The 71,433-nt window shown below is 37.7% G+C and overlaps 8 protein-coding genes and 2 pseudogenes across 8 annotated transcripts; 6 read left to right on the plus strand and 4 right to left on the minus strand.

The window, feature by feature from the left end:
• The first annotated feature begins 12,276 nt into the window (after positions 1-12,276).
• LOC126783551 (ras-related protein RABE1a-like) lies at positions 12,277-12,897 on the plus strand. The gene has a single exon (XM_050509034.1). The coding sequence runs from the start codon at positions 12,277-12,279 to the stop codon at positions 12,895-12,897; it is 621 nt and encodes a 206-aa protein (XP_050364991.1).
• Positions 12,898-14,574: 1,677 nt separating this feature from the next.
• LOC126782501 (membrane-associated 30 kDa protein, chloroplastic) lies at positions 14,575-20,581 on the plus strand. Its single transcript, XM_050507759.1, has 12 exons — positions 14,575-14,649; positions 14,733-14,884; positions 16,802-16,926; positions 17,048-17,158; positions 17,487-17,551; positions 17,630-17,711; positions 17,939-18,013; positions 18,601-18,671; positions 18,810-18,892; positions 19,290-19,354; positions 19,905-19,979; positions 20,112-20,581. The coding sequence occupies exons 2-12, from the start codon at positions 14,740-14,742 to the stop codon at positions 20,229-20,231; spliced, it is 1,017 nt and encodes a 338-aa protein (XP_050363716.1). The 5' UTR covers positions 14,575-14,649; positions 14,733-14,739; the 3' UTR covers positions 20,232-20,581.
• Positions 20,582-20,670: 89 nt separating this feature from the next.
• Positions 20,671-25,118, minus strand: LOC126784089 (probable glutathione S-transferase). The gene is made up of 4 exons (XM_050509586.1): positions 25,110-25,118; positions 24,757-24,786; positions 21,266-21,436; positions 20,671-21,087 (listed from the first exon to the last, which is right to left on the minus strand). The coding sequence occupies exons 1-4, from the start codon at positions 25,116-25,118 to the stop codon at positions 20,671-20,673; spliced, it is 627 nt and encodes a 208-aa protein (XP_050365543.1).
• Positions 21,427-22,379, plus strand: LOC126785428 (probable glutathione S-transferase; annotated as a pseudogene).
• LOC126785430 (probable glutathione S-transferase) lies at positions 23,206-24,151 on the plus strand. The gene is made up of 2 exons (XM_050511122.1): positions 23,206-23,556; positions 23,644-24,151. The coding sequence occupies exons 1-2, from the start codon at positions 23,227-23,229 to the stop codon at positions 24,001-24,003; spliced, it is 690 nt and encodes a 229-aa protein (XP_050367079.1). The 5' UTR covers positions 23,206-23,226; the 3' UTR covers positions 24,004-24,151.
• Positions 25,119-25,647: 529 nt separating the features above from the next.
• LOC126785429 (glutathione transferase GST 23-like) lies at positions 25,648-26,767 on the plus strand. The gene is made up of 2 exons (XM_050511121.1): positions 25,648-25,997; positions 26,161-26,767. The coding sequence occupies exons 1-2, from the start codon at positions 25,686-25,688 to the stop codon at positions 26,518-26,520; spliced, it is 672 nt and encodes a 223-aa protein (XP_050367078.1). The 5' UTR covers positions 25,648-25,685; the 3' UTR covers positions 26,521-26,767.
• A 276-nt stretch (positions 26,768-27,043) lies between these two features.
• On the plus strand, positions 27,044-29,504 carry LOC126784090 (uncharacterized; annotated as a pseudogene).
• A 27-nt stretch (positions 29,505-29,531) lies between these two features.
• Positions 29,532-32,374, minus strand: LOC126782580 (glutaredoxin-C5, chloroplastic). Its single transcript, XM_050507851.1, has 5 exons — positions 32,027-32,374; positions 31,847-31,920; positions 31,529-31,603; positions 30,323-30,349; positions 29,532-29,774 (listed from the first exon to the last, which is right to left on the minus strand). Exons 1-5 carry the CDS (start codon positions 32,299-32,301, stop codon positions 29,698-29,700), a joined length of 528 nt encoding a protein of 175 aa, XP_050363808.1. The 5' UTR covers positions 32,302-32,374; the 3' UTR covers positions 29,532-29,697.
• A 19,960-nt stretch (positions 32,375-52,334) lies between these two features.
• LOC126783793 (probable carboxylesterase 15) lies at positions 52,335-53,468 on the minus strand. Its single transcript, XM_050509330.1, has one exon. The coding sequence runs from the start codon at positions 53,452-53,454 to the stop codon at positions 52,447-52,449; it is 1,008 nt and encodes a 335-aa protein (XP_050365287.1). The 5' UTR covers positions 53,455-53,468; the 3' UTR covers positions 52,335-52,446.
• Positions 53,469-66,605: 13,137 nt separating this feature from the next.
• On the minus strand, positions 66,606-68,462 carry LOC126782631 (probable indole-3-pyruvate monooxygenase YUCCA5). The gene is made up of 3 exons (XM_050507919.1): positions 67,674-68,462; positions 67,213-67,584; positions 66,606-67,099 (listed from the first exon to the last, which is right to left on the minus strand). Exons 1-3 carry the CDS (start codon positions 68,343-68,345, stop codon positions 66,869-66,871), a joined length of 1,275 nt encoding a protein of 424 aa, XP_050363876.1. The 5' UTR covers positions 68,346-68,462; the 3' UTR covers positions 66,606-66,868.
• Between the last annotated feature and the right edge of the window lie 2,971 nt (positions 68,463-71,433).

Genomic DNA, 71,433 nt, shown 5'->3' on the forward strand with positions numbered 1-71,433 from the left:
AACTCCACATGTCTCCTCTTCAGGTCTGCATAGCTCTTCTGTCTACTCTGAGCGGTCCGGATTCTATCCCGAATGATTGAGATCTTCTCCGTGGTTTCCTGAACCACTTCTAGACCCATCAGTGCCTCATCACCAACTTCGGCCCAACAGACTGGTGAACGACATGGTCTACCATAAAGTGCCTCATAAGGTGCCATGTCGATGCTAGAATGGTAACTGTTGTTGTAGGCAAACTCAATCAATCTCAAATGATCTTCCCAGCTACCCTTGAAATCCAGTACACATGCTCTCAACATGTCTTCCATCACCTGATTCACCCTCTCCGTCTGTCCATCCGTCTGAGGGTGAAAAGCTGTACTCATATCTAAGGTAGTACCCATCGCCTTCTGCAAACCACCCCAGAACTTTGAAGTGAAACGCGCATCTCTATCAGAAACAATAGAAACTGGAGCACCATGAAGTCTTACTATCTCATCCACATATAGCTTCCCAAGCACGTCCACTAAGTACTTCATCGATACTGGGAGAAAATGAGCCGACTTCGTCAACCGATCGACAATCACCCATATGGCATCGTGACCCTTCTTCGATCTAGGCAATCCGGTCACAAAATCCATAGATATCTGCTCCCACTTCCAAAGAGGAATAGTCAGTGGTTTCAACATGCCAGCTGGTTGTTAATGTTCTGCTTTCACTTGCTGACATGTAAGGCACTTCGATACAAACTCTGCTACATCTTTCTTCATACCGTTCCACCAGAATTGTCTGCATAGGTCCTTGTACATCTTGGTGTTCCCTGGATGAATGGTATAACGTGAACGATGTGCCGTACGAAGGACCTCCTCCCGAAGATCATCACAATCTGGGACACACAATCTTGCCCCAAACCTCAACCCTCCATCAGGTCCCACTCTCCACTCGGAAGGGCACTCATCAAGCGTATCCACTACTAGATCTACCAACTTAGCTTGTGTGAATTTATCTCGCGCCTGACCCTGTATGATCCTCGTGACCAATGTGGGTTGTACCGTAACACTACCAAGAAAGCCCCTTGGTTCTCCTCCTGATGGTATCAAGTCAAACTCCGATGCAGTTTCAAGCATGAACCATTTCTGGACCATAAGTGAAGCCACCACGCCTCTCGGTTTCCTGCTCAAGGCATCGACCACCACATTTGCCTTCCCCGGGTGGTACTCTAATGTGAAGTCATAGTCCTTGAGGAGTTCCATCCATCTCCTCTGCCTCATATTCAGCTCCTTCTGAGAAAATAAGTACTTCAAACTCTTATGATCTGAAAAGAGTTGAAACTTCTCTCCATACAAGTAATGCCTCCAAATCTTCAAGGCAAACACAACCGCCGCAAGCTCTAGGTCGTGTGTCGGATAATTCTTCTCATGAATCTTCAACTGTCTCGAGCCATAAGCAACAACTCCTCCATGCTGCATCAATACACAACCCAAACCTTGGAGCGAAGCATCACTGTAAATGACATAGCCACCACCACTTGATGGAATCGTCAACACTGGGGCTGTGGTCAATCTGGTCTTTAGTTTGCTGAATGCTTCCTCACATGCATCCGTCCACACGAACGGAGTATCTTTCTTGGTCAACTTGGTCAATGAAGATGCAATACTAGAGAACCCTTCGATAAACCTCCTGTAGTAACCTGCCAAACCGAGGAAACTACGAATCTCTGTAGGGTTCTTTGGACGACTCCAATTCTTTACTGCCTCTACTTTTGACGGGTCCACTAGTACTCCATCCTTTGAGACAACATGACCAACGAATTTGACCTCTTCTTTCCAGAATTCACACTTCTCTAGCTTGGCATACAATCTTGCCTCCTTCAGGGTCTTCAACACCGTTCTCAGATGCACCACATGTTCTTCTTGTGTCTTGGAGTATATCAGAATGTCATCCACAAACACCACGACAAACTCATCCAAGTAAGGGCTAAATACTTGGTTCATCAAGCTCATAAAGACAGCTGGTGCATTTGTTAGACCAAATGGCATGACAACAAACTCATAATGTCCATACCGGGTCCTGAAAGCCGTCTTCGATATATCTTCATCCTTCACTCTGAGCTGATGATAACCGGATCTCAAATCAATTTTAGAGAACACCGTAACACCTTTGAGCTGATCGAACAAGTCATCAATCCTAGGTAAGGGGTACCTATTCTTGATGGTCACCTTGTTCAGTTATCTGTAGTCTACACATAACCGTAGAGAACCATCTTTCTTCTTCACAAATAACACAGGTGCTCCCCAAGGTGAAACACTAGGTCTAATGAACCCTTGGTCTAATAGCTCATCGATCTGCACCTTCAGCTCCTTAAGTTCATTCTGTCCCATTCTATAAGGCGCCTTTGACACAGGTGCCGTACCAGGCACTACATCAATGCAGAAATCTACCATCCTTCGAGGAGGTAGCCCCGGTATCTCTTGGAAAAATTCACCAAACTCAGATACTACTACAATGTCTGCGATAGTTACTTTCTGATCCACCGACTCCACGTGTGCTAAAACTCCTGATCTCATGGCGTTATCTGACTTGAGGCAACGATAATGAAACACTGGCTCCCCAGGTCTATGAAATGACACCACCATGTCAAAACAATCAATCACAGCATGCTGTGGTCTCAACCAATCAATACCCAAGATCACATCATAAGTGTGATCCGGAATCACAATCAATGAAGCAGAGAACTCTCTACTTCCAATCAAGATTGGACAAGCTTTGCAGATTGTCTCTAACTCAAGTGACACTCCGAGGGGCGAAGTGACACATAAAGCGTTCCCAAGAGGTGTAGGAATCAATCCTAGCATCTCCACTACCGAACTAGCAATAAATGAATGCGATGCTCCCGTATCGAACAGTACTCTAGCAAAGTAGTCAAAAAGTGATAATGTACCTTCCACCCCTGTGTCTCGCTGACCCACTGCGAACACTCTAGCTTGGCCTGCTGGTAGCTGTCTCTGCGGCCGTTCCTGTCTACCCGGAAGTGGTTGGGTACAATCTCTAGCTATGTGTCCCGCCTGCCCGCACCGGTGGCAGCCTGCTCTCCTCGGTTTCGGACATGCTGAGGCGTAATGTCCCATCTCATTGCAGCCATAACACCTCACTGCTGCTAATGTTCTGACTGGCGCTGCCCTGATAGCTAGGGGTGGTGCCCTTGTCGGGGCCTGATAGTGGGGTCTTGGCCTCTTCCACGACCTATCCTTCGGCCCTGAGTGCTCGCTGCCTGTATAGATTGCCTTGCTTTTTCCCTTTGCATCTCTGTTCCCCACATCACCTGCTTGAGTCTTCTCTGCTTGCTTCAAGCTCATAGCACTCTCAAATATCTGCTCTCTTGTAGACAGGCAAAGGACTGATATCATGGTCTTGTACTCCTGTTTCAGCCCTCGTAGATACTTCTGAGCTAAAGAGATCGTACCCATAGGCCTGACGTACCGGTACAGCTGCGAAAATCGAGCATCATACTCTCTAACGGTCATGTCTCCCTGTACCAGTGCCAGAAACTCCAGCTCCATGTTCTCCTGTACGGAGGCTGGAAAGTACTTCTCTCTGAAAAGGGCAGTGAAACCCTCCCATGTGAATGTAGCCACATCCACTGTCTGTCTCATGCTCTTCCACCAGTCTAGAGCATCATCTCTTAGAAAGAAAGTAGCTATCTTTCTCTTCTCAATCGATGTGCACTCTATCATCTCAAAATATGTCTCCATGCCCTCGATCCAATGGTCAGCTACCATATGATCTAGTCCACCATGAAAAGTAGGCGCTGACAGTGCACTGATATCCTTGATCAGCTTCAACACTCGTCCATCATCTCTAACCGCCGCAGCATGCTCAACCTGCTCTTCCTGTGGAGCAGCCTCCTCATAAAGGTTCTCCACGTTGCGGACTCGACCTGTGGTCCTACCTCGACCTCGACCTACCTGCTCTTCCTGTGGAGCAGCCTCCTCATAAAGGTTCTCCACGTTGCAGACTCGGCATGTGGTCTTACCTCGACCTCGGCCTCTCGCCCGTCCTCGGCCCTGTCCTCGGCCCTTATCAGAGTTCATCACCTTCAAAAACGATACACTCAGTCAATACTCAAGAAATCTCGAACTCAGCCAAAATAGATCCAAAGATATTAACATGACATTCCAAAATCAGATGAATCATCGAAGTATCATCACAATACTCCCTAGAGGACCAAACTATGAGGTATGGCTCCTAAAACACTCTCGCGTACCCGACGACATATCAATACCGAGGAGCATGTGATGGGTGCCCGCCTGCAGTCGGATCATCGTTCCCGGATGATATTGATAATCGCCAAATACGCAACTAGGCTCTGATACCAACTGTAACGACCCTAAAATTTTGAGCCTAAAAACTCAAAATCTCAAAGTTGTTAGAACACAAAAAACAATCTCAATGAAAATGAAATCATTTAACGTGCACAGCGGATCATTTCTGAGTTCCAAATACAACTCAGTCAAACCGATTATTACAAACAAAATTTATAATTCGACATTACATATGATGGAAAATGTAATAATCCTCACAAATAAAATCACACCAATTCTCACACACAAAATCCACGCTAGATATCTCACCACGAACGGACACGTACGACTTCAAATCTCCGGAGTCGTCACTCGATCTCCACTAATCAGTACCTGCGGAATTATCCCCTACACCATTGAATTGGTGCACCGGGATTGTAAACACAAACCCGGTAAGCTTATAGCTCGTATGAGTAAAATGACAATACAGTTCGCATATCAATATATATGAAAAATCACAATCAACAAATATAAATGCCCTCATGAGTCAATGGACGGCCCATCAGGTTGTCCCAAAGAACTATGAAAATAAAACGCTCATGAGAAATTAAGTAACCCTTCTGGTTACCCAAATGCATTTATAATACGGGTACCAAGAACGCTGGTACACATCTGTTACCCTTCTCGTAATACACCGCTGATATTGGATAGCCACCCGCTACCCAACATCCAAAACAATCTGAGTACCCATGAGCAGATAACCACCTATTACCTCACATGCAGTACTACGCTGATATTGGGTAACCACCCGCTACCCAACATCCAAAACAATCTGAGTACTCATGAGTAGATAACCACCCGTTACCTCACATGAAGTACTATGGCTGACAGACTAGAGCTCTAACTGTATTGTAACTTTCGCCCGGCCAAGGCTAGGTTCCGACTTGCCAAACACGTACAATAATCTCACATCATATTGTACCAAATCACGTCCAAAGACAAATTTAACATTTTAACAATTTCAATGTTAAACTCACGTACAATAATCACGCATCATATTGTACAATTCAAATCACGTGCTCAATATAATCACAATAAAACCATAACAGTATATTATATAGCGAACTATATATATTCATACTTATTTACCATTTATACAATATATATATAGTCCACTATATCTTATACATGTCATATTTCACAACACATGCTCAATACACAATTTCCCGTTATCGAAATGACTATTTCTAATGAATTAATAACAGTATATAATATAATGAACTATATATATATATGTTGTAACGACCCTAAAATTTCGAGCCTAAAAACTCAAAATTTCAAAGTCGTTAAACACAAAATAATCTCAATAAATCGAAATCATTTAAGTGCACAGCGGATCATCACTGAGTTATCAATACAACTCAGAAAACCAATTATTACAACCCAAATTTATAATTTACATTACGTAAGTTGGAATGTAATAATTCTCAAAATCTCTCACAAAATAGTCACACAAAATCCTCACACAAGCTGGAGGTAAATCACTTCAAGTCCTCTGAGCGGTCCGTCAATTCCCTCTAATCTACACCTGCGGAGTCATCCACTACACCATCGAATTGGTGCACCGGGATTGTAAACACAAACCCGGTAAGCTTATAGCTCGTATGAGTAAAATCACAATACAGTTCGCATATCAATATATACGAAAGATCACAAAACAACAAATATAAATGCCCTCATGAGTCAATAGTCAGCCCATCTGGTTGACCCAAGAAATATGAAATAAAACGCTCATGAGGAAATTAAGTAACCCTTCTGGTTACCCAATGCATTTATAATACGGGTACCAAGAACGCTGGTACACATCTGTTACCCCTCTCGTAATACACCGCTGATATTGGATAGCCACCCGCTACCCAACATCCAAAACAATCTGAGTACCCATGAGCAGATAACCACCCGTTACCTCACATGCAGTACTACTCTGATATTGGGTAACCACCCGCTACCCAACATCCAAAACAATCTGAGTACTCATGAGTAGATAACCACCCGTTACCTCACATGATGTACTATGGTGATATTGGGTAACCACCCGCTACCCAACATCCAAAACAATCTGAGTACTCATGAGTAGATAACCACCCGTTACCTCACATGAAGTACTATGGCTGACAGACTAGAGCTCTAACTGTATCGTAACTTTCGCCCGGCCAAAGGCTAGGTTCCGACTTGCCAAACACGTACAATAATCTCACATCATATTGTACCAATCACGTCCGAAGACAAATCAACATTTAAACAATCTCAATGTTAAAAATCACGTACAATAATCTCACATCATATTGTACGTTTTAAAACTTTCACGATATAACCACAATAAAATCATAACAGTATATTATATAGCAAACTATATATATTCGTATTTATTTACCATTTATACAATATATACATAGTCCACTGTATCCTATACATGTCATATTTCATAAACACCTGAAAATTACGTACGATAATCTCACATCATATCGTACCATTTGAATCACATACACATGCCAAATTTTTCTGTCACTGAAATGACTATTTTTAATGAATTAATAACAGTACGTAATTTAATGAACTATATATATATATATGTACTTATTACCATTATACTGTATATATGTAGTCCACTAAATTATATACATGTTGTAATTCATTTAATAAACACACTTGCAAAATGTTGAATCACCACGAGGGTAGATTCGTAATTCAGTGAGATTTTACTCACCTTATTGACTTGAGCGTAATTCCACAATTCCCGAAGATAATTCCTTTCCTCGATTTAACGATCACCTTGAAAAGATAAGAAAAGAATTTAGAATCGTTTCGTAAACCTTTAAATGCCGAAACAGTAATAATCGGATAATGTTCAACAATTTTCGGTTTTACGAAGTTACTGTTCAGTGTTACTATTCACGGTTACTGTACAAATATACCATTAATACGTATTTCTGTACGTATAAATATTATATACGTATTTCTGTACGTATAAATATTATATACGTATTTCTGTACGTATACGTACGATTTAAATGTAAATACAAATTTAGTAAATAAAATTTACTAATTTACCCTTTTACAAAATTACTTTTTACATTTACTGAAAGTAATTTATATTTACATTTACCAAAGGTAAAATTTAATTACATTTACCGTAGTAAATAAAAATTACATTTACATTTACCGTGCACAGTAAATTACCAAAATACCCTTCTGTCAAAACTGTTCCCACCGCCTCACACGGCGGCGCGTGTGGCACATGCGCCACCTCCGGCCGGCCGCGCGTGGGGCCCACGCGCCGAGGCCAACCAAGGCGCGTGTGATGCCACCGCCGCCCCAAAACTCTCCTCCTTCCTTCCTCCGCCCTTCCCACGGCCTTGCGCCGCCCCTAGGCTACTGCACGTGATCACACGCGCCGCCTAAGGCGGCGGTGTTCCACACTCCACCTCTACCTCCGATCCTCATCCAAATCTTCCCCAAATCAATTCAAATCACCACACAATCACACATAAGCATCAAATCATTATCTCATACCTAGATCGAACGGTGGAGGCTTCGAAAATCGTCGGAGAGGAACGAATCGCCGATCGTGTCGATTTCTTGTGGAAGGCGTGTGATGGCTTGATTAGGGCTGCAAATACTCGTGGTGGCGTCAGAGGGTGGATAGGGGTGTGGATCGTGTGCTCGCATCGGCGGAGGGCTGGAACCCGTCGCTGTTGGGCTCGGTGAAGTTCGACGGTACTTCACGACGACGCTGTAGCTTGTGCCATGCTCGGTGGGACGTCGCCTCGGGCTGCTAAGCACCTTGGAGCCGGCGGTGAGGAACACCTCCCTCGGGGGAGAGATCGAAGGTGGAAGCCGAGAGAGAGAGGAGAGTTCGGGTGAGAGGGAGAGAAAACGAGAGGGAAGAGAGAAAAAAAAGGGAGGCGGGCTGAAGGGGAAGAGAGTGAGGGGTTTCCACTTTTGGAAACCCTAGCTGATAAAACCTCCTTTATATACTAATTTCCAAAATCGGAAACAACTTCTATCGTTAATAACTTTTACGTAGTACGTCCGATTACAACGCGTCACATATCTCCGAACTCGTATCGACGAGCCCTACGACTTCCGTGAAGGAACTTTTCGCAACCGAGCGACAGAATAAAAGTGGATAATTACGTTGCGGAAATGTAACGTGTTTACTAAATAAACGTTCTGAAACGTTTCCGTTCGAGTTTCGAATTTTTTTGCAAGCGATCCAATTTCATTTTTTTATTGAATTTCACAACTTAATAGAAATTAAACAATCTAAAAATCGTTTCGAAAAATCGGGTTATTACATATGTACTTATTACCATTATACAGTATATATGTAATCCACTAAATTGTATACTTGTTGTAATTCATTATTAAATACTCTTGCAAAATCTTGAATCACCGCGAGGGTAGATTCGTAAATATGTGAGATTTTACTCACCTTATTGACTTGAGCGTAATTCCACAATTCCCGATGATAATTCATTTTCCTGATTTAACGATCACCTTGAAAAGATAAGAAAATAATTTAGAATCGTTTCGTAAACCTTTAAATGCCGAAACAGTAATAATCGGTTACTGTTCAGCAATTTTCGGTTTTACGAAGTTACTGTTCAGTGTTACTGTTCACTGTTACTATTCACGGTTACTGTACAAATACTCAAATAATACGTATTTCTGTACGTATAAGTACTATATACGTATTTCTGTACGTATAAATACTATATACGTATTTCTGTACGTATAAATATTTTATACGTGTTTCTGTACGTATAAATATTATACACGTATTTCTGTACGTATAAATATTATATACGTATTTCTGTACGTATAAGTATTATATATGTATTTTCTGTACGTATAAATATTATATACGTATTTCTGTACGTATAAATATTATATACGTATTTCTGTACGTATACGTACTGTTTAAATGTAAATACAATCTCAGTAAATAAAATGTACTAAATTACCCTTTTACAAATTACTTTTTACATTTACTGAAAGTAATTTATATTTACATTTACCGTAGGCAAAATTTAATTACATTTACCGTAAGTAAATAAAATTTACATTTACATTTAAGTAAATTACCAAAATACCCTTCTCAGAATCACTGTTCACGCGCCGCCGCACGTGGCGGCGCGTGGGGTACACGCGCCACCGCCGGCAGGCTGCGCGTGGGGCTCACTCGCCGACGCCAACCAAGGCGCGTGTGATGCCACCGCCGTGCCCAAACTCTCCCCCTCCTCCCCCTCTTCCTTTCTACGGCCTCCGACTACCCATAGGCTATCCCTAGCACCCTCACGCGCCGCCTCTAGGCGGTGGTAACCCTCTCCCCCATCCCACATCAAACTCCCACAAATCCATTTAAAAACCCAACAACATCATCACCACAACTCGATTCATTCATCCCTTACCTCGATTGAGCCGTGGGGAGCGCCGGAGTAGCTTGGCAGCGGCGGAGGGAATCTGCAGAAACTTTGCTGCGTCCTTGCGATCTCACGACGGCGAGGCACGAGCTAGCGGGCTGGAGGATGGCTGAGGGAGTCCTTGCGGCGACGTAGAGTGGGGTGGTGCACGTCACGGTGGCTCGGAGACGGCGAATCGAAGAGGAGGATTTCGGAGAAGGAGAAGAGAAGAAAATCGGGGAGAGAGAGAGTTGAGAGCGGCGGAAATGAAGAGAGAGAGAAGGGTTTCCTGAAATGGAAACCCTAATCACAAAAATGCCCTTTTATACTCGTTTTCAAAATCGGAAACTAACTTCTGACGTTAATAACTTTCACCTCCGACGTCCGATTCGGACGCGTCACATGTCCACGCACTCGTATCGCCGAGCTCTACAACTTTTGTGAAGGAAGTTTCCGCAACCGAGCGACGGAATAAAAGTCGATAATTTCGTTCAGAAACGTAACGTTTTTCTTATTAAACGTTCCGAAAACGTTTCCGTTTTTCGTTTCAAAGTATCGCAAACAATCAATTTCATTTAAACTGAAATTCATGTCTTTATAGAACTCAATTAATTCAAATAATGTATTTGAAATTTAGGGTTATTACAATAATACATTACCTAGGAAACGAAGGATAATCGAGGTACATAGATTTACGCATCGCACCAGGAAACTCAGTATGATAGTGATATTTTCCTTTCCTTTTCCTTTCGGAATTTCATAACCTTGCCACCTTGGGCTACAAGGACTCCTGCCAAATTGCCAATCTATATACTCTTTAATTTGCAGAGTTTGTAGTACCTTCCTCAAAGTTCTCGTAATTTTCTTCTTGCTTGCTCAAGCTAGATGGCAGAACCACACACGAGAGTCATCCCATCAAACACAAGTTTCTCGGCAACAGCGGCGTTGGAAAGACTTCTCTGATGAGAAAATTCGCCCCTAACAATAATTGTCACAGCGAACTTTTGAGGCCTAATGGGATAGAATACACCAGAAGAACCATTCAACTAGACAATGAAATGATCAAGCTGCAAAGCTGGAAGACAACCGTTCGGGATCGGTTTCGAAGGATTCCGAAAACCTTCTATCAAGCCAAGGGGTTTATATTGGTGTATGATGTGACTAACTAGTCTTCATTCACCGAAATCGGTCACTGGCTTCTCAACATCAAAGAAGATGCAATATCAAGAAGATACTGGTGGGGAACAAGGCTGATAAGGATGAGAGCGAAGGGTTGTGGGCACTGCCGTAGGTCAAGCTCTTGCAAAGGAGTACGACATTAAGTTCTTTGAAACCAGTGCGGAGACGAACTTGAATGTGGAAGAGGTCTTCTTTTCAATAGCCAGGGACATTATGCTGGATTCCAAACCATCCGGGGTCACTCATGTGCCTCAGACAGTTTGGAATATAAACAACTTAAACCAAGGAGAAATTGCATAGGATAGATTGGCGAAAAAGTTTCAGAGATGCACGACTACTGGTTAATGGTGTATTGACTGTATTCACTGTATTGGCTTACGTTGTTCCGTGCTTTTAATTTGTACCAAGTAATTATGTTTTACCAGCTCTCCAACAATTTAGTGTATGTAAGTTGTCTTTTAAAATCTTGATAATGAGATAAATAAGTCCCATATTTCAGAATAATATCCTTGATTATGAGATCTTTCTTGGTCATGGATTGATCATTCAGGAGATTATTCTTCTGTATATGCTCAGTTTAACACTCGCCCATGTCACCATATATAAACATTGTTGTGTTTGGCTCGGTGATATATATGACTAGCAAATTTAGAGCTGCATGCATGTTTAGTTCTAGAATGCACTGCCGCGCCGGCCATGAGAATGAAGATTATAAGAAGTTCAAGGAATTGCAGGTGCTAACAAGCAGCTCTGATCGATTTGATCCATAATGGATCAGAAAAGTCACATTCACGGTGAGCCATGCATGGCGCATGGCGCGCAGCCGGTCGCAGCTGATTATGTTTTCATACTATCAACTGAAGTTATCTAGCTAGGGATTCTTACTGTCACTCACCATTGAAATTGATTGATTTATTATACGGGTGTGTGTGTATATTCACGCTGTTGACTATAATCAAAATTTCTTCAGTTATGATTCATAACTACGGCTAGCTAGTAGCTAATGATGGAATAGGATTACCGAAGATCTTTGCTTTCCTACCAAGTACTTTATGCCTAGGCCGGAGGGTTGAATTGGATTAAGCGCACAATCTTATCCTACGTACTAGTCTTGATTGGTTTTGTTTCTCTGCGAGTATTAGGTATTAACCCTCCCAATGGAATTTTATAGAACGAAAGAACATATTTTCCCAAATTTAGAATTGATTTCCTCCTAAGCATGTATTCCGAAAACAACTAAGCTAGGGTTTAGTTACATTCACAATATATACTGGTGCGCTGACCCGTACAAGGAGTCCTTGATCTCGATCTTATCTTGGATTCTTGGTAGCTTAAATTGTCAAAGACAGACTTCAATGGCTGCACCGCCCGCGCCCCACGATCACTTCATGAAGCTCCTCCTCCTCGGCGACAGTGGCGTTGGCAAGACCAACCTACTTCTCCGGTTCTCTGATAAACCCTTCAACACTAGTTTCATGACTACTATAGGAATAGACTTCAATGTCAAAACCATCGAGCTCGACGGCGAAACTGTGAAGCTGCAAATCTGGGACACGGCCGGACAGGAACGGTTCAGAACAATGACAAGATGTTACTACAAGGCAGCCAAGGGCGTTCTCTTGGTGTATGATATCACTAGTGAGTCATCATTCAACCACATCAGAAATTGGATTGGTGACATGGAGGAAAAGCATCGTCCTTCTGTAAATATGAAGAAGATACTGGTGGGAAACAAGGCTGACATGGATGAGAGCAAAAGGGAGGTGCCGAAATCTAAAGGTCAGGCTCTTGCTGATGAGTACGGCATCAAGTTCTTCGAAACAAGTGCAAAGACAAACATGAATGTTGAAGAAGTTTTCTGTGCGTTAGCCAGGGATATCAGGCCAGAATTATATAATTCTTCCAGAAGCATGCCTGAGTGTCTAGGACTTGGGATTAACCGATCAGCATCACAGAGGTCATCTTGCTGCGGTTGAATAACTTGAATTGTACACAGAATGACAGAAACACAGGACATCTTATACTTCGGGTATCGAAGCACTTTTCTTTTCTTTTCTTCAATGGCGTTGGCTTGTGTTTGATTTTGTGATGTCGATTAATTTGTTGTTTGCAAGATTAGAGATAAACTTCGCCGATGCTTTTCAAACTGGCGGGAACCATATATATTCATTCTTAATTGATTTTGCTTCTCGATCTATTATGAGTTCAAAACTAGAGGAGGCTTAATTAAGGTCTAAATCTTACCCTAGCTAGCAAGAATTCTCTCCTAAAACCATAGCTCTCCTCTGTATTCTTTTGCTATGTTTGGCCAAACCAGTGTATTAGAGAACGGATCAAAAGAACTTAGAAGTTCTTAACAACGAGTAAAATGGAAATTTCGTTTACATCGGTAATTTTTGTAACGATTCCAAACACTTCTATCTCGAGAATCACTAATTATATATTCATTAATGAAATAAGCTCGACATTAACTTTGACAATGGAGACATACCTTGGGCTATCAATTTCGACACGACATGTTAATACGACTCGAAACCAGTACGAAATAAAACGGGTTGAAATGACACGATTAAAAAGCAAGTCAGCGACGGTCAACCCGCTATGACTCATTTATTAAATGAGTTAACGATGGATTAACCCACTAACACAAAATGAACCTGCATAACACGTTTAATAAAAAAGTCGAACTAAATTTTATATAAAATACCTGTACAAAAGCTAATTTAAATGGTAATATTATATGTATATAATGGTTTAGTAAGTCTTTTTCATTTTGAACTAGAATTTTGGGTAATACATTAATTTTTTTTTGTTTGATTCTTGCTTCAGTTAGTTATTTTATCTAAAAAATGACATGATATATTCATTAAATGAGTTAAACAAGTTGGAAACATGTAACCCGTTTAATAAATAGGTTGAGTTTGAGTTTAAATTTTTGATACGATTATTAAATAAGTTAGGTTTGAGTTTACATTTTATGACACATGAGACACTTTATCTCGACACGAACATAACCTGTCACGATCCATTGACAGCCCTAGACATACCACACTCTATTGTATATTGAGCTTGCATGTATTTCCATTATAATGCAAATATAGACCTTGATTTTACAAGTTTGTCGCGAATGAGATGGCTAGTTGCGCTTATATGTCATATGAACTTTATTTTGTTTCTCAATATTTTCGACTGATCATGAGATATATACATACATGCATTACTTTATCGTCATTTATATTGCCATGAGCCGATCGATTAATGATATTTATATTGCCTGGAGCCGATCAATGAATGAGTATCATTAAATCAATTATATATCTTAGTTTACCTAGAGTCCATCACAATTCATCCGGAATTTACACACCGATAGTTATGATATTCCTAAATCTTGTAGATGCACTCCATTGAGCCACATTGGGTGAACAAACTGATTCATTGAAGTTCTTTACGATGTACTCTTAACTTATCTCTGTTAGGAAAAATTGTAAAGGTAGAAGAATAGTGTGACATTAGGTTAAAACGCGCACACAACATCATCCAATCTAATATTTGGGCCTAAAACATCAACTGTGCTTCACAAGCCCAACCCACTTTGCCATAAAACTTGATAGGACTAGTATGGTAGGATGTTTGGAAAATCGAGTCAAATGGTCCAGCACCGAGAGCTGTCTCATCTGTAAAACAAAGCGAGGCTGCGAGTCTCTCTGACCACACCCTCCTTCTCCGCCGTGAGAATACTAGTCCCTCCCACTCTCAAACCACCACAATTCTAATAGCTCTCTTCACAACCATTTGAACTCTTGATCTACAGAAAAACAATGGCCACCAAGTTGCAGATATTTACCGGATTGACCATGGCTTCTTCAACTCCCGCCTCCTCGTTCCAGCCTCCCTCCTCTTCCTCCCCCAACACCCTCTCCATGGTCAGAAGACCTCTCACCACTTCATTTTTCAACGCCGGAGGTACACACTCACACACCCTCTCTCTTTTTGCTGATCAAGTTTAAGTTTCGAATCAAAGTTTTAGTTTTTATTGGACTGTGGATTTGGTCTCTTTATCAAAGTCATTATCTTGTTGTGGGGAATTGGGAAAGTGATTAGCTTTCTGGGTTTCAAGTGGAGTTGTCATTTTAGCATTAACAATGCTCACACTTTTTGAATGGTTGTACAACTTCAGTTGGAAGGTCAAGATAACTAGTTAGTTTAACTACTGTCAAGAGTGTTCAATGAAGACATCCTATAAGCGTGTTGCGGTACTGTGTGTTAAGTTGTGCAGTTTACACTTGTTTCTACTTTGCTTAGTTTCTCTTAGTGGCCTTAGGTTGTTGGCGGGGGAAAGAACTGACCTGGGTCATTTTGGGTATTGTATTTGGCTATTGGCTAAAGAGCATTGTGCCGTGTTTGTCGAGTTGATCTGAATTCTGTGGAGTTGTTGCTTCTGGCTGTGTTTTTTCCTTTTTGGGGTGGGGCTGGTGTAAAATATGCAAGAAGTTTTGAGGAGGCGGAGCAAGGTCACATATTTGTGCGAAAGGGTGAAAATTTAGGTTTCTTTGTGAGTTCAGAGAGATTCCATTTTCATTTCTGAACGTGCAGTTAGTTTTTTTTTTAATATGCTTTGTACTTAATATCAAGTGTTGTATTTCTTAATGTTTGCTTATTGTGGCTCTCTATATTCGTGTTTGGTAATGTAAGAAATCATTTTGGTAGTGTCCTAATACTTTAATAGCAGTGGACTTTGAAATATTGCAACAAATTTGTAGTTTTCAGCCTCAATTGTCTGGTGGTCACTCTACTCGCTAATACCTGCTCTTTTTACATATTTTATTATAATCTTTATATATTTTCCGGCATAAGCATGATGACTAATCAGAAGAAATACTTGAAAAGTACATTATGTAGATACACTTTTTCTATCAGAAACAACACAGACATAGTTAGTTCATTTCTGAAGTCAAGTTCGTGTTTTTTGATTTTATGAGCCTACATTATATGTAATATGGTGCCGTTATTGAACTCTACTGGGTGTACTATGCATCTGGAAAAGCAGGCATTACCTAGGTTCCTGAAATAATTCACTTTCTATTATTTCTGTAATTCTGAAAAAGTATAGTGGTATGCTAGTTTGCCAGTGTTGTTTATTTAACCCGTGTCTCTTACACTATTTCTTAGTAGAGTTACTGTTAAGAATCTCAACTTTAGTTGAGGAAATGCAACAGGGGTAAGCAATGTCATTTTTTCTCCATCTTGTTTTCTTATCAGGCCCTCATCATGTAAAATGTAATAATGACATGGAGCAGCCTGGTAAAGGCAAGAATGTACAAAAATGGCATGTGACTGTTGCCTTCTTTTATACTAAGTTTCTATTGCTAGCAGTCATACTGCTTAAGCAAGTTTGCTGTTATTCTCATGTCAACTTTAAAATTGAACTTATGTGTTTGTGTTACAATTAACGGCCTTCTTATTTGCCTAATTTCCTGTTTGGTATGTCCATGTGACTTGAATTGCATATTGAAACTTAAAGATGTCAGTGTCACACATTTATTAGATGCCAAGGTGAGAACATGAAAGTGATTTTGATATTTGACTGATGAAGTGGTTAGTGTATATGGACAATTGGAAAGAAACAAAAAGTAATCATATGGTTAAGAGTTTCATCTTATGCTACCCGGTTGTGAAGTTTTAAATAACTTTGCACTCTCTAGAGTTTTAGGTTATGATAATGTTCAAGTCCCAGTTGAATATAAGTTTTGGTCATAACACATATAAAACTATAGTCTACAGTTTATTCGTTGTGGGCTATGGAAACTGTCTACACGCCACCTACAAGTAGATATCTACAAGAAGGTATTATCTCCCGTCTTATATTTACTTTTCTTTCAGTGGGAGCTCTAAAAGTTGAAGTCATTAGGATTGCTCCTTCCAGCAAGCGATATCATTCGAGACAACGTGGAGGTGCTCTTGGTGCCCGTATGAACCTTTTTGACCGGTTCGCTAGAGTTGTTAAGGTGACATCTTGTAAATTGATAGCCTAACCCGTATTGGCATGATTATAACAGTATGATTCTTTTTTGTTTTGTTTTACATTTATATGTAGTACCTTCCTTACACACGTTTTACTGATTGCAGTCATATGCAAATGCACTCATAAGTACATTTGAAGATCCTGAGAAAATCTTGGAGCAAGCAGTTCTCGAAATGAATGACGACTTGACAAAGATGCGTCAGGCAACAGCACAAGTAATGCTATATTCTCAAAAATTTGAATCATTTCATCACATTCTTTAGTACAAGTATCCGGATGTTTCTTGCAATTTCTTGTGTTTGTTACTCATGTTCTAGACTTTGCTCATGTTCATTGTATATTTACCATCTTCTATTTGCGTCAGTTATCTCTGTCTTACTTTTTACAGTTCCTTCTATCAAGTTGTTATATTAGTCAATCTGTTTCTATGATTTCTTACATGAACCATAAGAGGTTATTGTACTGAACTTCTGGGAATTATAATTGTCTGCATTACTTTACTAATATATATATATATATATATATTTTTTTTTTCCTCTGAAGGTACTGGCTTCTCAAAAACGGTTGGAAAATAAGTACAAAGCTGCACAACAAGCTTCTGAGGACTGGTAATGTAGATGGGATGGTTGTCTAATTTTACTAGTATTTCAAGTGACTTGTATATCCACAGTCTTTATTTCATGTAGGTATAAAAAAGCCCAACTAGCTCTTCAGAAAGGAGAGGAGGATCTTGCACGTGAAGCTCTGAAGAGGCGTAAATCTTTTGCGGCAAGTCTATTCAGTAGTTGAACCTTTTGTGTGTTCACACATTTCATGCTTACTTTTTATTTTTTATTTATTTTTATTTAGAGAAAGTTTTTCATTTCAACTGTTTTTCTGCACAACTACGTGCTTTGACTTGTTTAGCTACAGTTGACAATCAAAAGACTAGTAACCGAATGTATGAATAACATGAATATACAAATTAATTATTCTTTCTTGATTTATTATTTCAGGACAATGCTAATTCTTTGAGAACTCAACTTGATCAACAAAAAGGTGTCGTTGAGAATCTTGTGTCTAATACAAAGGTAAGCTATTTCAATTTATGTGTTTTAGAATTGACTTCTTTGGTTACATCTGATGTCCAGTCTTTTTGCATGTTATGACTGTAAAGATTAGCCATCTGAATGATCTGATGGCATGTCAGAATCCAGCTTTTTATTTGAAGCTTGCAATTTAAATTTGCTAATTGGTTTACTATCTATTTTTGGTGGAAAACAAGTAGTATTTACGTGTTTACGAGCTTTTATGAACTTATGAAATATGAATCATAGATTGAAAGAAACCAAAGATGATTAAAGAACATTTTTTTTTCCGATGAAGAATGACAATTGAGGAGAGAAGCATTTCATTAAAGAAAAGGATTGGAAGTATCTTTGATCCTGTGATTTTCTCTATGAGGTTTTACCTGTTATTTGTTGCAAATAACAACTTTATAAGCAAGTTTTCTCTTTTGTATGTTCATAGAAAGCTTTTTGAAAGAGATAAGCATTGAGATTTGCTTATTTTAATCAAAATTAGCTTTTTCTAGCAAATAAAATTACAAAAGTATTAGTACTGATTGCAATTATGTACATACGACTGCAATTATTATTGTATTGTGCATTTTATGTAGCTTTTAGAGAGCAAAATACAAGAGGCAAGGTCAAAAAAAGATACCCTCAAAGCACGCGCTCAGTCTGCAAAGTTTGTTGCCAATTTCTCACTTTCCTTTTCTATATAGTGTTATCTCTATTTTCTTAAGAAAGATAAAAAAATGTTTAGTCAATTTAGTTGAGTATCTCCTTAATGTTGCTGTTAATGGCCACCATACTGTTGCTTCAGGACTGCTACTAAAGTGAGTGAAATGGTAGGGAATGTCAATACAAGTAGCGCCCTTTCCGCTTTTGACAAGATGGAAGAGAAAGGTAAGGAAGCTGTCGATTTGAAATGCCTTTAGCTAGGTCACGCTTCTCTTTTATTAGATTCATTATCACTTATACTGTTAACGAAAGGCCATTTGTTGATAATTATAAAATCTAATCTTTTGATAGGGAGTTTGCTTTATATAATAAGGTTGCAGGGGGCTAATAGTGTCTTACTCCGTTGGAGTTAAATTATCAGGGATGTTACTTTCATTATGCCTGGTGCTGTATAGAAATTTCTGTTTGCACAAGTGATTGACTCTAGGCACATGGTCATGTGTGTTGCATGTTAATTGGCTATGAATTATTTGTGAAAGCCATGTGTATGTACCACTGAATCTTTATGTTAACCATATGGATGCACATTAACTCTCTTTTTTTCTTTTTTTTTTATTAATAGTTTTGGCTATGGAATCCCAAGCAGAAGCTCTTGGCCAGTTAACTACAGATGATTTGGAAGGAAAGGTAAGGACTCATCGTCTTCGGTACTTGTTTCATGATTGTTTTGTGTGTCTATAATCAATATTATTTCCTGATTGATAAGACTGATGGAAAGTGGGTAGTGAGAACAGATCAGACGGGTTTAGAAAAATAATATGGAAATTGTCAAAGAGGAAGCTCAACAACTTGTTGAAAATGGTGGCATAGTTCTAGCAGTATTAAGGCATACATATATACATACATGCATACAAGCAGTGGGTAGGACTGTAGGAGCATAGATTTCAATCATTCATCACGTGTAGGCGGTATAGCATACTATCTCTCGAGTCTGGATATCATTATCATTTCGTCACGTGTATCAATTAAAAAAAAATTCCAAACTAGCTTCTTTGTTTCAACTGCCCTTCGGTTATCTATATTTCACTTCAAAGGCAAAGAAAGCTGCTGGATTTCAAATGTCCTTGTTGTTTAGCTGTCCAATCGATAGCAGTAGGTTGGCCATTTAACCTACTTATGATTGTGTCCATGCTGAAATTGGATTTCATATCATTTTCAAATCTGTACCAAATTGCAGTTTGCGATGCTAGAGAGCTCTTCTGTTGATGATGATCTTGCAAACTTGAAGAAAGAACTGTCTGGTAGTTCAAAGGTATAACTTTACCATGCAGGACAAATATATATTCTTGAAAAGTGCAGTTACTTTAGGTTCTTAAACTTTTCATTATTTGCTCCTAACAACGACGGTCATTGCACTTTTTCTTTTGCTTGTTCCTCCAAACAGAAAGGAGATCTTCCGCCTGGAAGAACTGTTACTCCGAGTTCAGACAAGGCATATCCATTCAAGGATTCTGAAATTGAAATGGAGCTTAATGAATTGAGACGGAAAGCGCAGGAGTTCTAAGTTTAGCCCGGCAAGCACAGATTTCAATTCTTTAAACACAAATATGAAGTTGGTTTCATCAAAGTACCGGCTAGCATCTGTATAGTAGAAGGCCTACAGATTAATGTTGTATAGCTAGAGGCTAAACTTGGAAGCAAAGTTCCTTTTGTTAAAGTAGACTCTAATTGTTAGTCTGCAGCAAGCTAGTTTCTTTTTGCTTTGAATTACATAGCGGATTTACAATTAGAATACTATGTTTGGCATAAGTTTTGAGCTCAAGAAGACATTACTCGGTAGGCAACTGTGGTCAGTGGTTTGACTGCTTCATTTTATTGGAAATTCAGAATTCAGATTTTGGATTTAAACTACTATTTCTATTTTGGGTGCGGTAATTTCTAAGTTTTTTCTTACATCAAAAGCTACGCTTCTCTTCTGGGTTTTGGGTAGAACGGAGGCCGCCTCATAATACAAGTATTGTTCTCCTAGTACATATATATAAGTGATATAACATAACTGGTGTGCCTATGATCTTGCTGATAGAGCAAACCTCTCTTAGGCTTTTGAAATAGTCCAACAATTCTTCGTGAGCAGGAAGGTTGTCCTTGATCACAGTGACCTCTCTGAAATTCTTGATCCATTCCTCCAAGCGTGGAAAGTTGGCTTCTAAAAGCTTCGCACCAGCTGCTTCTTCCATCTCTTGAAACCAACCAGCTATCCATCCAAAGGTCAGGTCTGCCATTCCAACTTTGCCCCCTCCAAAAAATTTCTTTTCTCCTATCCCTTGCTCTTCCATTATTTTCAACACTTCTTGTGCCTCTTTTCTTGCTTTATCATGTTCTTCCCCAACTATGTGAAATAACTTCAAAAAAATGGGGCTCTACATCCCCAATACTCATAATCAGTCATCTTATCCATGTAAATAAATTTTTATGAATTTATTTGCATTTTCTATAATATATAGTCAACAGTTCAATTGTTCAAATTTGGTGTATGCTTGTGCAATATGGACCCAATAAATCGAAATGCAATGAATATCATATCAGAATATATCTCACCTTGTCTTCCCCAAATTTAATCCAAAACCGAGCTATGGCCCTCTCATAAGGCTTCTCGGAAAGCAAGGGATTTTGTGGCCACACCTCCTCAATGTATTCAAGAATAACAATGGACTCCGATATTGGTTTTCCACCATGAACGAGCACCGGGATCTTCTTGTGAACTGGGTTTCATGCAAATATTCATATCTAGTTGGACCCGGCATATTAGTGGTCAAAATTTAAGAAGGGAGAAAAGAGCATTCCAAAAGGAAAGTTCAAACTTGGAGAGAATTATATATTCAATAAAGAGTACTGCAAAGTGCAAACTATAGGGAAGATCACAAGAGAAGATCATAATGGAAGAAGTTAAATTGTTTTGAGCATGGCCTAGTCCATATGGTTACAGAGCAATATGGGCTCTGGAGCTCAAAGGTGTTAAGTATGAGTATATAGAAGAGGATTTGAGTAACAAGAGTAATTTGCTTGTACAGTACAACCCAATTCACAAGAAGATCCCAGTTCTTGTTCACAATGGTAAGCCGATTTCCGAGTCCAGTGTCATCCTCGAGTACATTGAAGAGACTTGGCCTGGAAAACCCTTGCTTCCTTCTCTTGAAGACCCCTCATAGGAGAGCCTCAGCGCGGTTCTGGACCAAGTTTATAGATGACAAGGTGATCATTTCACTCATTAGTCATCATTTTTACTTCAGGATGGACTTTGTGATTATTAGTACTTACATAATGAAATTATTTCTTTAATTATGTGCAATGCAGGCTCTTCCATTTGCGATGTTGTTGATGACTGAGGGAGAAAAACTAGAGGAGGCAGCGAAAGAGGTGAAGGAGATACTTAAGATCCTGGAAGAGCAGGGTCTAGGAGAGAAGGAGTTCTTTGGTGCCAGTGAGATTGGAATGGCTGACTTGGTCATGGGATTTATAGCCTCTACTTTTGGAGTTATTGAAGAACTGGCTGGTGTCAAAGTGCTGAATGGGGATGAGTTCCCTGGCTTGTGTAACTGGATTAAGAACTTTAAGGAGAACCCTGCAATCAAAAAGAACCTCCCTGCACCTGATCAACTGTTTGTGTATTAAGCAGAAGAGGGAGATGCTTGTTGCTCAAAGGGTAGCATAATATTATGATTTATGAGAGTAAACTTTTATTGTACTCGTAAGTTTTGCTCATGTTTATGGTTTAAGAACTAGTCTTGCCACACATGTGCTACGAATAAGTAAAATCGAATTGTAGTATGAATCGAGATTTTCCTTTAACCATTTGAATAGAACTGCTTATGTATACACAGCCTGCGTATGATGAAGATTTGAGAATGTTGTGACAGAATCATGACAATTAGATCATTTCATCAAACCATTAGAAAAATATTTTGTGGCTGAATGACTACCAATTATTGGATAAGTTTATAGACACTAAATAAATTTATTTGGTCTTGTTGAAGCAGAGGAGAGTCTTTTGTTTGATAATCCAGAATTTTTTTGAAAGAAGACTAATCTTTTTCAACAAGGTTCTCTTCCACTTATTCATACTTGAGTTTTTAGACTCTGTAATGAAGGTGGACTAGGCTGTGTCCATCAGCTTCACTTCTTCCATTTATTTAAACAAGCGTTTTCATTTTCCCTTCAACACCAGCCCTCAACAGAAGATTGGCTTCTTCCATTTCTCTGGTATAAATTAATTTGGAGTCAAATGTTCTGATTAATTTTAGGAGTTTGGACGATTAATAATCTACTAGTATATATAACTTGGTTGACAAGTTTTTTCTTTGTTTAAAAACCTTATCTCTACCAGCAACTTATGATAAGGGAAGTAAAAAAATGAAAACAGAGGACAAATTGGTTTCTCCCCCACAATGAAAGAGACCCGTCCAGAACGCAGTGCATTATTGACCTTTTTTAGAGGCTAAAGAGTAACATCTGGCAGAATATAATCTTAAGCTATATATATAACTAAGTAGAGTAAGAAAATGTACAGAAGGAAGAAGCATATGGAGGAAGTGAAGGTGATAGGATTTTGGTCAAGTCCATATGTTTACAGGATTACATGGGCTCTGAAACTCAAGGCAGTCGCTTATGAATATCAAGAAGAGGACATTTTCAACAAGAGTGATTTGCTTCTTCAGTACAACCCAATGCACAAAAAGGTTCCAGTTTTTGTTCATGGTGGAAATCTAATTGTAGAGTCGGGTATTATTATGGAGTACATAGATGAGACCTGGCCGCAGAACCCTCTGGTTCCAACAGACCCTCACACAAGGGCTGCCGCTCGATTTTGGACAAAGTTTGTAGATGACAAGGTATCACACCTGCCTTTCCTTCCTGGAGAGTTTCTGGTAATGCTTCTATAATGTTGCCTAAACTGACTGGTTATTTGTGCAATTTAGATGCAGAACTTAATCGGATTCTACAAAAGAGCTGGAGAAGAGCAAATTAAGGCAGTGAAAGAAGCCCGGGAGTGTCTCAAAATCTTGGAGAACCATGGCCCTGAGGAGAAGAGGTTCTTTGATGGTGACAAGATTGGAATGACAGACTTATCCATGGGATGGCTTGCATTCTGGCTTGAGCCAATGGAAGTAGAAGCTGGTGTACAAGTTCTGGAGGCCAATATCTTCCCTCGCTTGCACGCATGGATTAGAAATTTCAAAGAGGATCCTGTGATTAAAGAAAATCATCCTGACCAAACTCGGCTGATAGCCTATTTCAAGCAGCTAAGGGAGAAGTTTACCAAGCCCGTGACTCAGTGAGGCAGTGACTACTTGAACTCCTAGTCATAATTTCAAACGACAACGCATGTACCCTACGTAACCAATAAGAGAACCAATAAACAAGGAATGTATTCACTGATATATTTCAATAATGCATCAAATACAGTTGTTACTGAATTGAAAAGGCCATAGTTGTGTGTTTTGCATGTCAAATGATTTATATTTACTTGTCGAAAAAAAAAACTGATTTATATATAACTAACGACATAACATAAAATGAAAGATCAAATTTTATCTTGAATTAACATAGAGATTGTGTGTGACATAGTTCGCAGCCCTTTTTGGTTTCTTCTTAACTAAGGGAGAACAACAAGTGAAAGCAACAAAAGAAGGGCTAAAGTGATTGACGCCGAAAGCTTCCCTCACTTAAATGCATGAATTCAAAGATTCAGGGAGTTTCCCACAATCAAAGACACCGTTCCCGATTGCAGAGCCAATGTTGACCTTTTTCGAAGGCCGAAGTGCAACATTTCTGGCTTCAGCACAATCTTAATTAAAAACACTAGCTAGCTTAGTAGCTTGCGAAAACTTTTTTTTAAAAAAAGAAAATCAGCTTGCGAGAACTTGCTTCTGCCGAGTCTCAAACAATAATGTTAATTTAGCTAGCTATTAGCTGATTCTGCAATTTTTCTTATTTATCAAATAAAGTTCGCAGCTTGATCGAATAAACATATATCTCATGGACTTTTACATATGGCTATATTTTATGATATATATTTGTATATATGTATGAAACTGAGTCAATAAATTCGATCGATCTAACTTTCAAGAACATTATTGGGCATTCAGTCATGTTAATTACTGATCAAGAAAATCATGGGGTATAGAGAGAGAGAGAGAGAGAGAGAGAGAGAGATGGACGCGTTCGATCTCTATACGCTAGTCTGGTTTACACGATTAATAATTGTTTAGTCTATACTAGAGAACTTGGTTGACAAGTTTTCCAATGTTTAAAAACCTTATCTATACCAGTAACAACATATGAAAAGGCCGGAAAGGTTTTAAAAACAAAGACAGAGGACAAATTGGTTTTTTCCCCCACAATGAAAGAGACCCTTCCAGAACCCAGTGCAATGTTGACCTACCTTAGCCATGGGATGACTTGTATTCTGGCTTGAGGCCAATGGAAGTAGGAGCTGGTGTGTAGACAGGTCATTTCGTCATGCATATTCATGTTTTTGTTTTTGGTCGTGCGAAGGCTTTCCATCTAAATAATCTGATAAACCAGGTTATGCTTAAAAAGAAGACTAATCTTGTTAACAAAGTTAATTCTCTCTCACATAAAAAGAGGACAGAAGGCTTTTTGGTAGAGCCCATATGAGTGATAGGACTCTCGTAACGAAAGCGACTGGGCGTGCATGTTCCTAGCAGCTTCATCACTTCTTCCAATATTTCTGTAACCTGCCTTCCAATATAACTATATAAGGATTATTGGCTTCATATGTGGTGTTACTATTTTACAAATATGTGCTCATCTTTTGTCAACTTTAGGAAGATATATATGGTCTAGCATGACTTGCTTGACTAGTATGACTTGCATGACTACATAGAAATTTCGTCAGAAGTAGCAAACAAAGGACAAATTGGCCTCTAATCCTTCCAAGCCTGATATATATACATATAGAAACCAGTCTAGGATCATAACACTATAACCAGCGAAAATGGCTCAAGTTACAGTCTTAGGGTTTTGGCCTAGCCCATATGTTTACAGGGTTATCTGGGCACTTAAACTCAAGGGTGTAGAGTATGAGTATGTTGAAGAGGATGTGTTGCACAACAAGAGTGATAGTCTTTTGAAATACAACCCAGTCCATAAGAAGGTTCCGGTTCTGATTCATGCCGGAAAACCAATCGCAGAGTCCGCTGTTATTCTTGAGTACATTGAAGAGACGTGGCCAGAGAACCCCTTGCTTCCTAAAGACCCTCATGAACGAGCTTTGGCCCGATTCTGGACCAAGTTCGGTGAGGACAAGGTAATAACTCAACTATTTTAATTTACAATATGTGATATCGATCAGATGAGTCATTCCACCGGCCATGGACTTTTTGACAATTGATGAAATCTACGACATAACATAAAATGAAAGATGAAATTTCATCTTACTTGAACTAATATAGAGATTTTGTGTGACATAGAACATAGCCCTTTTTACTTTCTTCATGACTGAGGGAGAACAGCAAGTGAAAGCAACAGAAGAAGTGCAGGAGCTTCTGAGAATCTTGGAAGAGCAGGGCCTCGGAGACAAGAAGTTTTTTGGAGGAGATGAGATTGGAATGGTTGATTTAGAATTCGGGTGGCTACCTTGGTGGTTGGATGTCATGAGTGAAGTAGCTGGGGTTAAAGTGATTGACGCCGCAAGTTTCCCTCGCTTACATGCATGGATGCAAAGGTTCAAGGGCCTTCCCACAATCAAAGAGACCCTTCCTGACCGCAGTTCAATGCTGACCTATTTCAAAGCTCGAAGAGTAACATTTCTTGCTCTAGCAAAATCTTAAACACTAGCTGGAAGTTGACACGAAGAAGTGGCCTCTAGTCCATTTCTAGCCCATGACTATTTTACAAATACACAATAGATTATATTTTGTTTTGGGATATTCTTATACATGTGCTTCAAACTAGTTTAAGTATTATCTAGTCAAGTGTATAAGTTGATAGAGTTCGTTAAAGAATATATCATCTGTTGTAAATCCCTTTATAAGAGGGTATCATCTATTAATAATACAATTCAGTTTTATCCTCGTACTTAGTGTGTTCTCCGTTCTCTCTCTACGTTTCTCTAAAATATATTTTTCTAATTCATTGTAGTCAGATTTCTTGTCAATTTTAAGAAGGTTAATGGCCTATCATGGCTGGCTTGAAAAGTTTCTGTTTCTGTTAGAAAAACTGACATGAAGAAGTGACCTCTAGTCCATTTTCAACCTCGTACATTAAAGTCCAAGATAATTAAGATAATCGAGTTGAATGTGAGGCATATACTGTATATAAACGTAGAAACCAGTCGAGGAGCTAGAAACAGACATGGCTCGAGTTACATTGTTAGGATACTGGCCTAGTTCATTTGTTTACAAGGTTATCTGGGCACTTAAACTCAAGGGTGTAGACTATGAGTATGTTGAAGAGGATGTGTAACACAACAAGAGTGATCGTCTTCTGAAATACAACCCAGTCCATAAGAAGGTTCCGGCTCTGGTTCATGCCGGAAAATCCATTGCAGAGTCCGTTGTTATTCTTGAGTACGTCGAAGAGACATGGCCACAGAACCCTTTGCTTCCTAAAGACCCTCATGAACGAGCGTTGGCTCGGTTCTGGACCAAGTTCGGAGAGGACGAGGTAATTAATGATCGATAACTCTAACTATTTTTACAGCGTAATGTGAGCATACATGCATGACAAGTGACAATTGACATAACATAAAATGAAAGATCAAAATTATCTTATTTGAACCAACATAGAAGGTTTTGTGTGATATTGAGCAGAGCCCTGTTTGGTTTCTTCGTGACTGAGGGAGAAAAACAAGTGAAAGTAACAAAAGAAGGGCAGGAGCAGCTGAAAATCTTGGAAGAGTAGGGCCTCGGAGACCAGAAGTTTTTCCGAGGAGACAAGATTGGAATGGTTGATTTAGAATTCGGGTGGCTAGCTTGGTGGCTGGATGTCATGAGTGAAATATCTGGGGTTAAAATGATTGAAGCCGAAAGTTTCCCTCGATTACTTGCATGGATTCAAAGGTTCAAGGAGTTTCCCACAATCAAAGAGACCCTTCCTGATCGCAGTGCACTGCTGACCTATTTCAAAGGCCGAAGAGCAACAATTCTTGCTTTAGTAAAATCTTAAATACTGTTTGTTAGAGCCTGCTTCTGCTGAGCTTCTACTTTGATAGCTGCTTCAATAACTCCAGGAAATAAGAGCTGGCATGCCAGCTTGAATAAACTTATTAATGACGATTATGGCATAGAAATATATTTTGCTATATGAAATGGTCCGTATTTTCCATTAAGTTCAAGAACATTAGCCATCTAGTCAAGGAGAGAGAGAGAGAGAGAGAGAGAGAGAGAGAGAGAGAGAGAGAGAGAGACTAGACATGGTTTCTGTAGATATTCAAGTTCCAAGTATCAATTGTATAAGAAAGTTAGTCAAACAAGACGGGACATATCAATATGACAAAATATTGGTTACGCGTCCAATTTTTAGTAATTCGACAGTTTAGTCTTTCATGTTTCAATTTCAACTAATCACTTCTTATATTTTTAAAATTTTAAACAATTAGGTCATTCTGTTAAGTCTCCGTCCAATTATACTGTTAAGTGGTTTTTCCCCTCTTATGTGATGTTTGTCAAGTCAGCAACTTAACAATGCAATTTTGGACAGAGACTTGACGGAATAACCAAATTGTTTAAAATTTGAAAATATAAGGAGTGATCAGTTGAAATTGAAACATGAATGACTAAACTGTCAAGTTACTAAAATTTAGAATAGTAACCATTATTTTGTTCATAACGTATTTTCCTCACCTAATCTTATCTACTGAGTCGCGACAGCTTGGAGCCCAAGCAGATCATAATTCAACAATATTATATATATCGAGCCAAAGAAATATGGAGGAAGTGAATGTGATAGGATTCTGGACAAGTCCCTACGTTTACAGGGTTACATGGGCTCTGAATCTCAAGGGAGTCGCTTATGAATATGAAGGTGGACATTTTCAACGAGAGTGATTTGCTTCTTCAGTACAACTCAGTGCACAAATTGGTTCCAGTTTTTGTTCATGGTGGAAAGCTGATTGCTGAGTCGTGTGTTATTATGGAGTACATAGAAGAAACATGGCCGCAGAACCCTCTGCTTCCAACAGATCCTCATGCTAGGGCCATGGCTCGATTTTGGACAAAGTTTGGAGATGATAAGGTAATTATACCTGCCTTTTCTATCTCGAGAGTTCTACTACGGTACTACCCATATGAAATGTTTATTCTGAACAGACTGCTTCTTTTGTATAATTTAGAAGCCGGAGTTTTTGGGATTCCTTACAAAAGCTGGAGAAGAGCAAATGAAAGCAGTAAAAGAAGCCCAGGAGTGTCTGCAGATCTTAGAGGAGCATGGCCTTAACGAGAAAATGTTCTTCGATGGTGACAAGATTGGAATGACAGACTTATCCTTAGGATGGCTAGCATTCTGGCTTGAGGCCATAGAAGGAGCAGCTGGTGTACAAGTTCTGGAAGACAATAGCTTCCCTCGCTTGCACGCATGGATTAAAAATTTCAAGGAAGTTCCTGGGATTAAAGAAAATCATCCTGACCAAACTCGGCTGTTAGCTATTTCAAATGGCTAAGGGAGAGGTTGACCAAGCCAGCAAGTACTTGATATCCTACTCCTAATTGCAAACAACAGCATCGTGTATCAGATATGAATAAAGGTTGTAACAGAACCAATAAACAGGGAATGATATCAGTGAATAGTTATAATCACATCAAAATTATCTTTGAAACTCTATAAGTTTCACAAACCCTTCATAAATGCATGACAAGATTTTGTGAAAATAAATGAGCAAAGGTTCGCCGTATATAATCTGGAAATTGTTGGAACTTGTGGAGATAGAAAGGGGGCATCTTTCTTTCAGATCACAGCGGCAGGGAGATCAGATTCTTTTAATAAAAAATTAAAAACATGCTCTATTCGGCCTATGTTTGTGTATTTTTAGATTTTGCTTCTGCCAGCAAAGGTTCTAGTTCGCCTTTTCGGTGTAGCTTCACAGTATCTGCATTAATATACAGCACACAAGGCATTATCATAGGCTTGTTCAACTAATCTCTTTTATCTTTCGTAGAATTATCATAGGCTTGTGGCCAACATGATGAGCTACAAGCATGGTAATCAGATTTGGAAACCAAAACTACTTGAGTTCATGCATAAATTTGATGAATTATAATTGAGAAGTTGGGAAGCTGGTTCAAGTTAAGAACTCAAGCAAGACTATTGAATGTACTACAGAATTACAGATAACGTGAATAACATATGACAGATTGACAGGAGGTGGAGAAGTTTCTTTCTTAATGCACAAACACAGGCCGTATAGAGCATGTTTGATTTGAAGTTTTTGTAATTCTGATTACATAACCATGTTAATGTTGAAATTAATACGAGAATCTCTATTTCACTGCATATTTGTGTGTTTTTCATGTCCATTGTTTCATGTAAGTTCTCAGATGGACTTAAATGTTTTTGCTCCATTTTAGCTAAGGCGAATGTTTTTGCTGAAAAAATAGAGCTATAAAGTCAACAATATGTAATGCAAGAACAATGTACCTGTACAACCTCCAATGTGTTTCCCCCCTGTCCATCAGAAAGTGAAATTTGAGATTTTATTATAATTTAAAAAAAAAACATAAGAACAACTATAGAAATTACAACACATTGTTGCCCATTATCAAGAATTTATTTCAGCAACACAGAAGTCTGTCCATACAGCCTACTCATTATATAGCCAAATTGAGAGTGCAATTCTCCAAGCAATGTTGAATGTACTACGAAAATTTGTTTATATTCTGTCCTTTCTTAGCTAAACAATATGGAGAAAAGAAACATGTGCGGACCAGAGGAGAATTCAAGGAGTCTTCTTTACAAACTTCTTTTTTTAAGGCTTTACAACCTTAGAAAATCAGATTCTGTGTTTCAAAAGAGAGAAATGAGGGCATATTATTGGGATTGAGGTTTAAGAAAAAATAAATTAAAACAAGAGGATAATAAAAACGTATTCAGCAAGTCAGCATTTTCACTAACTTGCCAAAATATTAAATCAGCAAGACCCCCAAAACTGCTTCGTATGATATAAACCCATGGTATCAAAGAAAAAAAAAATATGCGCAAACTAGAGAAGAACTCAAGGTGTCTTCTTTACAAACTTTTTTTTTTTGAAAGGCTTTACAAACTTTTATATGAGGCCTTAGAAAATCAGATTCAGTGTTGCGAAAGAGAGAAATGAGAGCATATTATTAGGATTGAGTTTCATGAAAAGTATAAAATTAAGCTGATGAAAAAACATATTCAGCAAGTCACCATTTTCACTAACTTGCCAAAATATAAAAACAGCAAGACCCCCAAAACTGCTTCGTATGATATAAACCCATGTTCTCAGTTTGGACATAAGCAAGATGATGCTAAAAAATTAGGTGCTTCACCTATGAGGCAAATGCCAAGTTATGAGCATACTGCATACATTATCACATCCAACGTCTTGAAAAAAGTAATGGACTACTTTGATTAGGAGGTGCCACGCGCATACTCAGTATAGTTAATATGCTTCCCTACACCTCTAACATATAGCCTAAACATGCATACTCAGTATAGTTAATATGCTTCCCTACACCTCTAACATATAGCCTAAACATGCATCCACCCTTGAATCAGTCTTACATCAATTGATCTAAATTAGTATTCGAGTCATTTTAGAACATACAGGCATATCTCGGAGCTTTAGGGAAACAAATAGTCATTATAAAGATGATTGCTTACCAATAAAAACATTCGGGACAGTGTGTTGCCCTGTAAGCCTCTCCAACACCTTCTGCACCTGTGGTCCTTGGGCACCTGGTAAAATATCGGAAAAAAAAACAAACAAACAGATTGCACATAATTACATCAAATCTTAAGGCGCAACTGATAAACCAGAGCTGGTTTCAAACAATGCCTAATATTCATTTCTCAATCAATCACAGGTAACTATTACACACCAAACCATTCTATCATACATTTGAAATGTGTTCACTAAAACTCAAGCAAACCAAAAAACAAAACTTGCATATATAATTAAAAGTTGATGAGACCACACACCTAGTTCATCCAATTCAATCACCGTTGGCTCCACACCAAGCCTTTTGAACAAGGATTTCACCTCCAAGGAGTACCTGACAACAAAACCACCCAAAAACCCAATTCAAATATCTCAAAAAAGAATCCAAATTCACAACAAACATTAACATACACAGAGAAATTCGATTAAATTATACTCACGAACACCAAGTTTTGGAATAGACCACAACTGGATTGTCCTCCACAGTCTTCTTGACGCTCTCTTCAAGACGAGAACCGAACGAGGAGGAAGACATAGACTTGACCGACATGGGTCTCCTGACATTGATCCTGGAACAAGTGCTTATGATGCTGGAGGTGCTTCTGTTGTTGGTCAGAGGAATGGAGCAAATGTAGGAGCAGTTAGTAGAGGAAAGAATGCGAGAGGAATTCAGAGAAACGGATTTGAAGCTTGTGAGATTGGAGGAGACTGCCATTGTTGCCGTCTCTCGCAGCTTTCTTGGAGCTTTTTGCTTATTGTTTGGCAAGCTATGAACCGAACCCCTTTGCTTGGTTTGGTCGATGTTCCTTTTTGTTTTACTTTCTTTGGGTTTTTAACTGTTGGACATTTACGGACAGATGTGAAGTGAGAAAGCATAAGTCTTTGTCCAAGTCGTCCCTCAATTTCAAACGAATTATACTGTGTCCCTATAAATGAAACATTTAGGTCGATGGATATTATCTTTTCATATTAGTACTAAACTACTAGCTACCAGCTAGCTAAGAAGCACAGACACTTCATTTTGGTCGTGTGTTTCGTGTCAGGCACACGCATTCTAATTGAATACGATGTGTCTTTAACCATGTAATTATGTTGGATACGTAAAGATACGTGTATCTTATACTTATAGAGAAAAAAAAACAATCAAGAGGATAACGGATTGAATGATGTCATTAGCTAGCTAGTAGTCGTGAATCAAGCAACTTGAAAAGAAAAAAAGAAGAAGTTGATTGCATTAGAGTGATTGGTCCAACATCCATGAATAGGCCTTTACATTCTTATGTTCTCAAATTTGATTACTAAGTTTCAGTTTTTTATTATTAAAAGATTCATTTCCATTAAAAAGGTGAGAGATATGAACCAAATTAAATATTCAAAAGACACGTAAAAGCAAAAGTTACCATCAAGATCAAAACCACATGCAACACTAACTAGCAAATGCCTTGTTCAGATTGTAAGGCGTTTCCAGTCTCACCACAAGTTAAGCAAATAACTACCGTCAACATTTAGTGCTCTCTCCATATCTTCAATAGTTCACTAAAACTTTTGCTATATTGAGCCACAAGCCCCATGCTTTGCACTCCAATGTTGGTAGGGACCTACTTGTACATGACCAAAGTTGAGGCCGGAAGCTGGTATCTTCCCTTTCAGATCAAATTGGCAGTAAGTCTTTGGATTTTCAAGCAAGTTGAGGTCAGCTCCTATCTTCTTAATGATGAACTCAAACAGAGCAAGATTGATGTAAAAGAACTTTCAAGAATAGTGATATTCAATATCAGATTCACACAATTTTCCCACACTTTTCCAGAAGTTGTTGAGGTGCACCGGCAATGGCCTCCCAAATCTCACTAGTTGGGTACGAAATTTGACTTTGTCCTCTAAGGGTTTGGCATTGTCTAATGATGAGGTCATTCTTCCTCTTTCATCATTCCAACAAATTTTAATTGCTCCACATTTCCTCCGAGCATGTCGGGCCAAATCAGCAAATCTAACTCCATATTTATAGTCCCGAGACATTTTGTTAAAAATCTTATATCAAGATGACGAAACAAGTTATTAGATGCATGTGCTTTACAATTTTGCAAATCATCATGTTCTTCCAACAAAAAGGTGCAACGCACTGGGAACAAGAGTTGGCTCTCGGACTGTTGCAAATACGAATGAGATTCTAAATTCTCCATGTCCATGCTCTCCTCGATCATTTCATACAAATGATAGAGCTCTGAAATCTGAATAGCCTTTATCATCGCCTACGAAGCATCTTAGTACAATTTTTAATGATGACCAAGTATCTCCCTCCACTAGTACTTTTTTGAACATCAACATCAAACCACTCAGGGTAAAAACCTGACCACAACATTCTTTTTTAGAAGTCGTAAAACTATACGGATGTAGAGTTTCACTACTGCTTGGGCGAGACAGCTTAGTTTAAAAACTTTTTTTTTCATATCGTGCTCCCACAAATATGTACCAGTTACTAGCATCCTGAGGCATATGGGTTGAAGGCAGATTTTGAATTGATATTGATCTACCAATAGGGACAGGAGGAAGTCCGGGGAATAAATTGAGTTCCGGTTTCATTGTAAGAGTTAATCGCATTGCCAAGTTTCAGTTAAAGGTTTGCACTCGCATTTGTTAAATAATTATGAGTTGGGGTTCCTAATTTTGGATCTTCGAGCGGCTCTTGATCAGATTCCTTCAATTTATTTCAAGTTTTGGTAGGAGAACAACCGATATAGTTTTACATGTCACAACTCCGAAATTTCAAGTATGAAACTCGAAAATTAAAGCCATGAAAAACTCTAAAATAATCTCAATAAATCGAAATCATCTTATCGTCACAGCGTATCGTTACTGAGTTTATAGAGCATCTCAGTTAAATTGATTATTACAAAACCAACATATAATTTAAGCATTATATCAAATGGAAGTGTAAAATCCTCTCAATCCTCACCACAAAATAAAACAAGGGAAATTCGAAGTCTTCAGAGTAGTTCGTCAATTCTGCTAATCCACAGCTGCAAAACTATCCCCTACACCATCAAATAGATGCACCGGGATTGTAAACACAGACCCGGTAAGCTTTGCAGCTCGTATGAGTAAAACAACAATATAACTCGCATATAAATACAAAAGAAAAATACCGAAAACATTTAATTATAAATGTACTCATGAGTCATTGGACGGCCCATTTGGTTGTCCAATAATATCTGAAAATATAAATGCTCATGAGAAATCGGGCAACTCATCTGTTTACCCAAATATATTTATAATACGGGTACTCATAAGAGCCAGGTACTTATTTGTTATCCCACATGTAGTACGCCGCCAAACATTGGGCAACCACCTGTTACCCAATATCCAAAAATATGGGTACTCATAAGCCGATAACCCATCTGTTACCTCTCATGCCAGTACACCGGTAGACAGACTAGAGCTCTAACTGAATCGTAACCGTCGCCAGGCCAAGGCTAGGTTCCGACATGCCAACACGTCCGAAGACAAAAAAAACATTTTAACATACTCAACTTAAAACCACGTATAATACATTCCTCACATGTTATTGTACAAAAAAACAAGTTATTCATTCTTTAAAAAAATAAATATCGGTGCGATAAATAAACTCAGTTGGAAATAGAAATGTGATAGTATATAATATAGCAACTCATATATATATATATCGATTTTACCATTTATACACATACACAACCCACTATACCATATACATATCATAGTTCGATATTTTAAAATAAAGCGTAACTATGAATCACTACTAAGGGTAGACTCATCGAAGTGAGATTTACTCACTTTATTTTCCTGAGCGTAATTTTCCGCAATTCCGAAAGCAAATCCTTACTTGTTTCGTCGTTCATCTAGATTAGATAAGATGTGATTAGAAACGTTACGTAAACCCTCAAATGCCGAAACAGTACTAATGTTAACTGTTCAGAAATTTGCGGTTTTACGAAATTACTGTTCACGCAAATACTATTCATATATTATTATTCGTATACGTACTGTTTACGTATTATTTTTCATATACGTACTGTTTACGTATTACTTTTCATATACGTACTTTTCTCTTGTAAAATACTGTTTCAGTAAATACTAATTACCGATTTACCTTTCAAAAATTATTTTTACAATTACTGTACGTAATTACTTTTTACATTCATCGTACATAAATCACTTTTTATAAAAATTTACTGTTTGAAAAATCACTGTTCACGCGCCGCCCACAGTGACAGCGCGTGGGGCCCACACGCCACTTTCAAAACCGGCACGTAGCTCGCCCACTGCCGCCCAAATCTCACCCATTTTCTCTCCTCATCCCTTCCACGGCCTCCTGCCGCCCCTGCATCACTCCACTTGCGCTCACGCGCTGCCACAGACGGCGACACGCGCCGCTCCACCACCTCCAACCACAACCACCAAATCAACACACATTCAACATGAGAAATCAAGAGCAAGAGGTGGAGATCACAACCATACCTTCACCTTGTCCAGGACTGGCCGGAAACCGCCGCAATCGCCGCCGTGAAGTCTCAGATCGAGGGGGAGAGATCGATGGAGTTACAGCTCGATTCGAGCCTCACCGCCGGTGGAATCACGTCAAGGGGGAAGAGAGGGAGCTCGCCAACGTGCCTCCGAGCTCCTGCGACGCCGGCGACGTCGAGATCGACAGAGCCGAGGCTGTGCTCCGTCGACGCTACTCGATCTCCCCCTAGGGTGCGTCGCTGTCACCACCGGTCGACGCGTCGTGGCCATGCGGTCCCAATGACACCGATGGTGTCGAGCACGGCGGCCGTAGGAGGGAGATCGCCGGCGGAAAGAGAGAGAGGGTTGGGGAGAGAGAGAGAGAGAGAGAGAGAGAGAGAGAGAGAGAGAGAGAGAAGGGCTGCGGGGTGAGGGTTTCTGAAATTGGAAACCCTAGCTCCAATTAATTCCCTTTTATACCCTTTTCTAAAATCGGAAACTAACTTCCATCGCTAATAACTTTCACGTACGACGTCCGATTATAACGCGTGACATGTCCACGAAATCGTATCGATGAGCTCTACAACTTTCATGAAGGAAGTTTTCGGAGACGAGCGATGGGGGTAAAAGTCGACTCCCGCGTCTCGAAAACATAACGTTTTTTTTTTCAATTAGATTTCCGAAAACGGTTCCGTTTCAATTTAACATCGTCATGAATCGAAAAATATGCGATTTAATAAATTTATCAAGTTTATAAATTTCAACGAATTCTTACAAATTGACCCCGAAAAATCGGGTTATTACACTACATGCTGAAGACGGTGAACAACCAATATGCCACACTAGACTCTAACAAAATTAATGTTTTCCGGATAATATATTACCCACTTTTGATATAGTCTTTATCTGAAAATGATTGATTATAAATCATAAACCAAACCAACGTACTGCTCAAGAAGGTCCATCTAATTTACAAGACTCCTAAGGCAATCAGCATTAGATCAGTGTTTATGCACCCTTTAGTCTAGTTTCAAAAAATTAGACTCAAGTACTAATCTACCATGACCGCCTTCTCCGATGACCACTCCTTCCAACTAGCCACAATGGCCCAATTTCCGTTCATGAATTCTTTTTTTTTTTTGGTCTTCTTTTCTTCATTTAATATATAGGATAACTCTTTTTTTTTTTGATACTCTATGTGAGCTTTTATTCATATTTCTAAAAACGGTATTTGGACCTCCTGACTTAGTAGACCTCATTTTTACTTCTACAAATACTTAAAATGTTATTTAGACCTCCATATTTTTCTGAAAATGCCCATAATCAATAAATCATTATTAGATATCAAATCAATATACTATCCATTAATATCTTTCCAATTATTATAAACAACTTGAAAAATTCTTAATAATTACATAATTCATCTTCTCAAATTAATTCTCTTTCACTCCTAAATTCATAATTAATAATATTGTTCTGATCGAGTACGATAGAAACGAGAATAATAACAACGTAATAGAACATAACGTGACCCTTTATTGATTGATAATATAGTCTATATATAGGCATTACATACGGAGTAATCCTGATGAATCATGGATTCATATTATTACATTAAGGTGTAATTTATACTAATAAGTAAACCTACTTAGGCTAAGACACACATAAGGGTAATAAAGTAATTCTTCTGGAACACTCCCCCTTGTGTCGTATGCCTAGATTGCATGGTGCACATAACGTTACCTCGGTAAAAACCTTGTTAAGTAAAATAAAAATCTCTTGGGTGAAAAACAAAAGCTTGAACAAATGGGAAAAATAGCATAACACACCATTTACATTTGATAGCATCATGTGAGATAGACTCTTGAAGTCTACGAAACAACTCCCCCTGATTAGTGTCATAATCATGGAGTACAAAGAACAAGATTGCATAACAACTCAAAATAAGAGTTTGCAATGAAAATCAGATTCCCGGGTAGAATGACATTTACTCACTTAAACGACCATAACTTCTTCATCACAATAGGTATTAGCGAACCATAAAATGTTCTAGAAAGTAGACACACATGGTTTTCCAGTGACATAAAACAACCTAATTCGACCGAAGCAGTTCACAGTGCTCTGTCGAAGTTGACTTAATTTTAAATTCCTAGACAGAAGTGTCATACTTTGCTAAAACTGCCATAACTCACCCAATACGAAGATATAACCAAATGGTTGGTGTCCATGGAAAGTAGACACATAGACCTTTCCAACTGTACCAAATTCACCATATTTCATCGAGTGAGTTGTCATATAGGTCTTGTTGAAGTTAACCCATGAAACTAGACAGATTCGGATTTGTCACATTCAATGCGTCTTTCATAAAGGAATGGGGGAATGAACCAATGAATGACTGATTTTGGTCCGAGACGTTTCTACACTACCAGTTTCAACAACAACACCAACGCGTACACTAGTATGTATAAGCTGCTGGTGGCGTTGGTGTGGAGAGGAATGTATTGATTCACTAAATGTAGAACTAGACCCATGTCAATAAAACAATTCAAGTCTAAGGACGATCTATATGATAGTTAATCACATCATAATGAAAGCAATAGTGTCCTAACAATACTAACATATATGAATCTATAACTCATTGAAACTCTTCATCATCTTAACTTAGACGGAATAGAGAATCTAGAATTAGCTTTCATATGAACACATATGGGTATAAGTTCTTGCAACCGATTGTACTACGTTCTCTTGAACGTTGCAATCTGACTGCATAAGCTCTTCGTGGTCTGGAGACATTTAGTCAAGCAATTAAGGTCCCTCGGGCACTTTCATATTTGTGCCAAGATCCATATACAGATATGCTACAACCACTATCATATGATGCAAATCAGTTTTCATGAACACTACTACTCATCAAGTAGCGAAAGTAATTATGTCCATTACGAGAGAATATAACTCATCGTGGTCAATACTAGGATAATGAAACAATCTTTGCGTCATAAATCTTGCAAATATCGCATGACTTCATCATTCTCATTTACACTTACAAACTATAACTAAAATAACAAGTCTAGTTCAGCCTGTATTGATTCTTTCCACTTCGGCCAAGTTGATCATCGTTGATACTTTACAACGGAATAAAAGCATAAGCGAATACATCATTACTCATGGGAGATCAATCCATTAACACACGCGCTTTTCTTATGATCAATTGAGAAATTTCTTTTGTTCTCTAACATCAACAAAAAAGTATGTAGCGTCCCACAAAAACTTAGTTGATACACATGTTCAGAGAATATCTCTTGATGATGGGCGAAATACTTGTGCATACGCCTCTCGCTTCTTTTTGGTTTTTGATTCCATAGAATAATGATCTCCCCCACATCTAGCTAGGAGCCAAGACCAAAGCTATGACCCATACAAGTCCATCTTTGCGTGTCGTTATTTATGTGATTCAACTACCACAGGCGCCGACAACACCACAATGTACATTGATGTCATCGCCGTCATCCTTCCCACTATCAGGGATGGTGCCAACATGCTAGGACTAGGTCATGTGAACGTCTCCCATACTGGGAGTTCCAACCTTACCGGCACATCACAACATTTATGCGCGATCTTGTCACTTTAGCGATATCGGTAAAGTCATTGAGCATCGAATCTTTAACTTTATGGAGGTCGATAATGCATTGTACTTAATCACTTAGAGCAGTGCGGAATCTTAATGAGTCATAGTGTCACACCATGTCAATTCCTGGCGTTAAAACCAGAAGGAGAGCATTTCATATCTCCCCCTAACGACAAGAAGTATGTCTCATAAAAGTAATCATATGCAGATATCGCAGGATAGAGATCAACGGTTGTAGATTGGAAATAGCGGGCAAGTGTTGGTGATTCATAACCAACCAAAATATGTAATCGTCCCATGTAGACCCATTTGAGATACTAAAATGGAGGCACATAAACAACTTCACCAAATAGGTGTTAGAGAAAAGAACGTTGGGACCATATCCAGTAACCATCTAGTACGCACTAAATACTTGGTGAGTTGGGGTCTGAAACGAATAAGTGTCCTTGAATGCAACATTACATATCTTCATGCAAAGATTGGCAAGTTAGTACCCATAACCAAGTCCGAGCTCTGCTTGATCGTATTGTAACTGAACATGAGGAAAAATATGTTCAATGACGAACTCAGTAGACATGCGAAACAAAATCATCAAAGGTCTTGGAAGTGAACTCTCCAATGATATCCAATCGAATAGATTAGAGAGGATGAAAGGGTGGTGAACCCTTAGTTTGATGAATTTAGCTAAAAGCTTAGCAAATGCAGCATTTCATTGTAGATAGCAAGGCGACGAGTGACCAACGCGTCATTGCATCAACCAATACAAGAAAATACTTAGAAAGTCTGCATTCTTGGTTGAATATGTCCACAAATGTCATCTTAAATATGTTGTAAGAATGTACTATGCTCAATTAAAGCTTTCACATGAAAATGTTGATAATAAGAGTCATCAATTAAGCACATTTTGTCAAGAGGCCGTGCACGGGGGGGGGCCTGCGGAGCTGTGCAGGGACCATGCAGGGCAGTTGCGAGGCAACTGCAGGGGCTGTAGGGTTGTTGAGCTACAGGGTTGCGTACAACCAATTTTTGAATTTCTTATAAAGATATTCATTTACATTCTCAATATAAGTTTTCAGATAAAAATTATTGGCATGTATGACTATTAAAACTTAGCAAAGGAAGAAGATATAAAATACAATCTTCGTAGGAGATCCGTAAAACAACTACTTGTGTTATAGAACAATATGGGTGGTTGCGCAATCGATAAGACACTCGACTTTGCCGTGGGACATCATCAAAATAAATTAATAGAGTTAGCGACATAGGGAACAATTTCAAGCAATACCTCGTAGGACATTATCAGAAAGAGGATTGAAAACAAATAGTACAATCATATCGAATGTATCACATGGCAATAAAACTGCATTCTTCAACTTAAACATTGGAAACAGATGTTAGAAGAAACCATCCAAATGGTGCAGTGGTCACCAATAAAAAAGTCGGTTAAGCTGTAAAAAACAACTTGGAGAAAACCGGAAAAGATAACTGGAAAACTATGTCAAATATGCTCAAAACTGAATGAAAATTTTGACGGGAAAACGCTTCAACAAAGAATGTTGGAAAGGTACCGGAAAACCGGCGGTGTTGGTGACTGGAAAATCAGTCGCATCAACCGGAGTTTGGCAGGTTAGGAGGCCGGACTTCATATCTAACAAGGAGCACCGACAGGAACCGGGCAATGGTGTTGGAAACGCCGAAAATGGACGGAAGGAGGCCAAAACGGTCAGAAACATCGGCAAAACGATTCGGAAACGTGCCGGAAACACCAGAGATCATAACAATGTCAAATTTTGACATTTCGAGGTTCGTTTTCCAAATATTAAGTGTCAAATTTACAATGTATTACTATTGGGGTCCCATGTAACCCAAAAGTAGCCAATTTAATAACGACGTGAGTTGTAAATGTTGACCATTCATGCTACATTTAAGGTAAATAAAATTCTCAAGAAATCAACTTGTAAACAAGGAATACGATAAATTTTATTAAATATGCCAATCTTTAATACAACACAAACAAGCTTCAAATTCCAATAGACGACTTAAGTTAAAGTCGAGTAATAAACATGGCAATACAAACGTCATACTTCGAAAATATTAAATAGAAAACATAATAAAAAAAGATTGACTAATCAAAAGCCAGTGGTAACAAAATCTTGCATATCGGATTAGGCAGAGCCGTAGCCTGAGACTCAAAAGATGTGCTTAGTTGAGAATGGAAGAATATTACGTTTTCATCTCCAAAGTTCCCTTAATATAAATAGATACAAGGGCCAAATATGGCTTGTGTTTCTTTGATGTGGAGCATGCATCAAGTTCGACTCTAGTAAGACAACGTCATAAACGGAAATTGAATCACTTGTTAAGTACGTGTGTCCCATAATATTTTCTATTTTGGGATCTTTTGTCAGTAAATATTGATCATTCAGAGTAGTGAATTTCAATTCAAATAAATAAGTACGTAAAAAGACCTTGGGATTGTCATCTATAGACATGAGTTGAAGAAACTGAAAAAATCAAATAATAGTCATGATGGCGACGCATCCATTGAAAAACAAGGGTTTTGTTGGTTTTGAATGAACGAAACTATTCAGGTATGAAAACTGGAATTAAAATGGTTGTGATAAATATGGTCACAAAATAATCCGCATAACAGCGATTCTCATGAGACATGAAAAAGGCTAATAGCGCCCGATAATTTATATATATATATATATATGTTCAAAAGCATCAACTTTAAGAAAAAGATACATGTTGGTCTGCCAAATAGACCGCATTAAAATGAGAAAATATTCAAATATCTTCATGTAGAAAAGTTGTTTGATGAGTTTATTTTCGATCTTCGTACGGATGACATAAAAAATCTCTTAGGAATACGCTCGAAATCGTGTGCAAATTGCAGAATTAACGTCCATCTTTGCCGTATATGTCATCACCATAGTACGTAAAGTGACTATTTTTCCTATATGAGCACGTGAAATGTAGTTAGAAAATTAAAACGCGCAAATAAACGATTAAATCATGAAATAGGGAAAAGGAAATAAAATAAAGTTTAAAGGCCCAAAGGGCAATGGGGCTCGGAGAACTTAAGGCCCAAAAAAGAGCTGCTGGGCTAGGTCACGCGGGTCGGAGCAGGCATATCCGGGTTGGGAAATATACGTTATGCAGAAATACTGCGATGGAGGAGACCTCCATGGATTGCCAGTCAGAGATGCTTGACGTCATCGGCGAGAAGAAGAGATATGCTGACCGTGGCACCACACCTTATGTGGTCGGGATTACTGACGGAGGATGGGTGCCAATGGCATCGAGGAGGCTCGACGAGGTCGAGGACTGTGTGGCGGCGCTACAAGTGTGTCGGAGGAGCAGATGTCGACGACTGTTGGGGTTTGGGTCATCAAACCTGGACTGGGTCGGCGTCGATTGGAGAAGGGAAGATGCCTGGGCTGCAAATGTCGCCGGCGCGGAGACGAGGAAGAAGATGGGGTGCCCATAGTAGCTGCAATTTTGGATTTCAGTTTTTATTTTTCTCTATTTCCGACAACTATTCGTCGTTTTGTTTATCTGATTTTCCGGCGATACAAGGAAAATAGGTCACCGTGGGGAAAGATTTCGGGGCTAGGGTTAATTTTTCTGGTGGTGGCCTCGTCGCTCAGACACTTTAGAACAAAGTGCATGATAACGTGATCGAGTACGATAGAAACGAGAATAATAATAACGTAATGAAACATAATGTAACCATTTATTGATTGATAATGAGACCTATATATATGTATTACATACGGAGTATCCCGATGAATCAGAGATTCATATATATTACATTAAGGCGTAATCTATATTAATAAGGAAACCTACTTAGGATAAGACACACATAAGGGCAATAAAGTAATTCTCCCGGAACATGTTCATTTTTTTTATTCATTGATTTGAAATTCACCTAATAATTTACATGAAAAATTCTAACATCTTTGAACAAATTTTTCTCTCAGCTCCTAACCGACATTTATAAAAATATTCTATGTAGTTTTTCAATGGATACATGAAGATTACTAATGTTATTTATTTTATTTTTTAATAATAAAAAATGAAAGTAATTAAATCATCTTTATTATTTTGAATTGGATTGATGAGAAATAAATACATAAATAATGGATTGATGAGAAATGAAAAAAAAATCATTTATATTCGCTATTTTAAAATAGACAGGTTGATAATTCTCTTATGTGTTTTCACTCTTATATGTCTTTTTGGTAATTCACATGCGTTGAAAAAGTCAAAATGAACTTAGGAAAATAGGAAAATCTAAGTGTTGTTTGGGAGGTATGAATAGAAGTTCGCATACTCTATTTGTTGTAGGGTGATTCTAGTTGCACCTCTATAATTACTCTCTATACCTCCCTAAATTTTTGCAAAATAAATTTTCCTATTATGTCCCTTTAGAAAAATGAAAGCTTGAAGCTTCTCTATCAGAGAAGCAAATGAAGACAATGAGCTAAGCCGTAAACCCTATACAGCCAAGCCCTAAGATGCATGTACAGTATGTGGGTTTGCGTTCCTTTGCTCCGCTGTAGTCAGTCTTGTTTCTTGTTGTGAAACTCATTATCTATTCCCCCTTCTTATCCAAAATCTGGGTTTACTTAACTTAATAATCAAGTTATTCCAACTGATTTGGTTCACCTCCATTTCTCTCGGGTAATCATATAATTGTCATACCTTTCATATTGCCTGCTTCATACACTACCAAAGGGTAGGGAAAAGTTTCAAACATAATCTCTAAGACTGAACAAAGCAGTTTGAGAGAATAAATAGCAAACCCTCTATTTTCTCTAGGGCCATGATCGGAAAAATATTTTTGCAAAAATTTAGGAAGGTATATAGAGGTGTAACTAGAATTTCTCCTTATTCTGTTTTAATATAATATTTATTTTGTGAACATTGACACATTGTATATAAATAAATTCAAATGCACAATAGAAAAATATCTAATCAAATAGCAAGTGGGAGGTGGCGATTTCGCCTCACAGAAAATTAATTAATATATATGAGTTCTTTATTTGCTAAAAAAAATTAAGAAGCAATTGCCAAATTACTTAATACAACTGCAAAAAAAACACCTTTTATGTACAGCGAGCAACGGTTGTTGGCTAGAATCTTGTCGTGACTATCGATGACGTAGTTGTGTCACTTCTTCTCAGATTTGATAAGAAGGAGACTTCGTCATTGATCACATGTTTCTCTAGTTTTTGTTATGACTCGAACACTAAGGCATGGCAACAGTATGTAGGTAGTTTGACAAGATTGTTTAGTCAACTCTATTAAGAGGTGTTGAAGCCGAAACGAGCGAGACACAAAGCACAAATTCTTCCAATTGCAATGGCCCGGCTCACCTTCAAAAACCTGTCAGCGTATTATCGTCAGCTTCTGTCGATTCACGTGCCGAATTCCGAGGATTCAGATGGATTCCTATGTAATTTTTGGGGTGTCAACTGTGCGGACGATCCGGCATTCTATTAGCACGTCATCCACCAACACCCTCTTACTCGTGTGTTTGAATATGGTTTCGTGTTCGTCAATCTGTCGCATCAATCATTCTTTTGCGATCTTTGCCGCTCTCCCCAATGGCGAATCCTGAATAGGTGCTTACGGATGCTTGAAACTAGTGGCAGATCTAGAAATATAATTTAGGGATTGTTTGAAATTTGACCGAAAACAAAAAAATGGGAAAATAGAAAAATCCTCAATTCGATCATGACATCCCATACTCGCCGAAGGAGTGAAAACCGCGCATAACTTCCTAGTAGAATTACATGTTAGGTAGAATTGGAAACTAGATGTATAGTCACTAGAGGCGAGTCATGATATTATGAACATAGTAGAGACTTGATTAGTTTGCTTGATGCATAGGTTACGGAGTATGGTTTTAGTTTTTTTTTCTTAAGGCATAAAATCTAGAAAAGTCTAGGGGCTGCATGTGTTATTTGATAGAAATAAATTTTGCAAGGGGGGAGGGGGGTAAGGAACCTAAACCCCGTGCTACAAAAGGTAAACCACATGTATCCTCGTAGAGCACATCTTGAATAAAGTCAGGATGCTCTTCAAACCATAAATTATCAACAGAACCACCACAAACAAAATGAGTTAGATGATCTGCTACACTATTTGCTTCCCGGAATGTGTGTCTTATCGTAAAAAAAATGAAACGCCAAAAGATATTGTTTACAATCCTCTATGACTCGACCCATATCCGATAAATCTGCTCCACCAGAACTCAGAGCTGCAACTAAAACCAAGAAGTTGCTTTTAATATCTATATTATCCCAACCTTAATTAATACCAAGAAACAAACCTCTCTACACGTCTCAGCTTTCATAGCAAGAGCTGAATGAGCATGTAGATAGGATTTAGCAAGCACATGAATACTCCTTCCATCATCATCTCGACAAATCACACCAATACCACCCTTACTCAAGCTCAAATCATATGCACCATCAACATTAAGCATAAGCCGGCCTCGAGGAGGTGACTGCCATACAACTGAAAATTTGCTAACATCTTATACACCCAGTGAATCATATTCACTGGAAGAAGATACGTTTAGTCTGTGGGATCATGTGAAAAACAAATCAGTAGCAACATTGTCACACTCATCTAAAAGGAAACAAATTTGTCGCACATCTCTATCATGTCTATCTCATGCCCACCACTATAAGTAAATATCAAGTGTCTTTTATAATATTATAGTTATAAATTTGTTAAGAAAAATGACACTTGGCATTTACTTATTAGAAAATTATTTAGTAGTACTAGACCACATTTGAATTAACTATAAACTTAATTTTAATATTTCTTATACAAATTAGGACATAAGCCCAAACCCAAAAAATAAGTAAAATAAAACTGATTAATTAATTAATACAAAAATATCTAAAATACCCTTATTTTCATGAAAATTGTCAAATGTTATTCCTACATCTAATAAATTTCTCTCAACTCATTTTTTAGTTTTTTTGGCAAATTTAAGTTTTCCGGCCAAACCATCGGCAATTTGGAAGTGAGTAAATATATAAAGTTGTTCATTATGTCATGGGCTTTCATTTAAGTACCATATTGCATATGTTTTGAGAAATTTTGAAATTTCAAAATTTGCTCACCAAAAACCACAGTAGCAGTTAGTTTTTCAGTCGACAGTAGTAGCTAGATTTATAGTCGACAGTAGCACGTACCTTTCAAGTCGACAGTAGAAGTTAGATTCATAGTAGACAGTAGCATGTACCTTCCAAGTCGACAGTAGCAGCTAGTTTTTAATTCGACAGTATCAATTGATTTTTATAGTCGACAGTAGCAGTTAGTTTTTATAATCGATAGTAGCAGATAATCTCTCAATTGATGGTAGCAAACAATATGGGTCAAAAAGAAGTAAAAAAGTAAGATATTTTATGACATGTGACAACTTGTCATCATTTGGTCCTTATTTGTAAAATTGGTCCTTATTTACTTTATCAAATTAAGTAGTGAGTTATTTATAAATTAAATTATTATCTGGTACTTTTGAATAATTTTTTTTTTTACTTATAATGGTGGGCATGAAGTATGTATGATAGGGATGAGCGGCAAATTCTCTTTCCATCTAAAACCTCCAAACCCACTCGACAATAGAGATCGCCGGATGAGAGAGAGAGAGAGTCTATATGGAGTGGTCCTAGGAGCCAAAAGTTTTGCACCTCATGACAATTTTTAAAAAGATGCACATCCACTTCAACCTAACAACCTAAACCCCACAAAGGACACAACCAGGGTCCACAACTACACCATTCTTCTTAGTAACGCAATTCTAGTTGGCACAATTCCCTATATAAGCCTCCAAATAAAGCTTTTGACCTTGGAGGAACTCTAGAGCCCACACATTTCCCTAGTATTTTTTTGTGATACCTCCTGCACTCCCCATTGACGAAGAAGCTTTTTCTCTTGCACAAGTTGCTTGGAAAAATACATGATCGTGACATCTTCCAACCTATGCCCCCGCTCTTCTCAACTACACCAAAGTTATTGTCTTCGGACAGAGGAGGAATCAAGACCGCCTCCCTCGCCTTACTCTCCTACTCTGCCTACCAGGCGTCTTTCCTCTCCGGACAAAGACAAATATCAAATTGTTTCTCTCTAATCTCTCCTGACCTATGACAAGTACATAAATTCGATTCATGCCACAACATCCCACAATACTCACAAAAATTGGGAAGACCAATATAATCAACATCAAAACAAGAGCCACGTTCCTTCCCCGGAAGACGAACATGTGCAACCCGACGAAGGGATTTATCAATATCAAAACAAATACGAACTTTAAGATTAGAACCTAGATACATACCAAACTTCGACTCCTCCATTCTAGAAAACTCCCCTACTGTGTTTCCAATCCGAACCCCAATTTTCAGGCTCCATGTAAATGGGAGGAATTCCTCAAGCCCTAATCTAAAAAAAACTACATATTCAGAGAAATCTTAAGAAGACCATTCGCTCTATTACTCGCCACCACCGCAAAAAAAAGACTTGTAAAAATGCCAAGGACTACCCCGCAACACACAATTTTGATCATACTCATGTGCTACGTAGCATGGAAACGTGGACTTGGTAGCGTTTCCCGCTTCCGAAGCGGAACCACGTCGGAATCGCTTGGAAGCGCCTGTAAGCGCGTTTTCAAAAAAGCGTGGGTTTGGAAGCTCGCCGGAAGCGTGAGTTTCTTAAGTGGAAGCGCAAGAGGGTGTTATGCCGGAAGCGCGAGGTTTGGATTGTGATTCTGGGTACTGTAATCGAATCAAGTTTTGGTCAATTAAGGACCAAAGGGTCAGAGGAAGAGGAGAGGTAGGAGTAATACAAAGAATGTCAGCAAGTCCCTGTTCTTCAAGTTTCCTTTAGCATCAGCAGTAGCTCCAAGCAAAGGAGGAGGAAGACGTAGAGGAAGAGGGTACGTGGACACAAAAGGAAGGTTCATGAGAATGAGAAACCGAACCGTCTTGGAAAAAGGTGCAGAATGAAACATGTGCTCAAGAATCCTAGCCAGCAGCACCGTGTACTCCTCTATCATCTCCGCCACAATCGCCACTAGTATCATCTTTCTTTCTTACTCTGATTTTCTTATCCACAAGACCAGACTTGATCTAGCTTTCAAGACTCGAAGAGTCCTTTTTATCCAAACACTTGTGAGGAACTGGAAGAATCTAAAACAAAGGATGAGGGCGAGTCATGCTATCTGGTACGGGGTTTTAACTTCTGGGTTTTTCTAGTGGGTATTACCACGGCGCCAACTAGCCTCCACTTTCTAAATCCTTATCTTCTTTGTTATATCTATTTCTATAATCTTTGCAATTATTACTTGTTTCTTGGTGTCAACATGCTCGGTCTGGTTAACACTAAACTCTAGTTTTGTATGTTTGTGCCTTTTTGTTTCTGTGTATCCTACCAACCACGATTATTACCCTCGGTCATCATCTCCTTACTTGGTCAAAATAATGGTCTCTTAATCATCTCTGTGTACTATGCCACTATCAATAATTATTGAACTTCTAAAGTTACTTAAGCAATTAAAACGCTAAAACCGTTTCTAATTTTTTTTTATGAAAGGACCCTATAAACAAAGATGAAATTTTTTGTTATATATATATAATTATTTTTTTAGACGTTTCCAAAACGTACCCGTTTTCAAAAAATTTCAAAAAAAACGTTTCCGCGTTTCCAAACGTTTCACTTCCACGTACCCGCTTCCGTTTCCATGCAGCTTAGCTCATGTGAAATGAGAACATAATCCGCTCGCTTCATTCTAGCACCACCGCCGACACCCTAGATTTGTCAGTGGCATTCTTCTTCGGCTACCACAACGTTTTCATCGTCACCATCAACACCTCCTTGTTACTTAATGAACCAACTGCTTAACCATATCTCTAAGAGCGTCATCCATTCTACAAAGCAGAGACCCCACGCACATCGTTCCCCTATCTAGAAAACGAAGCAGATCCCACATGTGAATCTCAAAATCTAGCCTACAACAGATTCAATTGTAACTTCACCGCCACACTTGTCGGCAAAGAAACCCTAACTCTTCATTGTTGAGAGAGAGAGAGAGAGAGAGAGAGAAGGGACTTCAAAAAGAAAGCCCAATAAGCCTTAAGTATATTAAGCCTAATAAGCCTAGGAAATATATCAGTATGAACTATGGGCTTCCGCACTTTGGTGGGAATAAGATGGGGTTCAAGTTATGTACAAACCTTCCAAATGGTGAACTTACTAGAGACTGCATATGTGTGTGTATACTGTTTTTTCTCAGGTGCGGATGTCTGCACGAATGGTTTTTGTGCGGATTTCCATTTTTGCATCACTTTTCGATTGAATTTCTTTATTTTCACCATCTAGATAATATTGTGTAGATAATCTCGCCAAAATTTCAGCCAATTACACATATTCTCAAGTGGTGATGTCTGCAACAATGGTTTTTGTGCGGATTTCTATTTTTGCACTACTTTTCGATTGAATTTCCTCATCTTCACCATCTAGTATCTAGTTAATATTGTTTAAATCATCTCTGCAAAATGTCAGCCAATTTCGTAATCATTAAGGACCTAAGGCCCTCAAAATTGCGTTTTTATTAAAAACATTAACAGTTCATGTTTGACAGAACTCAGTCTGTTCATTTGTTTTTCAATTTTGAGAGTCTTAACGATCACCAAATTAGCTGAAATTTTGTAGAGATGATCTACACAATATTCTTTAGATACTAGACAGTAAAAATAAAAAAAATTGATCAAAAAGTGGTGTAAAAATGGAAATCTGCACCAAAATCATTGATGCGGACGCCCGCAGTATATACTTGTCTGATCTGCAAGACACATGCAGCATGTGTAAAACTGTTTTTAGTTTTGTATTTTCATTTTTAAGAATGTGGGAAAAATATTTTACATGGTAGTGGATAATTATATTTGTAGTGTGGGATATTGAGAGGGTGGGATGAAATCTCTAACCATTTCCTACTTTTTTATAAATTTATATCCATATTTTTTTTGTCATTTATTATAATAATCTTAAAAAATTAACAATAAATTAAAACTAACATATGGTGCAAGTGTATTTAAGTAATCACATGTGTGTTTAGTTGATCGATGTTTTAGTTATTAACAGTGTAGATATATAGTAAAATCAAATTGGTTACATGCATGGTTACTGTTACGTACTTGGTGCTTCATGAATTTGATATGATAAACCTATATATCTTCTCTCCCAAGTAATCAGCTATATGGCATATTATAATTTGGCTTCTTAAATCAGTTTATTGTGTTTAGTTGGCATCTTAAATCAATTAAAAAAATTAACAATAAATTAAAACTAACATATGGTGCAAGTGTATTTAAGTAATCACATGTGTGTTTAGTTGATCGATGTTTTAGTTATTAACAGTGTAGATATATAGTAAAATCAAATTGGTTACATGCATGGTTACTGTTACGTACTTGGTGCTTCATGAATTTGATATGATAAACCTATATATCTTCTCTCCCAAGTAATCAGCTATATGGCATATTATAATTTGGGTTCTTAAATCAATTTTTAGACATGCATGAGCTGGCCTTTTGGCTAACTAACTAATATTCGGCCCATTATTAAATTGGCACATGTGATCGAGTAAGTTGGCGGCAATATTTTATCTTAGCCAAGTAAATAGTTCACTCGATCTCAGTCTCACTCACAACTAGAGGTTGCAAATGTGTCGGGCCGATCGGGTCAAAACCGTGTCCGTGCTCTTGACGTGTTCGGACCGGCTAATTTATTTATCGTGTTGAGGTCGGGTCGGCTCATTTGCTTAAACATTAAGTTTGGCCTATGGGCCAAGAAGCAGGCCGACCCAGTTCATTAGCATTATATATCACAATTAAAATAAAAAATATTATGTAATTAGAATATTTATTTATATAACTATTTAGAATAGTAAAATAAATAAAATACTACAACATATTTCATAATCTTATTTCTAAAACGTTACGTATGTCAAAACAATGACGTTTTATTCATTACTTTGATAATATTTGTGAAATATTGTAATTGAAATAATGAAATAATCAAGAGATTTTAATTTAAAATGTCTAATACTCAAGTCTAATAATGATAATTGTTTAAATATTTATATAAATAATATAAAATTATGTGATTAATGGGTAGGCCCATGAATTTATCGTGCTTAAGTCCTGCCAAGCTCAAAACAAGCTTGGGTTAGACCGAGCCATAGACTAATATATCTCGGCCGGTTCAACACATTACAATAACGGAGTTAGACCGGGCTACTAACGGGCTCAAGTTTTTCGTCCTATTTGCTACCTCTATAATCACAAACACAAGTTAATCTACATGCGACTCCACCAAACATGGGCCACAGTAAATGAATAATACAAACAAGTGTTTTAAAAGTAATTAGTTTTTTTTTTCCAAAAACAACGTAAAAATTAAATATATTGATCACTCCCTTCAAACATAATTTCTTCAATATCACAAGGGTTACATATGTCACTAATTATTAAAGAACTCCTTGCAAGGATATCAGATTGTGCTTAATTATTTCATTTGCGGATCCATGTCCACAGCGATCTTAATAAGCTTGATAAAAGCTAGAAACCTTTTATTGCTGGCATGGTGATTGGTGAAACTTGCTGGTAAGACAACGAGAACAAACAGAAAGAATACATGCAAAACATCATTATTGATTATTATCAATGGAGATTCTAGCTAGTGCTTCTTGACGAACTCTATGATCCCAGAAACTAAACTTTCCGTTGGAACAGCCGTGCGTGGGTCCATGTCTGCCCCGAGATAAAACGCATGACCAACTCCGGGGATGGTTAAAAGCTGCACATCTTGGTTAGCCCTCTTCATGGCCTCGTAGTATTCCATCTCAGTGTCTTGAAAGACGTCGTTCCCCCCAATGAAAACCAGAATTGGAGGCAGTATCAGGCCTTCCAAAGGTGGAGCCAATGAACCCATCGGACATGTAATCGGATGGTCCTTGGTTGACCCTACCGGAAGTGACAAACTGAACAACTTGTCAGCCATATCTACGTTAAAAAAAGAGGTCTGTGGCTGTTCCAACTCCGACTTGCTCCTCGTTTCTCTGACAAAACCAGGTTGGATAAGAATCCCACCGGATAACTTGAACTGACCTAAATCTGCATACCCTGCTCGAGCAGCCACTTCATGGACTATGTTTCCCCCTGAACTATCCCCTATGAGGAAAATGCGGTTCAAGTCTGCATGGTCATTTAGCCAAGGTTCATAAAAATCGGCTTGAGCAACAGATCGGAGCCAGAGGAGAGCTTCATAGCCATCGTCGATCTGAGCTGGGAGACGGTGCTCGGGGGCTTGTCGACTAAGATAGACGGAGACAACAATAGCGTTGGCCTCTCGTGCGATCTTGGAGTAGATATAGTAGTACATGTGCCAATCGGCCTCGCAGAAGCAAAAGCCTCCTCCATGGAAATGAAGGATTACTGGTAGCTTAGTCCCGTCAACATCCTCCGACTTTCTCTCCGGTAGGTATATTCGTACGCGATGGCCCGAAGTTTTGTCAATGATCACGTCTTTTGTGGCAACCCCATCAATGAAGCTCTCGTGAGATCGAACTGGCTGCAATAGGAACGTGAACTCGGGAGGTCCTGCCCATGTTCGGTCGACAGAGCCATCGTCATAGACTCTAAGCCAATCGCTCACTTGAACGACCATCTTCTTCTCTTGGACCATGGTTGATAATGGTGTCGCAACTCGCAAGCCTCTCTGTCAATATGGTGAATTGTTGAGCATGGACTAATAGATAGACGATTAGAATATATATATATATAGGGAGTAGGAATGAATCAATATATGCATTAAGAAATAAGGATTACTCCACCGTAGATGTGGCCTAGTGGGCAAGCACCAACACGTATCGTTTTGTTATAGGTATAGCACACTCGAATCATTTTAAGTAAACGAAACATAGTATAATGTATACGTACCAGCGTGCAACTCGATGACTGATAATTAAAGACATGAAGAGTTGACAAAATATTCATATGAATCATTCATGTATGTAGGTGTGTTGTATACCACTGTATAAATTAAATAGTAATGATTATACGTACTGTTCCATAATAAATTTAGTAATTTAATGGTTAATGTGCAAGTATCTTCCGTATTTATTGGGGTTGTCAATAATAGCTAGATTAGTTGGTTGGACCGCGCGCTGCGCGGATTTTAGCTGTGTTTAGTATAGATGTGTTTATAAAAAAATAATTTATGTTTATTTTTGAAAATAAGTGACTGATAAGTAAAGTATTGATTGTTTGACAAACTGGCTTATATAAAGGGTTGTTAGTGGCATAAGCAATGACAAAACATTTGATAAATTTAAACTTAGTTATACTTTTAATTTGCCAAATAACCAAATCAGCGTTCTATAACTCTTCTAAGTGAAAAAGCTATATTTGGGAACACTGATGTTTTGCTTTTACTGCATCTCTCTCCTTAAAATTTCTTTGTATCCAATGTGAAAGAAATATACTTATTAAAGTTAGGCATAAATGCCGATTTGCACCCAAACTTGGCTGAAATTGTCAATTTGCACCCTAAACTTGCATTTGAGTCAATTTACCTCCTAAACTTGGTAAAAATTGCCGATTTACACCCTATCCGTCAAATTTAATGTTTTCAATCCAATTTTAAGTCACATGCCATGCATTTAAGGAGTAGTATTGTCATTATATATTTATTCATATTGAATAATGAAATAAATTAATAAAATTACTTAAGAGGAACACTTGCTACAATGTTTGTTTTTTCGAAACATGTTATTGATTTATATATTTATTATTTTATGTGATATGGTATGTTAAAAGATATTAGAAAAAATATAAATAAATAAATACATTGAAAATTAAAAATAAATGTGTGTTCCGAGAGAATTACTATTCTACCATTGTGTGTGTTAGCCTTATTAGGTTTCCTGTTAGAGATAGATTCGCATCTCTGTAATAGATTAGGACTTTGAATCCTACTGATTGTGGTTATGTAATGCATATATATTGGCTTCATTATCAATCAATAAACGGTTACGTTCTGTTCTATTATGTCGTTATTATTCTCGTTTTGTTCATCCTCCAACAATGTGTACATATAAAAATATATTTATACACAACACACTATATTTGAATGGGTGGGTATATTGAATATATAATTCAAAGTAGGGTTAAGTAGGTAGAAAAAAAATGTAAATAAATAATTTGATTAACAAAATAATCCTCATTTTAAAGAATATTTTTATTTGTTTTTAAGAAAAATATAAATAGAAAATGACAACATTACCCCTCATGTGTATGACATGTGACGCAAAATTGGATAGAAACAGTTAAATTTAACAGATGGGGTGTAAATCGGCAATTTTTACCAAGTTTAGGAGGTAAATTGACTCAAATACAAGTTCGGGGGGTAAATCGGCAATTTTTACTAAGTTTAGGAGGTAAATTGACTTAAATGCCAGTTCGGGGTGCAAATTGATAATTTCAGCCAACTTTGGGGTGCAAATCGGCATTTATGCCTTAAAGTTATAATGTGACTAACTTACAGTGCAATTATATTATTAAGATTTCATTTTATCATTTCCTTGACTGCATTCACTGTGTACAACTTGGGTTTGACACTGACTGAGGCCTATATGCTGATTACAAATATGGATAGCAATGAACACAATGATTCTATCAATTAGTAGGACAGAGAGAATCATGCTAGATAGGAGTAGTGTCATACTTAATTAGCTTGTGCTAACAAATATCATCATATTAGCAACAAAATGTAAAAGACAGTAGGCTTATTTGACACAATAGTTCGAAACCTCATCATAAATAAAGAAAAGTCCCCCGCCCCCCAAATCAATTTTCTTATTTGATGCAATTGAACCCAAATAAGATACATATCATGAACCAGACCTTCGTTGATTATCTAGCATCAGCTAATAAACAAACACTTCCAGCTCCAATCACAAGTCACCCACACCAGTGTGCACATCCACATACTTTGGAATTAAATTACATGCCAATTACCAATTCATATCCAGTAGCAATTGGGTATGAATTTACTTTCTATAAAATTTACCAAAAATCTCTTATGAATCGAATTCCTAAACCAAGAGAAATAAGAAGGGATTGTTGAATCTAAATTATGTAAGTGCATACTTATCTATTACTATAACTATCTCAGATTTAGATTAATGAAAAACAATAGATACTAACTTGTTTGTTTCACAGTAGAATCCATCTTGATCTTCTACCAGTTCCACTCTTTAGTCTCTTTTTTGATGGGATAAATATGAATGAGATATATTGTTAGTGTACTAGCAGGGACCAAAATCAATATTGATACAGCCTTATATAGACTGGTATATATGACAATTATAAGGCAGTTAACCAAGTCAGTTTCTTCCATCAAAAAACTATTTAGATAACTACCCTTTGTCTGAGTTTGATTTATCTTGATAACCATAACTTTGAATTCAATATTCTTAACATATAAAATAGTTACACATCATAATCGATATATGTAATATATATGTGTGTATCAATTAACTAAATATACAAGTATTAAGCTCACAGTCATTTACTGATATGCTTCATAATCCTAGTTCTTTATATAGTAGTGTTGCTTACATTCTCCCACTGAACTAGGATATTCATAAAGCATAGTTCATAAACAACCAACTTGAATTGCGCAGGTGAACTTAAAAGTATCATTTGTTATCAGAATCCTGTCAATTAAACTTGACTATAATGAATCATAGAAGAGCATAAGAAATTGAAAATTCATTGGTCTCTTACAATCACACTACAGTAAATGAAATCACACGGATGACCAAAAGTTTGGTAATGCTTGTTGTAGTAATCGATTTCAAGCATATATGATCCTGATGGCTTAAATAAAACTGCATATGTTATTGATATTATATCAATAGGCTTAAATGTATACATAATGAAGTCTATGCAATAACATAATATGAAAATATTCAATGCTATATGAACATTTCAACCAAAGATTGATTTAATCAACATTTATAAATATTGATTCATAATATATTATAGACTTTCAATAATTATAAGTTTCATATTGTCAATCATCAAAGCTATTCAAAATTCACATATGCTTCACATGCTTAACAAACTCTGAAAACTGGTAATGCTTTAGTTAAAGGATCTGCAAGCTGCTCCTTCGTGCCAATCTTTGTCACCATAATCTCTTCATCTCTAACACTTTTTTCTAACAGAGAAATATTTCACATCTATATTCCTTGAGGTTGAAGTCCTTTTATTATTCTTCGAAAAGAAAACTAATGATGCATTATCATAGTACACAACCATGGGTCTTTCAATTGAATCCATGACTTTCATCTTTGCAATAAAATTCCTCAACCATAGAGCATGTCTAGTTGCCTCAAAAAGTGCTATGTATTTTGCCTAGAAGGTTGATGTAGCTGTTAATGACTGTTTATTTGTCTTCCATGAGATTACTCCTCCTGCAACCATGAATATGTAACCTGATGTTGATTTCAAGTCATCTATATCTTGCTTGTAAGAAGCATATGTGTAACATTTAAGTTGCAACTCCACTTCTTCATTTATTCTATACACAAGCATATGATCTCTTGTTCCCATCAAGTATCACATCACTTTCTTTCCTGTTACCCAGTGTTCATAACTAGCATTTGACTGATATTTGGATAACATATTAATTGCAAAACTAATGTTTGGTGTAGTGCAACACGTGCATACATCAGACTCTCAACCAGACTTGCATAAGGAACATTCTCCATATTCTTTTTCTCCAAATTGTTCTGTGGACACTGCTCTTTGTGCAACTTATCACCTTTAGAAATTGGTACAGTCCCAAACCAACATTTCTCCAGAGCAAATCTCTGCAATACTCTATCGATATAGTTTTTCTATGACAATCCCAACATGCCCTTCTCCATATTTATGCTTATCTCAATGCCTAAAACATAGTGTGCTTCCCCCATATCTTTCATATTAAACTTATTCATCAAACATTTCTTTGTACTTTTCAACAATCTCATATCACTGCGAGCTAGTAATATATCATCCACATATAACACTAGGAAGATAAAATTACTCCCACTAATTTTGCTATATACATACTCATCCAATTTATTTTCTTCAAAACCAAAACTAGTGATCACAGTATCAAATTTCAAATACCTCTGCCTAGATGCTTGCTTTAAACCATAAATGGACTTTTTAAACTTGCATACCTTTGATGCATCTTCAATGAAACTTTCAGGTTGTAGGATGTAAATGTCTTCTTACAAATCTTCATTCAAGAAGGTTGTTTTGACATCCATCTGGTGCAATTCAAAGTTAAAATGCGCAACTAGAGCCATCATGACTCATTGTAATATATGCCTTCTTTCTTATTATACCCCTTTGCTACAAGTCTTGCTTTATATCTCTCTTTCTTCTCATCTACATTTCTTTTAGTTTTGAAAACCCATTTGCATCCAATTGGCTTCATGTTTTTAGTTTTCTCCACCGAATCTCAAACTCCATTTTGTGACATACTTAATAGTGCATCCTCCATTGCAAGCTTCCACTTGTGACTATTTGCAGATTGCATAGCTTCCTTCATTGTCAAAGGATCATTTTCTTCCCCCAAATTAAATTCAATAGCAGTGAGATACATATGATAATCTTCTGGTAGAGCAGATTTCCTTACTATCTGTCTGATCTCCTCAACACCACAGGTTCATCAGCTACAACTTCTTGAACAATCTCATTATTATGTTCTTCAATTATGGGATCTGCTCTAACAACTTCCTCATTCAAAACTGCTGGAATTTATTTTGCATGACATTAGTAGGCACTGTAACTATGTTAGGAGCTGCCCCAATAACTGTTTGTTGCAAAACTTCTGGGTAAACAAACCATTTCTCCATATCAAAATATTGATCCTCCATCTCAACTCTTTCTGTCATAACTTCTTTCTGATCAAATGCTTCATCAAAGAAACTTGCTCTATGAGTTTCACAGATTCTGTTATGTCTCTCTTGATAATAAAATTTGAAGCCCTTAGATTTTTCTGAATATCCAATAAAATAAGCACTTATGGATCTTGACTCAAGTTTATGCTTTATCATCAATATTGTAGACCCTTGCTTCTACCTTGCAACCTCATACATGTAGATGATTAATGCTTGGTTTATACCCACACCAGTGCTCAAAAGGAGTAAGATCAATTGCCTTGTTTGGAGTTCTGTTGCTGATGTAATTAATAGTTTTTAGTGCTTCTCCCCATATAAACTTTGGTAAGCATGATTTGTAAAACATGCTTCTCACCATTCCCATTAGAGTTCGAGTTTTTTTTTCACAAACTCCATTTTTTTGTGGGGTGTAAGGGGTAGTATATTGAGCAACAATGCCACATTGTTCAAGATACATGGAAAATGGTCCCTTATGTTGTCCTTTTTTTTTCTGAGTATTTTCCATAGTACTCACCCCATCGAGTAATTTTCCACAGTATTTTTGAAAGTCATTCAGTCGATCTTTTAACTTTAGTTTAAAAAAAATCTAACACACTAGATTTTTCAAAAATAAGATAGATATAACAATATTTGGAAAAATCATCTATCAATATAACAAAGGATGTGTTTCCACTGATAGTTTCCACTAGAAATGGGCCACAAACATCTGTATGAATTAAATCAAGCAAACCAGGTGCTCTTTTGGATGAGAACTTTCTTTGGTTTGTCATTTTTCCCTTCATGCAATCTATACATGACTCAAAATCCTCAAAATCTAATGCAGGGAGAATATTTTGCTTAACTAGTTCCTGCAATCTATACTTTGAGCCATTCAATGGTGGAACTATCATGGAAATCAAGTAAGAAATTTATATATTTATGACTGAGAAGAAGACAAGTTACCACAAAATCAAGAGGCCTCCACCCCAGCCTGCATCCATCTCTTTCAACCCAGGATTTTAATTTGAGGTATCTTCGAAGCACAACAGCATAATTGAAGAGAAGACGCGAATGAAGATCAATGTTTTCAACAGTTGTATTGGGTTCGTAATTATATTGAATCTATGAGGATACCCATTGGTATTTTGAAAAAAATCATTAATTTTCTACAAAAAAGTGCGCTAGAAGAAGTAGAAACATGCTTTTAGAAGAAATGTAGGACTAACTTTGACTTTTGGCCTTAAAAAAAGCTGTGCCTTGTTAGAGAAGCAGCGTGTTTTGCATTTACCAAACACGATTAAGGGCTTCGCTTATAAGCACTAGAGCTAAAAAGCTCCACCAATTGCAACCTTTATTAGTGTTAAGATGTTGGATTAGCGTTTGTTATTTTGTCGACCATAAGATAACATCCTAAATTGCTACTGAAAATGCTTCTTAAAATGTTATGAACATTCAACTCTGGTTGATAAGAACTAGAGAAAACCTAAGGCTGCTGGTGCTAGATTTAGTTTACATTTGATCGACACACTCTGAAGTATAATGTACATTTGTTGCTCAAAACTATATAGACAACTTGGTTGATATATATGCACAACTTTGACCTATGTATTATGTATTATGATAAGTGTAATCTCTCTATTCCATCTAATGTTTCACTTCCCCAACTTTTTCATACCATAAAATCCCCGATTTTCTAATTATTCACGACATGTTAATCTTGAGTCAAACTAACAGGCTCTTATATCATCAATTAATTACAGATCCATCTTAATCTAAGCTGAGTAAAAGAAAGAATACATATCAAGTTGAATTAAATTGTAATGCCAGCTTATATAAACTACCTTGTCACTTGTCAGCTCGCCCAAACTTGTAACTATTTTTTGTTTAAAAGACACTTAAACTAAAAAGAAATTTAAAAGTGGTACATCAACTCCCTTGACACCATCTTGATGAGCTATGTACAAAGTAATAATATCAGGTTTCAAGTAATTTATATCCTATAATTTCGATAAACAAGCAAATTTTTATAACAAATTACAAATAGCCACAGACCAAGTTGCATTGGCCGAGTAATCCTCTACCATGGGCGCTTCAAGCTGTTATGTTATGAAAATTAGGAGGCAGCCATACCTAAATGAAAAATCAATAAATATTCCTTCTAATTGAAAAATATGCATCACATACTCTTATTACTAACGCTAAATAAAAACATCTTTTATGGAGTTATGGCTCATCAATATGATTTTCTTTGTTGGCATCATAAGCCGCATTATATCCCAACTATTATCTAACATCATTCTCAACATCAGTGCAAGAATCTACCTCCCCAAATTTTACAAAAAAAATATATTTTTTGTCAACCAAATAAAACAAAATCCCAATGCAGCCAAGGACACCAAGTATTTATCAAAGCCACTCGGTTAATTAGAACAAAATATACTTCCAAGTAGCACAACATAATAGGCATACCTAATATGAGTAATATCTCTTCAATTATATTCAATTAGAGGTTTTTATGGAGACATGTAAGTCAATAATATGTACCACAATTGCGTGTTGAGTAGAGTATGAAACTAAATGCTTAGTCAAAAAAGGCGAGTTTTGAATACTTTGACCTTAATATTGTGACTTTGTGAGCATTGATTAGTTTTCTTGCTACATAGATTAAAAAGTATGGTTTTATTTTTGTTTATTTTTTATTTTTATGTAAGGGCTGGTGCGGGCTGTGCGGCTGCCTTCAAGCATTCCTTAATTAAATTGTCGAATATAAGGGGAGGGGATGTGAAGCATGAACCATTGATTATAAAGACTTGAAATGATATTAGAAATCCCTATGAACAAGTACCCAACAAAACACTAACTAGCAAAGAATACTACTATAATAGTGACTCTATTTGGTTTAGTCTCAGCCTGCTACTAGACTGCAACAACCATTTGACCAAATATGAAACTCGCCACCTACTTAGAGTAGACAAGGCACATGGAGTGCACACACAGACACGAAACCCGACTCACCCTAAACTTGGGCTTATTACATGCAATACATGCAACACAATTATTAAATAAAAATCAAAACACAAACATAAACAAACAACTTACTAGGGTTGAGCCTAATTAGGTGAACCCAAGCCCAAATCTTATTCGGTGAGAGAGAAAGAGCCGTCAGCCAACCTTCTGACATCCATCGTGGGAAGATTATCCCTTGCGCCGCCCCTCCACTTTCGCCAGAAATCCGCCATCAAAGTCGTGCCACCTCTGTCGCTCCAGTGACAAGTGTCGTCGCTGCTCCTTTGATCAAACCTAGACAACACTGCCCATATCGAATCAAAACGATTTGACCCGATCAGCGCCGCCACTGGTTCATCACCACCGGACCACCCTCGCACTAGCCACACAATCACCTCGCGACGATCTGCCCAGCAACGCACAAGCTAAAACCCGACCGGTATGCTTCTCCTCTCTCTCACCTAACTGACACGCACGATCTCGGTCCAATCTCAACCAAGTAGATCAGCGCACACCAGACCCGTGCAAGGTCAACAAAGCACGTCTGACGACGGTGATATAGCTCGCCACCAGACAAGGAACAAGCACGCTTCTTTGCACTCAGAGCCGCTCTCAGGAACTATTTTACTTTTTGTTTTTCTTTCTTAGGTGTAATTTTGGTTGGCTACGGATTTCGCTACTGATCTAATAATATCAGTAAGTTGCTCAAAAAAAGAAAGCCCAATACAAAAATGATGATTGCTGAACTTTTGCATTAAGCCTTTTGAGCCTACGGAACTAGGCAGCATATCAGTTCCTGTTTTAATTTCGTAATATGGGCTTCCGCACTTTGGGGGAATAAGATTAGGTTCAGGTTAAATACAAACCCTTTCAAAATGGTGAACGTACTGGAACGTTAACTGAATTCTGTCATTATATCAAGCATCATGGCGTCTTGAATGATCACTAGAGACATAAACCTAATTTAGCCGCCTGCAAGGAGGCTAGGTTTAGGGTTGCAATGAACTTGCACTAGCTCTCTTCATGTATGTACTGATGGTCCACCTAGCTAAGAAGTATCTTACTCATGGGAGATCTAAGATTCATGATCGAATTGTAGATAACTAGATATGGCAGAATTGTGTCCCATCTTGGGCGTGCCCCCATCTTGAACAACAAAGGGATGGCCTGCCAGCTCAAGGTGCCTATTTAGAGGTTGCATCCTCATTTGAAGTCCCTTTGAGTTTGTCTATCCAACATGCTCATAACTCATAGCCATTTGTGTTGTTTTACCTCCATCGCTCAACATACATTACAAAATGTTTGATTGTTGGACTCTGGTCTCTATGAGAAGAATAGATGAGTCTGACAACTTAGGGAGGTGTGTAGTCACAATCAAGGTCCTGGAAACTAGGAGTAGTCGCCATTGGTATTATCAAGCATTGAGTTTGTTGTCGACGTTCGTAGCTCTAGTAGTTTAGAAATCCACCGGCCCGTCTCTACATGCCAAAGGTTCAAGTCTAAATCCTATTTTGTCATTAGAAACGAGTTTTATACTATACAGGAAAAAAAAAATTAGACTGCTTTCAAGGTTTAGTGACTCGTATGCAGTCTATATAGTGGTGTGGTTTACCAAGTGTCCAGTGATAAAGAGTCAAAAGAATACAGAAAGACCTGCACATTGTACATAGTGCAGAAGACAAATAAGCCAGTGTGGATGATCAGATGGCTTTAACTTGAGGCCTTGAGGGATTCATACTTGTCCCTTGGTTAGTGATATATCGTCTAAATCTCCTGAATATCTGTTGGTTCTTCAAACCCTGTGATTTTATATACTATTGCTTCTGCTTTCACAAGACAATAAATGAACATAAATTCAACATCTGCAGCATCCTCAGAAAGAGATTGACCTGATAAATCAAAGTCAAGATAACAATATAGTGAGAACCCATTTATGAATTCTGCCCACTATACTAGCAAGCATATGATTTCATAAATTTGTCTATTCCTCACATCTGTTTTTGTATTAAATTACAGCTTTATTAGATACATTCTTCTGTTCAATGTTGAATTATAAGGGTTCCACTACTATGCTGATCAGAAATTCATATTTGTTTGATGCTGAATTTCAGGTGTTAGGCTTAAAATATGGTGAGAACTCAGTTATGTATTCTCTCTGACACTCACTATCCTGCAGGACATGTAAGTTCGACAGAAGAAGACTTGTAGCTGCAGGTCATTGCCTCCAATAGACATGCATTCTTCTTCAGTGTAAACAGTACTGTAAATATGACCCACCTTGCACTACAAGAAAGGAGAAAAGGATGGGCTCTTCACTCATGGTGTTAAGTTAGAAGTTGCACCCTGGGTTTATGAGGTTTCAGTTTGTCTATATATCTAACATGCTAATAACTCATAAGCATGTTTGTTGTATTATTTGAGTCGGACACTCTCATAGAGGTCTAGTCAAAATCAGTGTCCTGGAAAGTGGTAAGTAAGGGCAACAAACTATCCACAATCTAGATATAGTCAGACTCCATGAGTGAGGAAGTTCTGTGATGGAAGAGTGAGTAGAATCCATTAGAAAGATTAGTAGTGTAGTATTTATAGAAAGAAATGTTCTTATGATTGTAGAAAAGAAAACCATGAGAAAAATGAATGATGCGGTAGGAATGTGACAGCATTTTTACAATCAAAATGTGCATTAATTCCGGCAAACGCTTGCACCAGATAACACAATTGCACTTGAATAGTACTAAACCAGTACATGCAGGAGTAAATAGTAGTTTTTAAGATATTACATTGGTTTCTGGACAAAAACCTGATTTGCTTATTCTCGGTGGGATCGAAAGAAGCGGTTTAGTTTGCTGATTCTTAATGTTAGAAGAAATTTCATCGCATTATTGAGTTTTCAGAAAAACAATATATAGTCCAAATTAATGAACTGTTACATGTCCTTTGATGTTTCATGTTTCACTTAGAGTGAGATCCTGAAAATGTTCTTCAGGGCCACCAAACCCAGTACATTAGACAAAACATGTGAAAGAAGCAAATTCATACTTACATATCAGATATGGTTCTATAAGCAGAAGAAATTGGACCCTTTTCAGATGGAGATAGTGGCAATGAAAAATCTGACCCTCCCATGTGTTACTTTGAATATTTCTGAGGAAGTGTCTCTTAGTAGAACAAGAGGTACGAAAATACACACAGGAAAAGACAAAATAAATAAAAGAATTGAGACTGTGTTTGATTCTCAGTCTGGTTTTGAAGAAAACTCACTTGCTGATATGAGTTTGTGGTAGTGAAAGGAGCATCACTAAGTTGAAAACTCTTTTGGAAAATTTCAATGAGAATGCAGCATGGGGTATTCATGTGGGATGTTTTCTAGTCTCTATTTTGTGAGGTGAAGAACAAAGTTCTAGTCTCTATTTTGTACTCAATGGATAAGCTTCTGTGATTTTCAAATACTTCATTTTTCAGATCATATGCATGCATGCCATTTAATTGACAGACAGACCTAAATTTACATAACATATAATACCAATGTTAGAACTTTTAACTGTTATCACACAGTAACAGATTGAGACTGTTTGATCTGTTGGCTCATAAGTTCCATTGAGATATTGTAGGATTTATGTCATTCAAAGAAGCTGTTTCAGAAAAGGTTGTACTATCTTCATGACATTGTCAAAGTCTGTATCACATCATTTGTTTTTATGCCAAAAACTCCAGTAATTGGTTTGGCCTGACAGCCCAACATGTTTCTATCTCTGAAACTGATCAATGCATCTCCTGTAGATTGAGTGAGCCAAGTTTAATGGGGTTTATACTGTTCTTTAATGAAATTCTTGAAGCATGGAATGTGTAAGAACTATATAAGGTATGAAAATGAGATTGTTGGTTTCTATTTCATACCAAATTTCTGTGGATTAAAGAAGTTTGGCTAATTTTTCCGGTGTAAAATTAGAAAAGAACCAACTCACATCAGTGCCATTGTTTATTTCTAACACTTGGGTCATCAATGGTATAAAGAGTCGTTTTATGATCTTTTTTACCAACATAATGAAAGTGATTGAGATTGCTGATTCCAAATAAGACAGAAATCAGAGGCATGCAAAGCCTAACTTCACAAACTTCATGACTTGCTCACTTTCAGATGATCCAAATCCTAACCTCAGAGCTATCTGCTTAGTTAGCTTTAACTTCCACTAATGACAGTATGTGCATCATGACAAGTTATCACTCAGAAGGTGTGAACTGTATCCAAACTTCTGAGATATAGATATGCTTTACTGAGAAGATTCAACTGTAATTATCATGAAGTTGGGCTCTATGATATATCCATGTGCAATGCAACAGAAGCTTAAACACATAGTTTATTTCAGCATAAATAGGGTCAACCTCAAGTTTTAACAATAATTAAAGGAAATGTGTGATGTGTAGTCATATTGGAATTAGGCTATTGATCTCAAAGAGGGGAATGAGAATTGAAGGTAGTGGGTATGGTGGACTTGAATTGCATTGTCTATAATGGGTCCTACCCATCTGAAGATAGATGCTTGCAGCAACTTGCCAATATCAAGCGTTGGATTAGTGGACTTTTTCTTTAATGGGTTTGGGAGAAAGATGGTTTATTAAGCTAATGTAGCACTAATCTTCATAACTATATACTTTAAGTACTTATTCTTATCGGATCCAATGTATTATTGCTGGTATGATCGTAGCCAATACTTCTTAGTTCATGAGGAACCTTTGCACATGAAAATTGAGAAAGCAGATAGAGTAAGGAATGAACTTCTCAGATGAACACTGGAAATGAAATGATTGAAACAGAGAAACTTTAAACTTTGTACCACAAAAAATGGGAGACAAATAAGTAACTTTGTAATTGAACTTGATCATTGGAGTATGATACAAAAGAACAGTATGGAAGTAAAAAGAAAAAAAGAAGAAGAAAAAGCCACATCATCCTCAGTTTACAGAATACCCAAACATTGTTCAAAACTTGGGCCTTTGGTCTATGGAGAGGGCTAGCTCTGTCTCTGTACTACTAATCTGTCTGTTTTCTTTGTATATGATATACAGTATTTTTTTATTTTACTTTGTTCACGCCATGAATTCAGGTTAACTAAGCACTGAGTCAGTCAATGAATGGTTAATGATCTGAACTGTTTAGAAGGTCTGGGAAATGCATCGTCTGTGACCAACTGTGGTTCTCTTCTTGTTCTGCTTGGTCTCACATTTCCAGACATTTCCAATATCTTGTGCTATTCTCATGGCGTCACATGAAGCACCAGAGAGCCCTCTCCTTGTGAACCCGACTGCGTAGAGTCCGGCATTTCCTTTCCAGCCATGTGGGAATGGCTGCTTTGGGAATCCACTCTTGGAGAAAAATTCACCTTCCTGTAAACAATAACCAAGTTCAAGATTAGTCTCCCTTTCAAAATTACCAGGTTTCTCTGCAAATATAATAAAATAGACATGAAAATGAACATTATTTTGAAACTTTATCTCACCTGTAGCCAAGAAGGAACGTTGCTTCGATATCCGGTAGCTAGAACAACTGCATCAATGTCGAGAACTTCGCCGTCGACAAGCTCAACGCAACCGAATGAGAATCTCTTGATTCCGGGAACGACTTTGATGCCACCGGACTTGATTTTGTCAAGCGCTCCGATGTCAAGAACAGGGGTCTTTCCTTGTGTGTTTTTTAGCTCCATTGGTCCTACTGAAGGCCTGTTGAGCCCGTATTTCTCAATGCTTCCCAGTATCAACCATGAAAACAGCAGGAGAAGCTTGTCGGCTAACCAGACTGGTAGCCATTTTAGCAAAAGGACAGCCAATTCGAATGTCGATTTTCCGTAGATTTCTCTAGGCAAGACATGAACCTGAAACAGAGCAGAAGCTATATGAGAAACCATCATCAAATGATTTAAGTTTAATTGATTAAAGTTTCGATATTGTTTCAAGTACTTACCGAGCTTCTAACGACCATGGAAGGGGAGGCATTGTGGTTGCAAAGGTCAAGAGATAATTCCATCCCGGAATTCCCGCAACCGACAACGAGTACTTTCTGTCCCTTGTACTTCTCGCCGGACTTGTACTCAGAAGCGTGGACAACTTCACCACCGAACTGGCAGAGTCCTTCAATGTCAGGTACCACACACTCGGCATTTTCGCCGGTGGCAACTATGAGCCACCTGCAGATGTACTCGACCTCTGTTCGGGTCGACCCGATTGTGGAAACAGTGTTGACTCTCCAGAAACCGCTGGTCTCGTCGTAGCGAGCTGACTGGACACAGGAGTTGAATTTTGGGTTAATTTCAAAGTGTTTGGCGTATGATTCAAGGTATTCGATGAACTGTCTCCTTGTTGGGTACTCAGGGAAGCTATCAGGGAATGGAAGTTTAGGGAGTTGGCAAAATGACTTGGGGAGATGAAGCTTGAGCCTGTCATACGTGCGGCTCTGCCAGAGTGAGGCTATGCAGTCGGCTCTTTCGAGGACTTCGAATGGGACTCCTTGGTCCCTGAGGCAAGCTGCCGTTGCCAGTCCAGACGGGCCAGCTCCAACTATGACTGGCCCATTAACCATGATACAACGGCGAGCAAGATAATCCTCATGATCAACTAAGCGAAACAAGTTCTCCATGTTGATGAAAGAAGTAGGTATGATGGGTTTTCAAGTTTGAAGTGGTTGCTGTTGTTGTTGAAGATGAGAGAATATGTTGTGAGAGATTTTGAGGTTTTCAAATGTGGAAGAAGTAGATGATTGTTGAGTTTGGATTGGTTTGGAGGGAGAAGAAGGGTGATGGTGCTTATATAGAAGAAGGATGCATGTGATACTGCACACTAGTAGACTCCAAATCATAAGTTTTGGGTTGCATTTTGCTCTTTTAATAATACTCAATATTTTCCAACATTAAATTATTAGATCTTACTGCATTATTTTTGGATTATTATAATTAGAGACTTAAGTTTTTTTTTTTTGACAATTATTGTATTGCGATTATTCTTTTCTTGGGATAGTTCTCACTACCAAGATGAAGGGCTATTTTAATTTTGATATTCTTTTTGTGTTTGTATTTTGAAGAATTGATAGCTATGTATGAAATAAGTAATGTTAATTAGGAATATGGTTCAATCATCCTTGGAGGTATGCATTTTAATGAATTTGACTTAAGAAATTGACAATTATACTGAATAATTTCTCAAATTATATATTAAAAATTAATTGCTATCAAACGCGTTTGGTTGTTGTTTATGATCTATTATAAAGAAGTGACTCTAGATACATAATCTTAGTTCATACTTCAATTAAATTTACTTTACATTATACTTGTATCACACTATCTGCATTTTATACCATATCGAAACTCGTTAGATTAGATTCTTTGATACATGTAAGAACCAATTAGATCACATATTTATAAACAAGTACCATCCACAACAAAATGGTAATACGATATTGTATGGTAGCTAGTGAGTTAGATAAGATGTGCATTTGTGATTTTTATTTAGATCACTAGAGCTCAACTAGTACTTACTTTTTTTTTCTTAAAATTTGGTATTAAATATACCAAACTAGATACTTATTTGATAATTAATGTTTTTTTATTCGGAGGACGTAGCCTCTTGGGTTTTAAACTTTTGTATCAAATGACCTAACATAGTATAGATTGGTGAAACATTATATACTCCGTATGAGAGCTGTATAATATATATATATATAAACAATTTCAGTAGTCCTACTTAATTAAAGAAATTTTTAGTAATTTTAATTTGATTGATGGGTGGAATTTTAGAAATAAACTATTTGACATACGGTTGCGTGGAGATTAGGAAGTTTTGAGACAAGCATAAAAAGGGAATTAGATGTAGTGACAGTGACATCCTAACTTGATTTGTGGGACTTGTAAATCCCCTTCAAAATTATATTTAGAAGAAAAAATGAAAAAGATCTGCTCTAGGTTGATCTATGTGGCAATTAGAAGGGCTGAGTTGGACGTCAAGCAAATGTGCCCACGTGGAGGAGATGCGCAAATTGGCTGCAGGGGGGGATCACATCGAAGGCCTGGACCCCTTTGGAAAATAAGAAGAACAAGGAGAAGAAGGTGGTTCCATGCATTCTGATTGCGACTGTAAAGCTGGTTCCGCCCCACGTTGCCCATCCCAGCCAACCGTTCCCGCACCACGGCAGCACCCTTGTTGGCCCCACGCGTGTCAAACACATTTTGTATCGATGATAAGTCTTCGAATTCTTCATTCCCTCCTGCAACATTGTAGAACGCGAATCTGAAAACCAATAAGAGAATGCAAACACGTGTACAAATAAATGTAATTTATTGAATATCAAGCGCGGGGTTACAATCTTTGGTGAACTCCTCTGATTCTATCTCCGTATGTGATTTGGCTTAAGGGTGACATGCACTTGATCTTGAGGATTTGAGTTTGATTTGGATTTGATTTGATGAAGAACGAGCGATTTGGCCGCTTGATGATTCTTCGTGAACTTGAGTTTGGATTGGATTTGGATTTGATGAAGAACGAGCGATTTGGCCGCTTGATGATTCTTCGTGGACTTGAGGTTGGATTTGGATTTGATGAAGAACAAGTGATTTGGCCGCTTGATGATTCTTCGTGGACTTGAGGTTGGATTTGGATTTTGATGAAGAACGAGCGATTTGGTGGCTTAAAGATTCTTCGTGGATTTGATGATCTTCGTGGACTTGAGAGACTTCGGGATTTGTCGAGAGTGATTCTTGCTCAAGTGATTTCTCTCCTTCTCCAAGTCTAAAAAATCATCTCCTTCTCTTCATGTTTGAAAGGGTGTATTTATAGTGTTAAGGTTTCTATTTTGTAGAATATTTTAATGACACTAAAATAATAAATTCTTTAATTGTATAATTAAATTAATATGTATTTTTTTTTCTTAGTTTAAAATTAGTTATTCTCATAACTAAATTAAACAGAAAATAATTGACTTAATTATGACCGTTAAGAAATTTATTAATTTAATCAAATGTCCGATTACCATTTCGAATCGTCAATGACATTCAATTTTCTGATGCAATTCGGAATCACGTAGCTTCGATTACAATCATCCGTATATGTGCTGACACGAGTTTTATTCGAATCCGCACCAACTTTGTTGACTTTTGGGCCATGTGTGCAATTTTGTTGGGTCCTTGGTCGATTTAATTATTTAATGAAGATAATTTACTTCATTAAATTTCATGTGTCTACAAACATATCACACGTATTGGATTGCGATTTCCAATTTTCGTTAGGGAGTTGTAATTTACTAATTATCGATAGTATTTACTTCAAAGTTGGTTTAACTAAATCTCAAAAAGACTATTTGTGTATCTTTTTTGAGGTAAAATACTTTCTTGTGTCGATGTTTGACAATTTATAAACGTGATCACTTGCATAAGATTTCACCATCCAAAGATGAAAACCACTATATGGTAAGAGGAAAGCATAGAGTTTTGTGTTTCCGGCTTTACCAAATTAATCTTAAGATGAATAAAATGCTTCTACGAATGAAAAAAAAAAACGAGATTAAGAAGTTGTTTGATCATACCGCGCGCGAACGCACGCATACATTGATTCATAGATATGAGTGCAACCTTCCCACAGGACCACGACCTTTTCATCGGGAGGGAAAGTGAAAATCCTAGATATTTAGGTAGAAAGCATGCATTAGTTTACTTACCTACGTACTAGTGATCGAGAAT

This window comes from Argentina anserina, chromosome 2 (genome assembly GCF_933775445.1).
Source record: "Argentina anserina chromosome 2, drPotAnse1.1, whole genome shotgun sequence".
Classification (NCBI taxonomy): Eukaryota; Viridiplantae; Streptophyta; class Magnoliopsida; order Rosales; family Rosaceae; genus Argentina; species Argentina anserina.

Coding starts and splice junctions, on each gene's coding strand:
- LOC126783551 (XM_050509034.1), top strand. CDS start 12,277: ATGGCTGCACCGCCCGCGCCCCACGATCACTTCATGAAGCTCCTCCTC.
- LOC126782501 (XM_050507759.1), top strand. CDS start 14,740: ATGGCCACCAAGTTGCAGATATTTACCGGATTGACCATGGCTTCTTCA. Junction 17,552..17,629: donor CAACAAGCTTCTGAGGACTG/GTAATGTAGATG, acceptor TATTTCATGTAG/GTATAAAAAAGCCCAACTAG. Junction 18,893..19,289: donor TGACAAGATGGAAGAGAAAG/GTAAGGAAGCTG, acceptor TTTTATTAATAG/TTTTGGCTATGGAATCCCAA.
- LOC126785430 (XM_050511122.1), top strand. CDS start 23,227: ATGTACAGAAGGAAGAAGCATATGGAGGAAGTGAAGGTGATAGGATTT. Junction 23,557..23,643: donor CAAAGTTTGTAGATGACAAG/GTATCACACCTG, acceptor TGTGCAATTTAG/ATGCAGAACTTAATCGGATT.
- LOC126784089 (XM_050509586.1), bottom strand. Junction 21,437..24,756: donor CGAATTTATTGACTCAGTTT/CATACATATATA, acceptor ATATTTGCATGA/AACCCAGTTCACAAGAAGAT. Junction 21,088..21,265: donor TTAAATTTGGGGAAGACAAG/GTGAGATATATT, acceptor TTGGGGATGTAG/AGCCCCATTTTTTTGAAGTT.
- LOC126785429 (XM_050511121.1), top strand. CDS start 25,686: ATGGCTCAAGTTACAGTCTTAGGGTTTTGGCCTAGCCCATATGTTTAC. Junction 25,998..26,160: donor CCAAGTTCGGTGAGGACAAG/GTAATAACTCAA, acceptor TGTGTGACATAG/AACATAGCCCTTTTTACTTT.
- LOC126782580 (XM_050507851.1), bottom strand. CDS start 32,301: ATGGCAGTCTCCTCCAATCTCACAAGCTTCAAATCCGTTTCTCTGAAT. Junction 31,604..31,846: donor GATTGAATTGGATGAACTAG/GTGTGTGGTCTC, acceptor ATATTTTACCAG/GTGCCCAAGGACCACAGGTG. Junction 29,775..30,322: donor ACACATTGGAGGTTGTACAG/GTACATTGTTCT, acceptor ATATTAATGCAG/ATACTGTGAAGCTACACCGA.
- LOC126783793 (XM_050509330.1), bottom strand. CDS start 53,454: ATGGTCCAAGAGAAGAAGATGGTCGTTCAAGTGAGCGATTGGCTTAGA.
- LOC126782631 (XM_050507919.1), bottom strand. CDS start 68,345: ATGGAGAACTTGTTTCGCTTAGTTGATCATGAGGATTATCTTGCTCGC. Junction 67,585..67,673: donor CCATGGTCGTTAGAAGCTCG/GTAAGTACTTGA, acceptor GCTCTGTTTCAG/GTTCATGTCTTGCCTAGAGA. Junction 67,100..67,212: donor ACGTTCCTTCTTGGCTACAG/GTGAGATAAAGT, acceptor TATTGTTTACAG/GAAGGTGAATTTTTCTCCAA.